General features: G+C 58.8%; 2 protein-coding genes across 3 annotated transcripts; one reads left to right on the top strand and one right to left on the bottom strand.

Annotated features, from left to right (window-relative positions):
* Positions 1-12126: 12126 nt before the first annotated feature.
* YBX2 (Y-box binding protein 2) lies at positions 12127-25557 on the top strand. The gene is made up of 10 exons (XM_054005582.1): positions 12127-12436; positions 13861-13924; positions 16047-16080; positions 17280-17369; positions 17483-17779; positions 17952-18064; positions 20270-20444; positions 24019-24198; positions 24875-24953; positions 25278-25557. Exons 1-9 carry the CDS (start codon positions 12127-12129, stop codon positions 24923-24925), a joined length of 1314 nt encoding a protein of 437 aa, XP_053861557.1. The 3' UTR covers positions 24926-24953; positions 25278-25557.
* Positions 25558-31458: 5901 nt separating this feature from the next.
* Positions 31459-51452, bottom strand: SLC2A4 (solute carrier family 2 member 4). Of its 2 annotated transcripts, XM_054005428.1 has the most exons (11): positions 50446-51452; positions 40014-40139; positions 39456-39616; positions 38967-39091; positions 38341-38456; positions 38061-38223; positions 34742-34929; positions 34387-34491; positions 34186-34287; positions 33862-34065; positions 31459-33479 (listed from the first exon to the last, which is right to left on the bottom strand). In XM_054005428.1, exons 1-11 carry the CDS (start codon positions 50479-50481, stop codon positions 33276-33278), a joined length of 1530 nt encoding a protein of 509 aa, XP_053861403.1. In that variant the 5' UTR covers positions 50482-51452; the 3' UTR covers positions 31459-33275. The 2 variants fall into 2 exon arrangements, with proteins under 2 accessions (XP_053861403.1, XP_053861402.1); XM_054005427.1 differs by lacking the exon at positions 50446-51452 and having other exon boundaries at positions 40014-40346.
* Between the last annotated feature and the right edge of the window lie 11048 nt (positions 51453-62500).

The raw sequence follows: 62500 nt of genomic DNA on the forward strand, positions 1-62500 counted from the left end.
TTTTGCGGAGGGCCGAGCACTGCATGGGGAAGGTGGCGGAAGCCCCGGCGTCGCGGTCTCGAAGTCCAGGTCATCGGCCATGGTGATCGGGGCACTAGAGGAACTGCCGGGGGGGGGGGGGGGGGGGGGGGGGGGGGGGAGGGAAGAGACCGGGCAGGTTACAGTATCACCCAGAGACCCCAGTGGAGATCTGGGCCCACCCCACTCCCACATCAAACCAGGGCTTACAGACCATTCCCCCCCAAATCTTGGCCCACCCCTTCACACCAGAGCTGACCAACCCCTTCCCCCATCACACCATGGCTTACGCAGACCCCTCCACCCTGGAGATCTGTCTTCCCCACTGCACCAGGGGCTCCACAGACCCCTCCCCACCACACTGGGGCTACACAAACCGCTCCCCCCAAATCTGGGGCCCACCCCCTCTTGAGATCTGGGCCCCCCCCCCCCCATCACCCTAGGGCTTACACAGACCCCTCCCCTTGTCACACTAGGGCCTTTACACCCCATCCCCCAAGATCTAGCACCTCTCCCCCATCACACCAGGGCTTACCGCAGACCCCTCCCCACCAAGATCTGCCCCCCATCACACCAGGGGGTTACGCAGCTCCCTCTGCCCCGAGATCTGGGGCTCCCCACTCCAATAAGTCCTGTCCCACCCCACAACACTCCCTGTCCCAGAGAGTCTAACCAGACACCGGGGGGGGGGGGGGGGGGGCGGCGACAGCGCCAGAGGCCCAGTCCAACACTGATCAATAACTGGTCCCCACTGCCTCCCCCAGGCAAGGGGCAATCTAGAGCCCCCCCAAGATCCAGCCACCGCTCCCACAGCCTGGGCCTCGCTGGTTTTCAGACCCTTCTCCGATCCCGCCACGACCTCAGACACACGAGAATACCGAGGGGGGCGGGGGAGGGTGGCCCTGGCACCACAACTCTGCTGCGAGCCTGCCAGGCGCAGGGGAACCAGGGGCAGACACCCCGCGTGGGGCCAGGGCACCCGGCTGCAGCCAGCTCTGGGGAGAGGCAGCAGCGGCTGAGGACAGGATGGAAACGCAGGGCCATCTGAGGCAGGTGCTGCCTGGAGCTCCCGGGTCGGGAGTGAGGGGCACCAGCAGGGATTGGGGGGGGCGGGGACTGGCCTAGCAGGGGGCTGCAGGTGAGGAGTGAGGGGCACTGGCTGGGCAGGGCTAACAGGGGGCTAACACGGGGAAGCCCAGAGCAGCACTGGTTTACAGAGGGACTTGGCTCTCAACTCCCCCCACACAGCACACACAGCAGCCCCCCCTCCAGGCCAGCAGGGCCAGGTGCCTGTTAGCCAGGGCCCGGGGGCAGCATACATGGCAGCCATGCTGCCATGGGATTTCCCCTCCCCCAGGGAGCCCCAGGAGCCGGGAGGGGCTACTGGGACGCAATGGCACAGCAGTGGCACAGCTGGGGGAAGAACCAGGAGTCCTGCTTCGCAGCCCTTCCTCCTTGGGGAGAGGAGTGGGATTTAGTGGTCAGAGCGGGGGGGGGCTGGGAGCCAGGACTCCTGGGTTCTCTCCCAGCTGCTAGGAGGGGAGTGGGGGCTGGTGGGTTAGAGCAGGGGGGGCTGGGAGCCAGGACTCCTGGGTTCTCTCCCCAGCTGTGGGAACCCCCCTATGAAGGGCCGATTCAGAGAACCCAGGCATCCTGGCCGCCTCCATTCAAGGCGACTGCCCGCACCTGTTCTCCGGCTCTGCTCCGAACTCCCCCTCAGTTAGAGACTCTCCCCCCCGCCTTAGAAAGCAAGTCAGGGCATGGATCGGGGGCCGGGATCCACCCCCACCCCCAGGCGTGGGGGATGGGACCAGCTGACTCATCCCTGACCTAGGTTCAAGTAGTGCGGAGCGAGGAGGCCAGGTCTGCTTGCCAAGCACGGTGACACGCCAGAAACAGCTCCACGAGGCCGGTTAGGGAGCAGGCAAGCGCCCCACAGGGCCCGCTAGCCACCGGGCGGGGGGCTCTTTCTCCCACTCCAGAGCCTGAGGCAGGCCTGCTGGGAGCAAGGCCATGACCCCCAGGGTTAACGGTTCCGAAGGCACAGGGAGCGGGACGGGCTTTTTCATTTCCGTTCAATTACCGGCAAACAAGCAGTCCAGGCCCAGCCACCTCCTTCCCACCATCCTCCCCCCCCCGTAACTGATTAGCACAACTGCTCCCCATAGCTCACGCAGGGTGACAGCCGGGCCATGCAGCTCCACACACGTGCTTCCGTCTGCAGCTGGGGCAGGGGGTTGTGGGGGGAGGGAGGCAGGGAAAAAAAAACACTCTGGCAGCTGAGAAATTGGTGAAAAAGTTCTGCCCCGAGCGCCGGGGAAGGAACGAGGCCAGCGCGGTGGCCCCGGCAGCTCCCTCCCACACGCCACATGCGGAGCCGGGGCCCTCCCTGCCCCACGGCTCTGCCCCATGCGTCATCCGGCCCGAGCCCCAGCGCCCCGCAGTCACTCTCACCCTCGGGTCGGCTCGCCCCGTGTACCCAATGCCACTCATCCATCACTTTCTGCATCCCACTCGCTTCCTTCACCCCCAACCCTGTGCTGCAGAGCTCTGCATTGATCTCCTACAAACCCGCCTAGGCCACCAGAGAGCCTCCCGTTGTACCCCCAAACCACCTAGAGGCTCTATCCCCAAAACCCTACCGCAGATTCAGACTGCCTCAGTTTCCCCCCTCCTCACTCGAGAGGCCTTTCTGCACCCCCTCTATGACACATCACCACCCTTAAAAACAGGCCTCCACCCTCTAGAGCCCCTACCCCAACACGGAAGGGAGCGGTGACTCCTCCAAGAAGGGGGGTCTAAGACACAATACAGGTCCAGCACCCCCATTCTCTCTACCCAGAGCATGAGGGGGAGTCTCTCTTAAGCAATGCAGGCCCAGCCACCAGCATTCTGGCCTCCCCCCCCGCCCTCCAATTTCAGTGAAGGGACAGGATCTCCAGACCACTGTTTTGGGGGGAGGGGGGGTGAAATCTTCCTTAAAGGAGGGAGGCAATTGTCTCCCCCATCTATTCCCCCCTCATGTGTCCTTCACCTCATGGTCCTGACCTCACTCCCTGAACCCCAGGTTCTTCCCCCAGAGGCTTCTCCAGATCTCCCAGCCAGCCCTCTCCAGGGGAATCCCTCCCACAGCCAACACGGGTTCCCCCACCCCCCCCCCACTCCTCCCTGGGAGATGACCAGCTCAATCCCACAGCCCCCCCCACCAACTCTCCTTCCTCCCATCCCATTCTCTATAGGGATCCCACACCCCCCAAACCCCTCTATCCTATGGGGAAAATCACAGAGATCACCTCCAATCCCCAACCTGCTAAGGGGACCCCTCCCCCAAATCCTCCTCACTCTACGGCAACCCACAGTCCCCCTCACCTCCTTTAATTTCCTCCAGGGCAAGGCATAAGCCCATTGAGAACCCCTCCCCTCTGCGCCCCACTCTAAGGAGACTCAAGACCCCACCTTCCTCATCCCCTCCCGACTCTGCCCCCACAAGGGGCCCCCTTAGCTAACCCCAGTTCTTCCCCCCACAGCTAACCAGATCTCATTCCTCCCAAGGGGGATCCCACCAGACCCCATCCCTTAGGAGGACCCATAGTCCTCCCCTCACGCCCTCAGAGGGACCGAAACCCTTAACTCCCCTTCTTCCTGCCCCCGCCAGGAAAAACCAAGGGCCACCAACCAGATCCCTGCTTCTCCTTCCCTCTCCATGAGGCCCACCTTCCCATCCCCCACAACAAGACTACTCCCCCCCCCCCCACCTCCAATTCTCAGGGGAACCAAACTCCCACTCCGTGCTTCCTTCCCCCCAGCCGGTAGGCAACCCCCCAGCCTTTAGGTGACCCCAAACTCCTTCAGCCCACCCCCTCTCTAGCCCTTAGGGGACCCCAACCCCCTTCAGCCCATTCCCAACCCCCCTCTAGGCCTTAGGAAACCCCACTATCCCTTAGGGGACACCAGCCCATTCCCAACCCCCCTCTAGGCCTCAGGGAACCCCACTATCCCTTAGGGGAGCCCAGCCCACTCCCAACCCCTCTCTAGGCCCTTAGGGGAGCCCACTATCCCTTAGGGGAGCCCACTATCCCTTAGGGGAGCCCAGCCCACTCCCACCCCCCTCTAGGCCTCAGGGAACCCCACTATCCTTAGGGGAGCCCAGCCCACTCCCAACCCCCCTCGGCCTCAGGGAGACCCCACTATCCCTTAGGGGAGCCCAGCCCACTCCCAACCCCCCTCTAGGCCTCAGGGAACCCCACTATCCCTTAGGGGAGCCCAGCCCACTCCCAACCCCCCTCTGGGCCTCAGGGGACCCCACTATCCTTAGGGGAGCCCAGCCCACTCCCAACCCCCCTCTGGGCCTCAGGGAACCCCACTATCCCTTAGGGAGCCCAGCCCACTCCCCAACCCCCCCTCTGGCCCTCAGGGGACCCCACTATCCCCTTAGGGGAGCCCAGCCCACTCCCAACCCCCCTCTGGGCCTCAGGGGACCCCACTATCCCTTAGGGGAGCCCAGCCCACTCCCAACCCCCCTCTGGACCTCAGGGGACCCCACTATCCCTTAGGGGAGCCCAGCCACTCCCAACCCCCCTCTGGACCTCAGGGGGACCCCACTATCCCTTAGGGGAGCCCAGCCCACTCCCAACCCCCCTCTGGACCTCAGGGGACCCCCACTATCCCTTAGGGGAGCCCAGCCCACTCCCCAACCCCCCTTCTGGACCTCAGGGAACCCCACTATCCCTTAGGGGAGCCCCAGCCCACTCCCAACCCCCCTCTAGGCCTCAGGGGACCCCACTATCCCTTAGGGGAGCCCAGCCCACTCCCAACCCCCCTCTAGGCCTCACGGGGACCCCACTATCCCTTAGGGGAGCCCAGCCCACTCCCAACCCCCTCTGGACCTCAGGGAACCCCCACTATCCCTTAGGGGAGCCCAGCCCACTCCCAACCCCCCCTCTGGACCTCAGGGGACCCCACTAATCCCTTAGGGGAGGCCCAGCCCATCCCAACCCCCCTCTGGGCCTCAGGGGACCCACTATCCCTTAGGGGGAGCCCAGCCCACTCCCAACCCCCCTCTGGACCTCAGGGACCCCACTATCCCTTAGGGGAGCCCAGCCCACTCCCAACCCCCCTCTGGACCTCAGGGGACCCACTATCCCTTAGGGGAGCCCAGCCCACTCCCAACCCCCCTCTGGACCTCAGGGGACCACACTATCCCTTAGGGGAGCCCAGCCCACTCCCAACCCCCCTCTGGACCTCAGGGAACCCCACTATCCCTTAGGGGAGCCCAGCCCACTCCCAACCCCCCTCTAGGCCTCAGGGGACCCCACTATCCCTTAGGGGAGCCCAGCCCACTCCCAACCCCCCTCTAGGCCTCAGGGGACCCCACTATCCCTTAGGGGAGCCCAGCCCACTCCCAACCCCCTCTGGACCTCAGGGAACCCCACTATCCCTTAGGGGAGCCCAGCCACTCCCAACCCCCCCTCTGGACCTCAGGGGACCCCACTATCCCTTAGGGGAGCCCAGCCCACTCCCAACCCCCCTCTGGGCCCTCAGGGGACCCCACTATCCCTTAGGGGAGCCCAGCCCACTCCCAACCCCCCTCTGGACCTCAGGGGACCCCACTATCCCTTAGGGAGCCCAGCCCACTCCCAACCCCCCCTCTAGCCTCAGGGGACCCCCAGGCCTCCCTTCTGCCCCCCACCAGAAAGCCCCCCCAGACCACACTGCCCCCCCAGGTCCCACCCCGACCCCCAGGCGCCCCCTCCCCTCAGCCAGGCCTCTCCACGCGGTCTGGGGGGGGAGGGGCGGCGCGGCCTGGCCTCGCTCGCGCGCCGCTCCGAACCCCCAGTCCCGCGCGCGCGCGAGGGGGCCCCAACTGTCCCTCGGCCTCGCTCCCGTGCGCACGGGCCAGCCGGCGGCGCGCGCGCGCGCACTCACCCGACCGCGAGCTCAACCGCCGCCGCCGCTTGGCTTCGCTTGTGCTTTGCCTGCCTGCTGCTGCAACCCAGCCCGCAGTGCGCACCGCGCACTTATGCCTCCCCACACCCAAACGAGGCGGCCCCCGCCTGACAGCGGCGAGAGAGGGGACGCCCACGCCGCAGCGCGCCTGCGCCAAAGGGCGCCGCGCCTGCGCAGCTCCGGCAAGCCGGCCAGGCGGCCATGGCTGCGCAGGCGCGCTGGGGAAACGGACGCGCGAGAGCGGCGAGGCCCCCACCCCTCTGCACACGCCGGCCAAGTCGCATGAGCTCTCCCCGGCCACCACGCACGACAGGCAGACAGTGCGCATGTGCAGAGGAGAGACCAACTGCGTCTCGCTGCCGGCCCCTGCACACAGACTGGCTCGATGCGCATGCGTACATAAGACACCTTGCCTCGTTCCATCCTGGTATCCATTCAAGGCGCATGCGCATCCGAGAAGCGCCTGCCTCATTGCTTCGCCGCAAAACGCTCCAACGCGCATGCGCGCAAGAGCCCCCCCCCCCATCGCCATTGAGTATTACCCCGTGTCCATGCTCCATTCCACCGCGCTGGGTTCTCTACTGAGCATGCGTGCAGTTATCCACGCGCACCATCTCCCCAACGCTCCACTGAACGCTTGCGCACTTCTAACCGCCCCTCCGGCCTGCCCTCCGTCAACCCGTTGGGGGAACCATAGAGCGGGACCCGGGAGGAGAGAGAGTCCCACCGCCGGGGGGGGGAGAGGCGGCCATCTTGGAAGCCGGGTGGCCGCCATGGTTACCATAGCAACAGTGAAATTGCGCGTTGCATATTTATGCAAATTAATTAATGAGGCTAATTGAATAATAAAAATATGAACAATCACCTGAAAGGATTGGGGGGGGGTTTACACCCCCCCCTCCCCGCCCCCCACAGGGTCACCCACTCCCCGCCCTTCACGGGGTCACCCCTCCCCCATGGCGTCACCCCTCCCCGCCCCTCACGGGGTCACCCCTCCCCCATGGGGGTCACACCCTCCCCGCCCCACCGGGGTCAACCCCCTCCCCACAGGGTCACTCCCCCGGGGTCACCCCCTCCCTGCCCCCCTGGGGTCACCCCTCCCCGCTGGGTCACCCCCTCCCCCATGGCGTCACCCCCTCTCCACCCCCGGGATCACCCCCTCCCCCAAAGGGTCACCCCCCTTCCCGCCCCCCCCGGATCACCCCTCCCCCATGCGTCACCCCCTCCCCGCCCCCCCGGGGTCACCCCCTCCCCACAGGGTCACTCCCCCCGGGACCACCCCCTCCCTGCCCCCCTGGGGTCACCCCTCCCCGCTGGGTCACCCCCTCCCCCATGGCGTCACCCCCTCTCCACCCCCGGGATCACCCCCTCCCCCAAAGGGTCACCCCCCTTCCCGCCCCCCCAGGATCACCCCCTCCCCCCCATGGCATCACCCCCTCCCTGCCCCCCTGGGGTCACCCCTCCCCACAGGGGTCACTCCCTCCCCACCCCGCTGGGTCACCCCCTCCCCCACAGGGTCACCCTCCTTCCCGCGCCCCCAGGATCACCCCGTCCCCCATGGCATCACCCCCTCCCTGCCCCCCTGGGGTCACCCCTCCCCCACAGGGTCACTCCCTCCCACCCCGCTGGGTCACCCCCTCCCCACAGGGTCACCCCCCTTCCCGCCCCCACAGGGTCACCCCCTCCCTGCCCCCTGGGGTCACCCCTCCCCCACAGGGTCACTCCCTCCCCACCCCGCTGGGTCACCCCCCTCCCCCATGGCGTCACCCCCTCCCCACCCCCCGGGGTCACCCCCCTCCCCCATGGCGTCACCCCTTCCCCACCCCCCCCAGATCACCCCATCCCCATGGCGTCACCCCCTCCCCACCCCCCTGGGGTCACCCCTCCTGTCCTCCGGGATCACCCCTCCCCCACGAGGTCACACCTCCCCCACGGGGTCACCCCCTCACCGTCCCCCCCGATCACCCCTGCCCCCCTGGGATCACCCCCTCCCCATGGGGTCACTTTCTTCCTGCCCCCATCGCCCCTCCCCCACACGGTCACCCCCTCCCTGCCCCTCCAAGGTCACCCCGTTCCCCCAAGGGGTCACCCCCTCCGCGCCCGTCCCCAGGGTCACCCCGTCCCCCACGGGGTCACCCCCTCCTCCCCTCCCTGCCCCCATGTGCTGGCCCCCCAAGGAGTCACACTCCTCTTCACATGCTACCCCCCCCAGGTCACCTCTCTCTCTTGCCCCCCTCATGTTGTCCTCCCTGGGTCACCCCGCTCCTTGCCACCACTGAGCTCACCCCGGGTCACCCCATCCCAGCCCCCGCATCGCTGTCCTACACGGGGGTCACTCCCCTGCCTGTCCCCACGGTAGGGTTGTGGTTGGCGGGTGGTTGCATTCAGCGCCATAATCTCGAATTAAAACTTAATCTTCAAATCCTGGAGACTCCCTAGGCCGATCCTGGGGGGGTTAACGATCCTCCGCCTCCTGTGTGAGTGTGTGTGGTGCTCCCTGCTGGAGAGGATCTGTGTGTGTGTGTGTGTGTGTGTGTGTGTGTGTGTGGTGCCCCCAGCTGGAGAGAAACTGTGTATGTGTGTGTGTTTGTGTGTGTGGTGCCCCCAGCTGGAGAGAAGCTGTGTGTGTGCGTGTGCGCACTGCCCTTGCTGGAGAGAATCAGTCTGTGTGTGTGGTGCCCCTGCTAGAGAGAATTTGTGTGTGTGTGTGTGTGTGTGTGTGTGTGTGTGATGTCCCCTGCTGGAGAGACTCAGTGTGTGTGTGTGTGTGTGTGTGTGTGTGAGATGCCCCCTGCTGGAGAGGATATATGTGTGTGTGTGTGCGTGTGAGATGCCCCCTGCTGGAGAGAATCAGTGTGTGTGTGTGTGTGCATGCACTGCCCCCTGCTGGAGAGAATCAGTGCGTGTGTCTGTGTCTATTGTACAAAAACAACAAGGAGTCTGGTGGCACCTTAAAGACTAACAGATTTATTTGGGCATAAGCTTTCGTGAGTAAAAGCTTTCGTGAGTAAAAACCTCACTTCTTCGGAAGTGAGGTTTTTACTCACGAAAGCTTATGCCCAAATAAATCTGTTAGTCTTTAAGGTGCCACCAGACTCCTTGTTGTTTTTGTAGATACAGACTAACACGGCTACCCCCTGATACTTGTGTCTATTGTAGTGTCGCTTGCTGGACTGAATCCGTGTGTGTGCTGCTCCCTGCTGGAGAGAGAGAGAGAGAGAGTGTGTGTGTGTTTGTGTGTGTGTGCTGCCCCCTGCTAGAGAGAATCAGCATGCGAGAGACGGAAGGCAGATGGAGGGGGGTGGCAGGAAGAGTTTCAAGTCAGCTCTGCCCCCACACAGCAACACAACCTCTTTTGTCAATGATTAAAGGAAGCAGAGCTGGAGTTCTACCTGCCTAGATGTTGTGACTTTGCAAAAGGATCAAGCCCAACACCCACTGCCTGGAGCAAAAGCAAGCGAGCAAGGAATAGGAACCATCTCGGGGCGGGGAGCTTTCGCTCCCTTTCCAAACCTGTTGTTGTGGGCTGTTAAACAAACAGCTGCCCTGCCCCAGAGGTGGCTGCATCTCAGCGACCAAACAAAAAGATCTTTTCATGAACAGTTGCCCTGTCCAGATGTGCGAGGCTCCCTGTATACTGAGCTGCTGCGCCCCAACCAGAAGCAGCTGCATTTTAGCACAGGGTGAATTATTATTATGAGTTCATCTTTACAATACCCTAGCGCCCTGCATTGTACTGTACAAACACGTGCAAAGATACAATCTGTCCCCGTGTCCCAAATGGTTTGTAATCTAAAATAGATGAAGAAGGGGGGGGTTATGGGGGGAGACAGTAAAAGACCATCTTTGCAGATGGATGAATGTGTAACAGATGTTACAGGATGAAATCGGTTGAATATAACCTGCAGAGATCCCGCACCTGCTGCTGAGATGCAGCCAGCTCTGGGGTGGGGCACCTGTTTAGACAGGGATCCCTTGCTTGGTGGTGAGATGGAGCCAGCTCTGGGGTGGAGACAGCTATTTATACAGGGATCTGTTGCCCGATGCTGAGATGCAGCCAGCTCTGGGTGGAGACACCTATTTATACAGGGATCTGTTGCCCGATGCTGAGATGCAGCCAGCTCTGGGGTGGAGACACCTATTTATACAGGGATCTGTTGCCCGATGCTGAGATGCAGCCAGCTCTGGGTGGAGACACCTATTTATACAGGGATCTGTTGCCCGATGCTGAGATGCAGCCAGCTCTGGGGTGGAGACACCTATTTATACAGGGATCTATTGCCCAATGCGGAGATGCAGCTACCTCTGGAATGGCACCGCGGTTTATTCAGGGATCCCTCACCCACTGTTGAGATGCAGCACCTCTGGGGTGGGGAGCCACCGCTGTTAACACCTGCAAAACACATAAACACGCTTAATCTTAAGCACGCAAATAATACCACTGACATGAGTGCCCCAAACGAAGCTATGCGGAGAATCATATTTGCAAATATTGGCCCACTGTGGCCAGCTTAGCATATAGTTACAGGCAGTTGTAATAGAAATGCCGATAACCGATTAACCGTGCTCCTAGGAGCCGACAGATGCAAGCAATTTTCCAATATGCCCATCACTGGTGGGGGATTCCTATTATAACGTATGCAAATGACACCGCATAATTAGTGGTGATCAGGGCCGGCTCTGGCTTTTTTGCCGCCCTAGGCAAAAAAGCCACCCGCCCCCCCCCGCAGCGCGGCAGGGGAGGGTGCCGAGCCTGGCCGCAGGCCTGCAATCCCCGACTGGCCGGAGCACTGGGGGGAGGACGGCAAGGGCTGGGGCTCTCCGCTCTCCCCGGTGGCCAGAGCGCTGGGGGGAGGGTGGCGAGCCCAGCCGGGGCCCCACTGCGCCGCCCCCCTCCAGGCGCCGCCCCAAGCACATGCTTGGTGGGCTGGTGCCTGGAGCCGGCCCTGGTGGTGATGCAAATAGATGCAAATAGTAGTGCAAAGTTAGGTTTATGCAAATGCCTGTTACTCTATATTAAAACTGGATCGTTTTAATTCTGGGATATTCATACAGATGCAGCTAGGTTAACAAAACCAGTATCAATGAACCCACATGATAATATATGCAAATAAATATATGCACTCACCGGGTTAAAGGCGGCAGTTATATTATATGCAAATGTAATGGGTCGTATACAAATAGATGCAAAATCTGCATATTTATGTATATGGAGGGATAAAGCCATTGATGAAAATATATGCAAATATATGTTATCTATGCTAATATATGGGTGGGGAGGGGCAAGCCAAAAATGGAAGGTATGCAATTATTTGTAAACAGTTCCAGAAATATGCTAATATGTGCACATGGAGGAACGTGACCCACCAATGAAAGAAATGCGCACGCAGGAGGAAGCTAACAGTAACTTATATGCAAATAAATGCAAATACACGCACACAGACCTAGAGCAAGCAGACGCATGCGACTACAAGCAATAAAGGAATGGCACCAACAATGCAAATATATGTAAATATATGCACAATATGCGAATGTATGCAAACAGAGCTGCATCGCGAATAGAGCCAGCTATGCAAATAGAAGAATAAGGTATCAGTGCAAAAATATACAACTAGCGGGACAGAGCTCACAATGCAAATATATGCAAATACAGGCACATAGAGGACCAGAACCCAGAAGAGAACTATCTGCAAATAATGACCCCCGGGAAGAATACCATGGAAAGATATGCAAAACACGCCGAATATTCAAATATTTGTTAATATATGTAAAACATGCAAATAGACTATACAGACACACTCACCCATATGTACAATTTAAAAACACCTGCAAATATACTACACAAACATACACAACCGTATGCACAGTACGCAAATATATGTTGAATATGCAAATAGGCTACACAGACATACACAGCATGTGTAAAATATGCAAATATATGCACGAGGCAAAACTGAATGCAAATATATTCACCTATAGGAACAGGACCTCGATGCAATTAGATGCAAAACACCCAACCAGGTGTTTCGCGAGACTATAATATGCAAATAGACTCATCAGTATGCAAATATATGCCGACCCGTGCAGCTGGGCACGTGGGGGCAGCGGGCGGCGTGCGGGCGTGGCCCGCCACACAACGGCCGGGGAAGACCCCGCGGGCCAATGGGAGCGCGAGGGGTGGGCGACGCCCAATCGGGGCGGGGCGCGAGGGAGCGGCGCGAGGGCGATAAAAGCCGGGCCGCCGATTGGCCGGCGCGCGCGCGCGGGGCGGTTGCCGATTGGGCGGCGGCGGGGCGGGGCCGGCGGCGCGAGGCGGCGGCTGAGGAGCGGCGGCGGGTGATGCTGAGCGAGGCGGAGAGCGGGGCCGGCGCCGGGGAGAGCCCCGCGGGGGAGTCGGCCAAGCCCGGCCCGGGCGGGGCCGCCCCGGCCCCCGCGCCCGCCCCCCGCGGCCAGGCGGCCAAGCGCGTCCTGGGTGAGGAGCAGGGGCGGGGCGGGGCGAGCGCCCGCCGGCTGTTGGGGGGGCGGGGCCTCGGGGCGGGGGCGGGAGGTGAGGAGAAGGGGCGGGGCCTTGGGCCGAGCGCGTGCTGCGCTAGGGGCGGGGCCAGGCGCGTCCCCAGGGAGAGGGGCTGGGTTAGTGGGCGGGGCCACGTGCGCCCTAGGGGCGGGGCTAGGGGAGGGGCGGAGTCAAGCATGTTCTAGGGGCTGGGATACTGGGTGGGGCCAAGTGTGTCCTCAGGGAGAGGTGGGGGGGTCTGGGATAGTAGGAGGAGCCTAGGGTGTCCTAGGGGTGGGGTTTAGGTTTAGAGGGTGGGGCTTGGGCAGGAGTGGGGCCAAGCATTGTCCAAGGGAAGGGGTGGAGAAGTGGGCAGTGGGTGTGGCCTGGGGGGTGGAGCCTGGGGGAGGAGGGGCCAAGTGCCTCTAAGGGGGAGGATGGGGTCTAGTAGCTAGGGCCAAGTATGGCCGAGGGCGAGTAGGTGGTGTGTGCATCATTGGCTCTTCAGGGACGGGTTAAACTGAACTGGAGCAGCAGGGGGTGGGGTGGAGCCAACTACATTGCGGGGGTGGGTCAAACAGACTTCAATGCGGGCAGGGGTGGGGCTAAGCAGTTCTTCAGGTGAGTAGAGGGGGTTGTGAGGAAACTCATTCTGGGCAGGGGGTGGGGATGGGAGGTGGCCTGGCTAAGAGCTGAGGGGAATCTAAAGAGTGGGCTGGACCCCCATAGTGGGTAGAGCCAAACTGATGAGGGGTGGGGGGCAGAGGGGAGAGGCTGAAGTGGTGGGGGGGAGGGCACCTGGGGGCATGTAAAGGGAAGCTGGGACCAGAAGGTGTTGGAGATGGGTGTCTGAGTGGGGAGGGAGGGAGGGAATTCTAGGGGTTGGGTGTAAATGGAGGGCACCTCCAGGGAAGGATGGTTCTGTGCGTGAGGTTGTGGCTGTGAGAGGGATGGGGGGGGCACATATCTTGTGTGGGGGGGAGCTGGAAGGGGGGATGGTTTGTGGGAGGAAGATTAGCTTCTAGCATTAGGAAAGGGGTGGTGGGATCGGCGGGGATGGGATACGTGGGTTGAGTGGGTGAAGGGGATGGGAGATCATGGGCTGATCAGTGGTCCTGCCTGGCCTTGTAATTGGCGCCTATGAATTTGGTGGGCCATGGGGGCGGGAAGAGATGTGAAGGGGAGGGTGGTGTGGGGTGTGTATTGGGAAGGCTGACCCTGGCTCGCGGTGAGGAGTGTGGGGTCTCTGCCTTGGGGCTGGAGTGCTCTAGACTTTTAGGGCTTATCCAGAGGTGCTTCCCTGCCTGCCCCATGAACAGCCCAGGGGGAAGGGCTGCTGGCTGAGGGAGGCTGGTGACTGACCTGTAACCTCTCCACTTTCTTCCCTGGGAAACCACCTGCAGCCACCCAGGTGCTGGGCACGGTTAAGTGGTTCAATGTTCGCAACGGCTATGGATTTATTAACAGGTAAGCTCCCCACCCCCGCTTAGACTGTTGGGACTCGGCAGGGCTGAGGCTGGGGGGCTCACATGCGGGGATACGACTTGGTGGGGCGGGGATCAGACTTTCTCAAGCAGAGCTGAGACAGCGATAACCGTCTTTTACCGAGCAAACCACAGAGCTTAGGAGACATCTCAGGAGGTGCTTAACTTCTCAACTGTAAGTCCTACTTTGGTGGTCCTGTGACATGCTCCAGTGACACGTTCCTACCTCTTCTCCGCCCTGCAAGTTGTGCCTGCAATCTGGGCAGAGGCGGTGCCCAGTAAGTTTCTTCCCACCACACTCTTGTCCCCCTCTGATGTGTGAATACCATCTCCTGAGGAACAATACTGAATTGGAACTGGGGATCAGCTGTTTTAAATTCACCTGTGTGTACCTGAATGACTAAACTAAAACTGAAATAGACCTGGTTTCGACCAATAGTGACCAGACAGCCCACCCCTTTGAAAATTTTGTTGGACCAGGGGGAGTTCTTTTGACAGGCAAGTAAAATACAGTTGTCAGAGGGTGGATAGAGATGGGGTTGGGAAGGAATTTTCCTCCAGGGCAGGTTGACAGAAGCCCTGGTGGTTTTTTGCTTCCTTTGCAGCATGGGGCATGGGTCACTTGCTGGAGGATTCTCTGCACCTTGAAGTCTTTAAACCACGATTTGAGGACTTCAATGGCTCAGACATAGGTTTGATGCAGGAGTGGGTGGGTGAGATTCTGTGGCCTGTGTTGTGCAGGAGGTTAGATTAGACTATCATATTGGTCCCTTCTGATCTTAAAGTCGATGATTCTATGAACTGCTGGGTTAATAAATGTTCATGGCTAGTGCGGCCTTCTAAAATGGTTGGCACTTTGACTTGGTTTGAACTGGATTTGTATGAAGTCCCAAAAGGCTTTTAAAAACGTCTTTCACTAGAAATCCAGATTTTTCTGTGGGTTTTTTTCCGAAGTGACTAAAGAATTTATCAAACTGCAGTCGCTTCCTTGGTGTCTATGAAAATGTAAGCAATAGGATTAGCCCTCTGTGTAAACAAGTTATCTTGGGAGGGAAAGTCAAAGGTGATGGGCTCTCTGACAGCTGAGATCCCAATGCGGTCCTCCACAGAGGCATCCAGCAAAGATGAGCCTTGATATCCCCAATGCTCTTACGGGTTAGGTGCGGGGCCGGTTCTTTAAACACCTTGCTATTTGGGATTTGTTGTTAAAAATCAGCCGTGCACTCGTTCTCTCCAAAGCAGAATGACCACCAGTGTTCGCACCTCATGGAAATGCTGGGGGCAGGGCAGTTTCACCTCTTGGCTAATATTCTGCTTGAAGAATGGGTGTTTCTTTAATTGCTTAAAAGTCCTTGATTTGATCCCTGACCAAAAAAGATCCTGTTAACATGCCACAAGTTGCAGTATCTCAACTGGGCTTAGACCCCTCTCTGACCTTGGCAAATGTCCTTTGTGGACAGATCCTCAGCTGGCATCCGTATGACCCCAGCAGAGGATTTGGGCTTCAGTTTCTGTATAATAAGTGGGGTGCGAGGTTTAAGCACTCAGCCAAGATATAATTGAGTACTTCAGCGCGCCCGAACATCCAGAAGAGGGCATTGTGTTGCAGGCAATGAGATGCTGATGCTGCTGGGATCTGCCACGGTCCGCCAGGGCCGTGGCCTCAAACTTGCAAGAGCTGTGCAGCCCCATGGCGCGACCTTTTTCGCAGCCCTGAGCGATGTCGGTGGATCGACCTATGTCTTAGGTGCAGAGATTGAGACCTTCCATGCAACCATCGTGGTGCTGTCTTGGCCTTATTGCTAAAGGCGCAAAACTCCAGGCGCACCTAGGAGGCTTTGACAAATGCTGCGTAGCAATGTAAACTCACACCCAATCTGTTCCCTGCTCTAAAGTGCCCAAGCAAGGCACTGGGAGGGGGTATGGGGACTGCAAGAGAGGAGGGCGGAGGGGTGGGGGAAGCCTGGCAGCTGAAAGCACAGGGATGGTGGGCACTAACCGAGGGAGAGGCAGGATTATGCAGGGCCTGGTCTGGTGTGTGTATGGGCCACATCACCGTGCCAGGCACGGAGCCATGATCACTCAAACTCTCTCCATCCCTGCAGGAATGACACCAAGGAGGATGTTTTTGTGCACCAGGTAAGACCTTGGTCAGTTTCAGGACGTGATTCTCGGTTTCAGGAACTGGTTGGCACCTGGCATGCCAGACACCCTCCGGGCCTTCCCCATGCCCTCGGCTGAGCACAACTGTCTCCCGGGCTCTCCTTCTGTTCCTGGGCCTGCTCTTTGAGAAGCAGCATTTGCCGGGCGCACATGGGTATAATGGGGCTCCACCTCTCTGTGATCACTCGAATTCTAGCCCTGAGCGGCTTGTGGGTCTCTGAGATAGCTGGTGCCCAGCAGCTGCAATTCTGCTCTGCCAGGGTTGAGGGAGTTCGGGGCGAGGGGGCGGAACTGGGGTAGTGCCCTGTTTCCAGGTGGGCATTCAGTTTTGGCAGGACTTGAGCTTGTTTCTAGCACAGGGGTAGGCAAACTAGGGCCCGCAGGCCACATCCGGCCTGCGGGACTGTCCTGCCCGACCCCTGACCTCCTGGCCCGGGAGGCTCACCCCCGGCCCCTTCCCTGCTGTCCCCCCTCCCCCGCAGCCTCAGCTTGCTCGCTCTGCTGCCGGCACAATGCTCTGGGTGGTGGGGCTGTGAGCTCCTTGGGGCAACGCAGCTGCAGAGCCTGGCCTGACCCGGCTCTCTGAGCTGTGCGGAGGCGGCGTGGCCCAGCTCCAGCCAGGCGGTGCGGCTGTAGCGCCGTCAGCCACCAGTGCTCCAGGCAGCGTGGTAAGGGGGCAGGGGAGTTTGGGGTGGTGGGCAGGAGTGTGGATAGGAGTTGGGGTGGTGGTGATGGTGGGGGAATGGGGGTCGAATGAAGGCAGGTGTCCCGGAGGGCAGTCAGGGAGGAGGGGGATTGGATGGCGTGGCAGGGGGCAGTCAGGGAACAGGGAGCAGGGGTTTGGTTGGGGCAGGAGTCCCGGGGTGGGGGCGGGGCCACGACCCCCTCCCCTAACCAGCCCTCCATACAATTTCCGAAACCCGATGCGGCCCTCAGGCCAAAAAGTTTGCCCGCCCCTGTTCTAGCACCATGGGGCAAGCAGTGGCTTGGCCCTAACTGGGAGCATGGAGATGGCCCCTTGTTCCTGGATTGGGTCGCTCTCCACATGATGAGCTGGGTGGGAGGAGCAGTTGTTTCTCATCAGACTCAGGGACCATGGGATGTAGCTTCAAATTTGCCCATCTCCTGGGGCAAGCTGACCCGGCCCCCAGTCTCTTCTCTGCTGCTGCCTCCAGACAGCCATCAAGAGGAACAACCCTCGGAAGTTCCTGCGCAGTGTCGGCGATGGGGAGACGGTGGAGTTTGATGTTGTGGAAGGAGAGAAGGTGAGGCGGGGAGGCCAGGCCGATGCGTGCAGAGGAGCTGGCAAAGATCGGGGTGGGGGTAAGGCGGGGGGGTCTGTTTCCCCTGCTCAGGGCTTGTCTCATGTCTGCTGCAGGGCGCCGAGGCGGCCAACGTCACCGGCCCGGGCGGCGTGCCGGTGAAAGGCAGCCGCTATGCCCCCAACCGCCGGCGCTTCCGCCGATTCATCCCCAGGCCCCGGCAGGCCCAGCTGCCACCGCAGGACGCCACCAGAGTGGAAGGGGCCGCCGAGCCGGTCAGCGAGGGGGAGAGAGCCGACGACGCCATGCAGCAGCAACAGCCCCGCAGGAGGCGCCCTCTGCCGTTCTTCTTCCGCCGGAGATTTGTGCGTGGGCCCCGGCCTCCGATCCAGCAGCAAGCCCAGCCGGTGCAGGTGAGGCCCGGGCATGGCAAGGGGGAAGTAGCCTGCTCTCTGCTAGCTGATCCCAGGTCCTGTGGGGTAGTATTTGGGCCTGTAAGACGGCAGAGTTCATGCACAGGTTCATCTACCTTCTTAGTGGCAGATCCGTCACAAGATCATATGATCAGAGTTATGTTTGCCATAGGGCACGGAAGGCACGGAACCTAAAGATGCCACCCAGCCAGAGGGAGACCAGCAACCGCCAGTCCAGGCAGGGGAGAGAGCTCCGGCCCCTCGCTTCCGGCCCAGATACCGCAGGTAAGTGTGCAGAGGCCAGCTTCCTCTGGCTAGTGGCTGGCTTGCTGTGCCATTGGTCCCTTCTCCACTGTGGCGGCAGCTGCCAGTGATCCGATTTTACTTTGAGATCTCAACTGGGCCAGTCTCCCATCTGGCTCTAAAACAGGCCTGTGCGATCCATCTGCCTCCTAAATTAAGGGTGGGGATGGTCAAAGGTGGGACTCAAAAACCCCGTTTCCATTGTGGGTTAAGGATCAAAATCTCACCCTGAATCTCTGCTTCAGTGGGGAAACAGAAGCCCTTTTTTTTTTTTGTGGGACCACCATAAACACAAGAGTAGAACGCCCAGTTACCATCCCCTTCCACGCTGTCCTAGCAGGTGATCTTGCTAGAAGAGTTCATCAAAGCTTGATTCCTGCCTTCACACAACTGAAAGCAGCGAGGCCTGCCCTGAGGCTGGCTCGGGAGAAAAGCAGCTTAGAATAACCATGGATGGGGTGGAAAATGGTAATGGGAAATGGTCTAGCCTCCCAGGGCTAGACTGGGATTAGCAGATGGGTATCTGCAAGCGTCCCAAGCAGCGATTTGGGACCAGCAATCTGAAAGCGCGATCATGTAGCTGCTGTTTGACCACTGGGAACTGAGGCTCGCCCTGATGCACTAAAACAACCGTCTCTTGGAAGCTGTGGGTTAAATTTGGCTCTTCATGATGGAAGGTGAGCCAGATATCTCCCCCTTTTTGGGGAGCAATACCCAAAGCTGCACTGGAAAAGATACCTCTAGTCTATTGGAACGCTGTCCCCCCACTAATCGCGAGGCCAGTCATTGGCCTAGCCATGGAGGTCTCAATACCAGTGTAACTGGTGTGGAATCTTAATGCTAGAGCTGCATGTACCCTTCTGGGTGCCTTCTAGGGAATAGGGGTTTTCCAATACCGCTAGGCCTCTGGCTTCACTTAGCACCACATGCTACCTGTGTGGGGTTTCTACTAGGATATTACTTTTGATTGGGGGGGGGGGTGACTTTGCTCTAAAGGTGACTATACTTGTCTAGAGGGAAGTACCTTTATATCACTATAACTGTCCAGACTAGGAGGGTTGTACTACTTTATTATAGTTAGTGGCACAAGTTGTCGATGAGGTCTGAGACACCCTGCTAGTTATGCGCCCCCCCGGATAGTGTGGGTGGCTGAAACCTTGGGTCTGGATGAGTAGTGTGGGAAGTGAATGAATTCCCAGTGACAGACTTGCTCGAATCAGGACAACTGGTCAGAAAATGACTCAACTGAACATTTTGTATCTTCAGGGGAGGGAGAAACCCAAATGTTTTAATTCTGAAATGCTGCTATGGTGCATCATGGGAACTGTAGTTTTGGTGCCTTGTGCACCTGTTCTCCTGGTCAGACTACAACTCCCATGATGCACCTTGCTCACGTCTCTGAGGCAAGGCAATGGATCGTGGGAGATGGACTTTAGCCAGGGAGCCCAGACCATAGGGAATTGGGAGCACAAGGCACCCAAACTACAACTCCCATGATGCATCATGGTCTTGCTTCTTGGTGAGGCAAGACAGTGCATCATGGAAGATGGAGTTGTAATCAAGATGCCTGGACCATCTCTTTTCCCATGATGCATTGCCTCACCAAGAAGCAAGACCATGGCACATCATGGGAATTGTAGTCTGAACAGGAGCATGACACCCCCCCCAAACTACAGTTCCCATGATGCACCATGGTCTTGCTTTTTGATAAGGCAATGCATTATGGGAGATGGAGTTCAACCAAGGAGTCAGACCATAGAGGGGAATGGACAACATGAGGCAGCCAAGCTACAGTTTCCCACGTGGTGCAGCTGTGACACTTCAGAATTGAAATCTTGTGGAACTGGAAACTCTTGTGCTTCTAAGCAGTCAGTTTCCAGGGAAACGATTATCAATTTTTTCTGTCAAACCTTCATTTAATCAAAACCCAATTTTCCATCAGCAGTTTTCAGCCAGGACACCTGGGTCCCATTCCCAGCTCCGGGCAAGCTGCTGCTCTGTGGATACAATGGGAAGTCTGGCTAACTCAGAGGGCTTAGGTGGCCGGTCACACATTAAGGTGCTCGGCACAGAGTAGTGGTGCTAGTAAAAGGTTCTCTGGGAGTCCGGCCAAAGCAGGTTAGACTTCCTGGCCCTGCAGAGGCCTGCTCATAACCTTCTTCCATCCCCACCCCACACCCGATCCAGACCCTTCCGCCCCCGCCCGCCACAACAACCCACCACTGAAGGAGGCGACGGTGAGACCAAAGTGGTGCCAGCCCCAGCAGACGGCATCCGTCCCGAACCCCAGCGCCAGCGTAACCGGCCCTACTTCCAGCGCAGACGGCAGCAAACAGCTGGCACCCGGCCGGCGGTGGCAGAGGTGAGAGCTGGGGTGGGCAATTCCTTGGTGGCAGGTACTCGGTACCTAAAATCATGGCCACTTGACTCCTTTCTCGGAGAGGGGAGCTCAGGGCAACTGGGGGTGTGTGTACGTACACACACATGCCATATGGGCACGTAGTGGGTTGGATGGCCCTGCAGTGCATTTTGGGATAGGCATCAGAGGAGGCAGTAAACCGGGGGGTCCAGAATCTATCCCCCCAATCGCAGCAGGTGAGAGAGGGCCTGTAATAAGTTCTCCATCTGGGGGGGCCTATAACCCTAAGCTTAATGGGGATAAGCTGCTTGAGATTTCTCGATGATTAGGACCCCATCCTGAGTCTTGGAAGACTGAAGTTCAAATCCTGCTGTGCTCAACTTTGTGTGACCGTGAGCATGTCACTTAGCATCTGTGCCTCAGTTTCCCCTGTCTAACATGAAGATTGTAGCACTGGCCTGACCTCATACGGGTGGTGGTTCCCCTCCCACCTTAAAATAGTGAAGCATTTAAACGTTATGGATATCGGGGGGAGGGGGGGAGAGGGGAGGGGGGCAGCTGGTGGCAAAGAAGTACATGAGAGAGATGAAGGACCTAGTGAAGTTTGAACCCTCAGTGTTAAAATTGCAAAGACTTAGATCCCGGCTCGTCGGTGTCTTGGCACTAAACGGCAGTCTTAAACATGGGTATCTTAGCGTAGCTGGTAAGATTGGCATTAAACGGGCCCCTCCCACAGTCACATGGCTCAGGGTTTTTGGCTGTACTGGGTACTAGGGCAGAGGTAGGCAAACTATGGCCTGCAGGTCACCTCCAGCCTGTGGGACCCTCCTGCCTGGCCCCTGAGCTCCTACCTGGGAGGCTAGCCCATGGCCCCTCGCCCACAGCCTCCGCTTGCTCTGCAGGCGGCGAGCTCCTGGGGCCTGACCCAATGCTCTGGGCAGTGCCGTGGCGCAGCTGCCTGTCCTGCCATTCTGGGCGGCATGGCTGTAGTGCTGCCAGCCATCGGCGCTCCAGGCAGCGCAGTAAGGGGGCAGGGAGGGGGTGTTCGGGGTGGTGGTGGTCAGGGGGCAGGGTTGTGGCTAGGGGTCGAGGCGGTCAGAGGGTGGGGAACAGGGGGATTGAATGGGGGTAGGGGTTCCAGGGGGGCAGTCAGGAAGGAGGCTGGGGTTGGATGGGGCAGTGGAGGGCAGTCAGGGACAGGGGTTCCAGGATGATCAGGGGACAGGGAGAAGGGGTGGTTGGATGGGGCAGGGGTCCCCGGGGGGGCTATTGGGGTGAAAAGCAGGGGGAGTCGGATGGGGGCGGGGGCCGGGCCACGCCTGGCTGTTTGGGGAGGCACAGCCTTCCCTAACCGGCCCTCCATACAATTTCGGAAACCCGATGCGGTCCTCAGGCCAAAAAGTTTGCCTGCCCCAGTATTAGGGACTCTGGTTTGGGGAGGGATGGGGGAGAGGGTTGGAAAGAGGGAAAATTGTGACCTCCTGCGTCTGCAGAATGCCCCAGCAACTTCTGTGGCAAGCCCCATAACTTCAGCTTGAGCAGAGCGTATCTGAGGCCAGTGTTGGTTTAAAGACTCCAGGGATGGAGAATCGTCCACGCCCCTTCTTGTGCAGGAAGCCACTCAATCGGCTTTACAGCCCTGGCAGGCCAATGTTGCAATGCAACTGAAGGGAACAGGCCCCCAGACACTTTCCAGTAGGTACAGCCCCACAGCTGTTGGGCTGTGACCTTATCAGATCAAGGAAGTTAACACAGGGTTGGGCCTGTGCTCCTGTGTGGGTGACTCAGTAGGTGGTGCCCTACCCCGAGTCAACACTGAACCAACGCCCTAGCAAAGGGCGCTCGGAAGCGCCCGCGTTCACCTGACTTAGATTTTTAAGGCCGGAAGGGATCGTCTATCTGACTTGGTATGTTGCTCACGAGTCATTAAACTTCATCCTGTCCTGAGCCCAGGAACTAAAGCATCTTCCCAGAAAGGCCGGCCAGTCAGGATCTGAAGCCGTTGAGAGACCGAGAATGTCCCGTTTCCCTTTGGAAGTTGGATTCAAGCAGTACTTCCCCCCACACTGGGTGCTTTATTTTCCACAGCAATTTGTCTGGCTTTCATGTCCAGCCACCTTAGTATCTAGCACTTCCTCCCCACACACTAATCAAGTCATGTCTTGACCTCTTTGAGCTCTGTGACAAAATTAAAGTCAACCTAACTTACGTCCGCTTAGAGCCTCTGCAGTAATTCATCGCTCGTGAAGATCTAAGCTTTGCTCCTCGTGTTGGTGTGGTATGGTCTCCTCAGGAGAGCTTGTATCCATTTGTCCTGTCAATGCAGGGCGTTGCAGGACGGCTTCTGAAAGCCAGTAACAGTCGACATAAGTAGGGAGAGGGTCCAGAGGGACCTAGACAAATTGGAGGATTGGGCCAAAAGAAATCTAAGGTTCAACAAGGACAAGTGCAGAGTCCTGCACTTAGGACGGAAGAATCCCATGCACTGCTACAGACTGGGGACCGACTGGCTAAGCGGCAGTTCTGCAGAAAAGGATCTAGGGGTTACAGTGGATGAGAAGCTGGATATGAGTCAGCAGTGTGCCCTTGTTGCCAAGAAGGCCAATGGCATATCAGGCTGTATTAGTAGGAGCGTTGCCAGCAGATCGAGGGAAGTGATTATTCCCCTCTATTCAGCACTGGTGAGGCCACACCTGGAGTATTGCATCCAGTTTTGGTTCCCCCACTAGCAAAGGGATATGGACAAATTGGAGAGAGTCCAGCAGAGGGCAATGAAAATGATCAGGGGGCTGGGGCACATGACTTATGAGGAGAGGCTGAGGGAACTGGGATTGTTTAGTCTGCAGAAGAGAAGAGTGAGGGGGGGATTTGATAGCTGCTTTCAACTACCTGAAGGAGGGTTCCAAAGAGGATGGATCTAGGCTGTTCTCAGTGGTGGCAGATGACCGAACAAGGAGCAATGGTCTCAAGTTGCAGTTGGGGAGGTCTAGGTTGGATATTAGGAAACACTATTTCACTAGGAGGGTGGTGAAGCACTGGAATGGGTTCCCTAGGGAGGTGCTGGAATCTCCTTCCTTAGAGATTTTTAAGGTCAGGCTTGACAAAGCCCTGGCTGGGATGATTTAGTTGGGGATTGGTCCTGCTTTGAGCAGGGGGTTGGACTAGATGACCTCCTGAGGTCCCTTCCAACCCTGATATTCTGTGATAAGCATGCTCGTGGAGGTGGAGTTAAGTCGGCGGCTGTCAGCGGGAGGAATATTGAAGTGTAGACGCTTCCACAATCAGATAAACGTGAGCCTCCTTGCGTTGACCTAACTCTCTTGAGTAGTCTAGCTTAAGTCTCCCACTGTAAGCTGAGAGCACTGATGGATCATTACACCCTGCAGAACAGCAGGGGGCACTAGCCCCATAGTCCAATCAGAGCAATTACATTCTGCCTCCCTGAGCAGATGGGTCCGTTTCACGTGGTACATGAGCAGCTGGTCTTGGCTGGCTCAATGAGGCCTACGGGCAGCAAGGTGCTGTCCAGATGAGAAACACTCGTGACTGAAATGCCGTATGATCTCTCCCACCCTAGCCGACCGTTACCGCCTCCAAAGACCAGCCTGCTCTGAGCTCTGCCGCTGCGGGGGACACCCCTGCTGCCAGCACCCCGGCCACCACTCAGGAACCAGCGCTGGAAGCCAGCAAACCTGCTGCCCCCGCTCCGGAGGGTCCCTCCCAGCCACTGCCTGAGATCCAGCGACAGCTTGTGGATGTAAGTGCCCAGCTCTGGGCAGGGGACTGGGTGGTATAACCTGGTGCCACAGCATGGCAAAAATCTAGTGCTGCCAGGCAGCAGCTGTACAAAAACAAGTTAATTCTTGTGGGGCATTCTAATGGCACCTAGCTCTCTGGGAGCAGCTCCCGGCAGTTAGTGCTTCCTGGATCCACCTGGCATGTCTGTACACCGGGCGCCATGCCCCCTGGCTGTAGGGCGTGGTTGGAGGTAGAAGAATGAGAGGAGAGAACTAGTCAGGACTGGCACTGGGTGAAACCTGATCTGCCAGCTGTCCTGGCACGGTGCCCCTAGGGAATGGCAAACCCATGAGTCATTAGCCAGTGTCTGCAGGGTTAGACAGGGTGCAGGTGGCATGACCACTCTCTCCTACAGGAGATCATGGCTTGGTGGTGGTACCCCTGCTGCTGGCCCGCAGCAGATGGCAGCTTCTCCTTGAACCTCCTGCATTAAGCTCACATTGCCATGAGAGGGCTCTGGACCATCAAGCATGGCATCACGGTGGGCCATCCAGCCTCCAGCGTGCTCCAAAATCAGCCCCTTGCCCACAGCCCTGGGTTTTTTCTTGCCCCGACACTAGCGGCCACCCATTGGCCACCCCCGGAAGCAGGAAGGCCTGTCGGGGTAGTCACTAACCTGGGGTTTCTCTCTGCAGACTTCGACGCCCGAGCCCGGGGGGGACCCTGCTCCAGCCCTGCTGGCATAATAGTGAGGGGATGCAGAGCTGCCAGCTGGTAAGGACTCTGCGAGGGGAGGGGAAGGCGTCGGGTGCCAATGGCTTGATATGGAAAGACTGGCATGACTGGGTGAGCAGATCTCTTCTGCTAGCTAATAATCCAGCTGGCCACCAAGTGACAAGGGCTGGTAGCTTAGCTGGCCTGTAGATCTGATAAGATACAGACTTGGGTTGGCCCCTGGCCTAGCCGATCTGGCCTCACCCCATGAAACATACCTTGATTAAGTATGGCTCAGTCTCCTGCTGAGTGCTGGGGTCTTCTCTGCCCCCTCACCCCCAGGGGCTTCGGTTTCAGTCTGACCACCTTTCCTCTCTCCTCTAGGTGTCCATCTTGCCCGTATCCAAGTTACCTCGTACTGCACAGAGACCCCAAACGCCACCCAGTCCCCCCAATCCTCGCTGCTGATCGAAGCCAAGAATGTGAACCCTGAGGGGGGACTGAACACAATCTTTAAGTTTAAAAAAAAAAAAACCTTTTTGAGGGGCTAGTCTCCCCACCTCCCACAGCTTCCTCAGTTCAAAGGGAAACTCGCTGTTGAAACTTAAGTTAATTCCCTCCCTCCCCCCCATTTTTTTTGAAGAGCACTTTTTGCAAACGTGTGCAGTTTGGGTGTCAGTAAAGGAATTTGCACGGACTCCTGGTGTCACCGGATCTTTCCTGCCATGCTGAGGGGGTTGGCAAAGACACTGTAGTCTGTGGATTGAGGTGGGACTCCTGGGTTCTATCCCTGGCTGTGGGAGGAGTCTCTCTGGACTGAGGGGTGGGGGCTAGTGGGTTAGAGCGGGGGCAGGAGGAGGGGGGTGGCTGTCTCTTGCACAAGTTCCATGTGGCAATAACATTCCTCTCCAATTGGAAGTGCTGTAAGCCTTCCACCACCCCAGAATGCCTGTTGAGCAGTTGTGGGTGCTCATGTCACATGTCTTCAGTTTGGCCTGTGATGGTGGATGCCTTTCTCCAAATATTGGCCTCCATGTATCTGTGCCTCGGTTTCCCCATCTGTAAAAACCCTTCCTGGGGCTGTCGAGAGCTAACTCTCCCTCTGTAAGGTGCTCTGACGCCCCACAAACCTGTGGAGAGCAGCATGTGTTTGAGCATCTAAAGGAACCCTGTATTCTCTGGGGGATGGTAAGAGGTCCCCCACTGCCTGGCCAGCATGCTGTGTACCCCTAATGGACGGAGGGGGTACCACTTAATCTTAACCACAGTAGACAGTCCTAATACAAACTCTTCTTACAGGGGTCACCAGACTCGTAATAGTTCCCAGGCCAGACTGGGTTTGAACTGGCAACCTAAACATGAGGTGGTCTCAGACTCAAGACCGCCCACTTGGCCCATTTAAACCAGCTGCTGTCTCTGGTGATGCAGGGCGGTCACAGACAGCGTGGTTTTTAGTAGCATGGAGAAGTTTTTCATGGCTAGACAAGTCTTGCTTGGAAAAGACAGCTCAGTCCTTGTTTGGGTGAGCGAGATTCAGCAAGAGACACCACTTGGGTGGGGTCCAGGCAGGCTTCCTCTAGTGTGGTACACGAGCCGAGAGAAATTCTCATTCTCCAACCCACGAGCTAGAGTTGAATCTCACTCTTGTGCGGCCCAGTGGCTGGTAAAGTTGATTTCTCGCTGAAATACAGCTGAGACTTAAATAAAGCTGATGGGGGGGGGGGGGGAGAGGAGAAGAGTGTTCGCATCCCTCTAACTTCAAAAACTTTTACTACCCTCAATCAAATGTGTGTGGGGGCGGGGGGGGGGAGAGGAATCTCAAATTTTCAGTCTTGGGTCAATAAACCTTTTTACTTCCTCCTCCCAATTTCAAAATACAGTAGATCGCCCTATTTTCCAAACAAACCAGTGATTGTGGTGTTCATAAAATTGAGTATCTCAAATGCCAGCATAGGTACAGGGCAGCAGGTGCAAGGCCGTGCCCTGCATTGCTGCTTTCTGGTCCCTCAAATGACTGCAGAGCAGTTTCTGCTGGAAGTGGCTGGACTGGAGAGATGGACTCGTTCTTTGTTGACTGAACGTTCATTAGTGACCATTTCTGGTGGGTGAAAGGCTTGGGGGGTGACAATGCTGTTGAGAAGATGCTGGTTTGGAATGCCTTAGAGCCTTGATTTGATCCTTTCAAAACATGTTGACAAGGGGCAGACTTGTCTTTCGTTTTCGTCTAGAGGAAATGTCGCCCAGCCCTGCTTCATGAACAGTCTTGTCAAATATTTGGTGCGATTCCTCCCCAGCTTTGTCTTAATACTCTCAGACACAGTGAGCAGCGTGCAAATTTCAGCCAGACTCCCTTCCGTCCTGCAGTTCTGATCTTATCGCCTGCGAGCTTTACCAGCCACGCTAAACTGGTCGTGTTAGGCGAGTGCAACCCCCTACAGTGGCTGCATTCCTTCTGAGGTGGGTGGGAGGAGTCGGTGCCCTCAGAATAAAAATGAAACCAGAGACCGGTTCGCAGCCTGGTCTAAACCAAGTTTTACTAGTCACACTGACTTTCAGCCCATCTTTGTGCGTATCCACTCTCCCTTGTCCTGGCGCTAGCTGGCAACCGCTTCCCCAGAGTGACGCAGGTCCTATTACTGGTGGAAAAATGCCAAAGTGCATGTGAGTATACGGTGTTAGCTGGACTGCTAAAAATAGGCATTCGGGCATGGTCCTTCAATGTCCTGCTCCTCATGACTTCAACACTTCTGGCCAGCGGTCACGCTGACTGGAAACCCAGCCTCTGTTAAAATCAGCTGTGGGTTTAACAAGTTTTAATGAAGTTGGTGACGTGCCACCTTAAACAAAAGGTGGTGAGCGAGTGTTCTCCTTGGCAACTGAGGGCAGGACAAGGAGAAAGCGGTGTAGTTAGCAGCATAGCTGAGGTGGGGACAGATAGACAGATAATATCCCAACTGAACTAAGTTTCATCTGATTGAATGAGGGTTAATACCTCTGCGTTCCATTGTCGTAGATTGCATAGAACTGCTTTAGCAGGAAACGGATATATCTGAAGTGGAGTTCTTAGGAAGTACGTGCAAATTCCCCCCCCACCCACCCACACACACCCAACCTTTCAAAACTCTGTCCTGCGGAGGTGAGACAAAGTGGGACTGTTCTTAATGTTTCCTCTGAATGCTGTGTGGGTGCCTCAGTTTCCCATATGCAGTTCTTAAGTCTCTAGGGGGTGAGATTGTTGCAGAGCAAAGGGCCAGTGTGCATAAATGGCTGGCACTCTGTCTCCTGGCAACTAATGGCCGGGGCCCTTCTCTCTCTCCTCCCCCACCTGCCCCCCAAGGAGATGGCTAAAGGTGCTGGAGAACAAAGAGGTCAGGTGACCTCCTGGCCCAGGAAAGGAACAAAGCCCAGAGAGGAGGGGCTGGAGGGTGAAGCCATTTGGGGCTGGCTGGGGGTGTGCAGCGGGTGCAGACATGGCTCACTGCTGCCCCCCCCCCAATGGACCCTACTGAGGGGTCCTGGTCTTTGTACCTACAAGCTGTTTTAGACCATGCTCCTGTCCTCTAATAAACCTTCTGTTTTGCTGGCTGAGAGTTACGTCTGATAGTGGAAGTGGGGTACAGGGCCCTCTGGCTCCCCCAGGACCCCGCCTGGTGGACTCGCTGCAGGAAGCTCACGCAGGGGCAGAGGATGGTGGCTGCTCCGAGGTCAGACCCAGGAAGGTGGAAGCCGTGGGAGCTTCTTGCCCTGGAGACAGTCTGCTCACAGAGAGGAGACTTCACCAGAGTCCTGACTGGCTTCGGGGGGAGCAGTCCCAGAGCATCGCCCGGGGACGCTGTGACAGGAGGAACACCCAAGGGTAGAGTCCACGGTGGGGAAACTCAGGATCAAAGACCCCCTGCTCAGTGTAACAAGGTGGATTAAACAAGGCAGGAGGGTGCTTTTTCTGAGCGGAAGCGATGATTTAAGTTGTGCCCCTGACGTGAGAGAGTTCTTACTCAGAGCCCCTGTTTGGGTTGGTGTTTTTAATACGCTTTTCTCAGCAATGGTGAAGAATGAAGTGGGCGTGTTTTGAAAGAGCCGGGTGGCACCTTTAGAACTACAGCCCGCGCTCTGTTAGCAGTCTCTGAAGAGAAAGCAAAGGCAGATGGTCTTTGCTGTGACATACGCAATGAAGGCAGAAAATTATCTAGCCTGGACCTACCCTGGTCAGAAGGGAGCGAGACGAAAATCTCCGGCCGAGAGCAACCGTTGCCTTCGACTTTCGCTGGTGGTTTAGCGTGCTCAATTTTAAGTCAAGTTAGAGCTTGTTTCTACCAGAACAAATGAACACCACCACTGTAGTATAAATGCAATTTTGCTGCTCTAAACTTACTTCTACAGCAGTGGTTTCCAAACTGGGGTTCGCAGAACATTACAGGGGGTTTGCCAGAAAAATTTCACTAAGGGTGGACAGAGGACCCCGGGCATTGGAGACAGCAGGTGGGACCCGGTTTGCAGGGCAGACACCCTGAACCCCAGGGAGAGCGGGGCCGGGCAGTTGGGGCATCCATCACACTGAGGAAATTTAAACTTAAATCCCTGAAAATATTCATTTTTAGGAGGGGGTTCACGAGATTTCAGTTTAGTGAAAGGGGTTCACGGGCTGTTAAAGTTTGGGAACCGCTGTTCTACGGCTATGGTTTTGTCTGATCCAGCAAGCAAGATAAGCAAATCCTCTGAAAATCCCACATGCCTTATAAGTGCATCTACCCTAGGACTTTTACTAATTTATGTTATCGTGATGTGACTTTTCCTTTGTAGACTGTTTAACAACCTGCCCCGCCTTGTGTTTAACTATGGGGCTCTGGTTACCTTCCTCGGCCTAGTTTGAATGCTCCTCTCTTCCACTAGTTGATGTTGATCCAATAAATGATATCACCTCAACCACTGTGACTCTCAAGCGGAGGCTGGGTGTCCTTTTATGATTTCCTAGGCATTGGATGCTGTCTACTACCGGTAGCGCAGGGTTGTTCTAACTTTCAGGGAGGGCTGACGGGGTTAGAAACACTTACCCACAGGGCCCTACCAAAATCACGGACCATTTTGATGAATTTCACGGTCCTAGGAGTTTAAAAATCTGAAGTGTCACTGTCTCAGATACTTCCATCTGACATGTCATGCTGGTGTAACGGGGTGGGGGGGGCCTGACCCAAAATGGGGTTGTGGGTGGCTACTGGAGGGGGGTCGTGGTATTGCCCCCCTTACTGCTGTGCTGCCAGCAGAGGTGGAGCTGACCTAGCCCCTGGAGCAGCCCGTTCAGGAGAAGAGGAAGTCCCATCCCGCTGCAGCCCGGCCAGGACTAGCAAGTGGAGCCTGATGCACAGTAGGGTCCCCCAGCTGTATTTCTCTCCAGTGCTCAGAGGTTAAAGGGGCCTTGGGCTGGCTCTGGTGGGGGTGACCACAGTACCCTCCCCCACATACCATACCACCCTCATTTCTGCCCTGCTGCTGGTGGTGCCGCTGCCTTCAGAGCTAGGTGCTGGGCCACCAGCCACTGCTCTCTGGTCACTCAGCTCTGAAGGCAGCGCAGAAGTAAGGGTGGCAATACCTACACTTTACTAGATTTCACAGGCCGTGACAGGTTTTTCACGGCCATGAATTTGGTAGGGCCCTACTTAGGCACTAACCCAACACTGATCTAATTTTGAACAGTGGGGAGGGGCGGGGTTAGGTACTGGAACTAACTCCTGAGGTAAGTGGTGAATTCTCCATCACTTGATGTCTTTTCAACCAAGACTGGATGCCGACCTGGAAGAGGCATTAGTCCAACGCTAGTTACTAGGGGGGAAATGTGAAATTTAATGGCCTTGTAGATCTAGATGGGCTACGGGTCCCTTCTGGCCTCTACGAATTGCAATGTGTTTGTTGCAGCAGAATATTAAAATTAAGGGGATGCTCGAAATCCACCTAAAAAAACCCCCAAACCAACGACACATTTAACTACTAAAATTAGCATCATCCAAAATGGGGAAGCAATCTTTCCAGACGTGGTCGGAGACTGCTTCCGTCTGTCTTGGTGTTTCAAAATTCTGAGAATTTGCACACTCCAGCGGGAACTTATTTCAGACTAGAAATAAGGCTTAATTTTTTCTCGGTGTGGGCAATTAACTGTTGGAACAATTTACTCGGCGGGGGGGGAGGTGGATTCTCCATCACTGACAATTTTTAATTCACGAGAGGAGGTTTTTCTAAAAGATCTAGGAATTGGTCTGTATCCAAGGGCTATCAAACTCGGGCACCCTAAAAATCTGGACATGACTATAAATTATCACTCCCTTGTCAATATGAAAAGCTCTACCCATGGTGCTGTCAAAGGCTGAGTGTAATTCATCCAGAAACCTGGGGATGAATTTCAGAATGGCACCTTGGCCTTGCTACAATGAATCTGTCTGTTCGTAGCCTTGTTAAAAGACCCTTAGATCTATTTTTCCCTTAAATCCTTTTCTCTTTCATAACATCCACCTCTGCTGCAGGAGAAGTTAGATTTATGAGTGTCTACAATGAAGCAAACGCAACCACGCTCGCCTCTGTTTGATGCCGTCCTTTATATACAAAGAATTACTTACATTCTTCTCCCTGAAATACAAAAGATCACAATGTGCCAATGCCTCTCCATATGTCCCTGACATTAAGACAAACGCCTCCGTTAATTACAAAACAAACTCCCTCAGATCCTACTAACCGTTCAGAATCTTCCTGGGTTCGTCCATAAACTGTCTTCAAGCACAGCTATTGATCTCTTGTGCCTGTCATCTGCTTCAACAGGTTCTTCCTTTGTCCCACCCCAAACAGGCGGCATGATGGAGTGCCGGGTCTAATCACTAACATTTTAGCAAGGTTGGTCTTTGTAGGCCAACTCAACTGGCTGTCTTCAGACTTCCATCAGTCAGCTAGCAGACGAAATGGAGAGCAGTAATTTTAACAATGCTGTTCTGGCTGCTTCTGTATTTACGGCCTTCTTAAAAATAATCAACCAACCAACTAACGATCCCACCATCTTTAACTAGCAAATTGTCCTGGACTGCTGAGCACAGAGTATTCCTAGCCTCTTGTCTTCTGCATGCAAGGCTGAGGACACCATCCTGTTAAAACACAATCGCGGGCTAGGTGGACCACGGGTCTGATCCAATTGGGCCATTCCTTGTCCCTATAGACATGAGCTGTGGAGCGGATGTCCCACATTCTGTGTTGACTTGCAACTGGTGCGGACTGCAGTTCACAAAACCCAACGCACCCTTTCTCAAAAGCTTCCCCACCTTGGGCGATAGCTTTTCGCCCCCCTCCCTTGTCAGCCCTTCGCAACCAGTTCTCCTCCAAAGATGAGTTGACTGTCTTCTCTTGATGCTCACTTTCCAGGAAGAGTGGTGAGGTCCCCTCAGATCTCCTACAAACCTCAGAAGATGGACGGGAAGGGATGTCCCAGGTCAGAGCATCCAGGAAATCCTGCTCTGCGGGCTTGGATGGAGAAGGATGGAAGTTCTCATGATATTTGCCAGTAGGAGTCAATCGCCAGCCATGGGGAGTTAAGAGGTGACTCCTCTGTATCGCTGAAAGGTTTCCTCCAAGGGATCTAGTGCTGGCAACTCTTGGAGACGGGCCACTGGACTACAGGGACCATGTGTAGGGCAAAGAGCCACAGCTCCTGCCTGTAGGAGCCTTGCCATTCAGCGACGGAGTCACGGCGTTTGACGGCATCCATGACGCCCGGCCTTCTTGCTCCAACCTTTCTAGCTCTCAGTGTTAGAGCACGTGAAGAGGTCATGCTCGTTCTGGCCCTTTGGCTCAACTCCGTTGACGGCGGGGAGACCGTTCAGTAGGATCGAAAGAACTCCACCGGAGTTTTGCATTCTCCTTCTACCTTCTCAGCAATAGAAAAGTCTCCTGTCCCTGAATCGACGCAGAACCATTGAGTCAACGGTTCTGGAACCTACTAGTGGCCTATGTTGCTCGGGAATGCCTGAACATCTGTTCCAGCTGCTGGATATGGTCTCGGGGAGGTCTTTTCCCTGCCTCCGATTCCAAGAGCGTGCCCCCAGCTGAGCTGGATTCTCCTCCAGGTTCCCCTTCCTTTGTCACTTAACCAAGCTCCTTCCGCAGCTCCCAACACATCTTTATCTCCGTTCCTCCGACACACACACACACATACACACACACACACGCAACACAATCACTCTCTCTTTCTCTCTCTCTCTCTCTATATATAATCTTAAAAATAAAACCCATAAAGCTAAAAACAAAACAACTAACCTAAAAATCTCTAAACCTCGCTGTGTCGTTAAAGTGCTGGGTTACGGTTACATTCCTCGCATGTGTCTCTCTCTGGCCGATCGCTCCCGCCCCAGGTCAGACGTTGTCCTCTGGCCCCAGACAGTCCAGCTCGGTGGAGGGTTTGATTTCGTGGTCTAACAGAGACGGGGTGCGTCGGAACGCGGCCGCAATCTGATCAAAGGTCCGGCCCCGCGTCTCAGGGACTTTGAAGTAGGTGAAGAGGAAGAAACCAAGGAGGAGGGCCGCGAAGATGAGGAAGACGTACGGCCCGCAGGCGTCCTACAGGAGAGGAGAGGAGGGGTGAGTGCTGGATGCAAAGGGAAGTGCGGGCTGGTTTTGCCAGCGAGCGCGTGCGAAACGCCATTTGTGAGATGTCGCTCCTACACCGGCTTGTTCCTGCTCCCGCCTAGGAGGCGGTCCAAGACCCAGCCCTACTCCCTGCTGTGGGTCCGTGCCCCCCACCCGCCAGCATATTCCCAGTCGTAATGGCCGGCATTCACGATTCTGGTGCCTCTCTCTGCCGCCTGTGTGCTCATGCGTGTCTAAATACAGTTGTGTGGCATTGCGGGTGTGCGTGTGCAGTGTTGTGGGTGCACACAGGTGCATTGCCCACACCCCGAGGGTTGCTTTGCACGTGCCCACCCACGGGGGGTGCACTCACCGCCAGGGACTGGAAGGCCATGCCGACGATGAAGTTGCAGGTCCAATTGCAGCTCCCGGCCACCGCCATGGCTGCCGGGCGGGGCCCCTGGCTGAACAGCTCGGCCACGATGAACCACGGGATGGGCCCTGGCCCGATCTCGAAGAAAGCCACGAAGCCGAAGATGGCCACCATGCTGATGTAGCTCATGGCCGGCACCCGATCCTGGCGGGGGAAAGAGCCTGGGATGAGAACCTGCACGGCCGTGCTCACCCCTCGACTCTCAGCCCCCGCTGCCCGGCCGCTCGCCCCTCGGCTCTCAGCCCCCGCTGCCCGGCTACTCACCAGATACACCAGCGCCACCGTCATCACCACGGCACAAACCAACATGCCTCCCAGCCCCACCAGATGCAGTGTCCGGCGGCCTGCCCGCTCCACCAGGAACAGCTTTGGGGGTGGGAGAGACAAGGGGGACAGAAATAAGATTTGGGAGGGGTGTGGATGCCCCCTCCAAGGGGCGGCTGGTTGGCCGGGGGCATCTCTTACCGAGACAATGGTGAAGGCGGCGTTGATGGCCCCAGCGCCGATCGTGGCGAACACCGGCTGCTCCAGCCCGGCTGACTCAAAGATACTGGTGGAGTAATAGAATATCTGGGTGGCAGAGAAGGGGGGGGTCAGAGCTGGCCCAAGTGCGCAAGTGCGACCCCCGCCCCCAGATCCCATGGGGTCTCACTTTGCTCCCTCTTCTCCTTCAGGCTCCACCCCACACACCAGGCTCCTCCCTTCCCAGGCTCCACCCGCATCTGCCAGGCTCCTCCCCCACCAAGCTCCACCCCCATCTCCAGGCCCCACCCCATCTTCCCCAGGCTCCTCCTCAAGCCAAGCCCCGCCCCCCCCTCACCGCATTGATGCCGGAGAGCTGCTGGGACAGCTGGAGCACCACAGCGATGAGCAGCGGCTGGCGATAGATCCGGCACCGGAAGAGCTGGGTGATGGAGACCTTGCGCTCCATGTCCATGCGCCGCTTCTCCTCCTTCATCTCTGTCAGGGCCTCGCTCACGTCGCTGCGCCCCGTCAGCCGCTTCAAACCTGCCGGCGTGGGGACAGCGATGGATGGAGCGGTGATGGACTGGGGGATGGACAGGTGGAGGGGACAGCTCATGGGGATGGAAGGATTGGGGCGATGGTAGGTAGATAGATGGGGATGGATGGGTTGGGAGATGGACAGATGGAGGGATAGATAGATGGGGATGGAGGGATGGGTTGGAGGATGGACAGATGGGTAGGCAGATAGATGGGAATGGATGGATGGGTTGGGGGATGGACAGATGGATGGGTAGGTAGATGGGGGTGGATGGACGGGTAGGTAGACGGGGAGGGAGGGATGGATTAGTGGGATGGACACACGGATGGGTAGATAGATGCGGATGAAGGGACAGATTGGGGGATGGACAGATGGGTAGCTAGGTAGATGGGGATGGAGGGATGGGTTGGAGGATGGACAGATGGGTAGGTAGACGGGGAGGGAGGGATGGGTTTGGGGGATGGACATATGGGTAGATGCGGATGAAGGGATGAATTGGGGGATGGACAGATGGATGGGTAGGTAGATAGATGGGGATGGAGGGATGGGTTGGGGATGGACAGATGGATAGGTAGGTAGATGGGGAGGGATGGACAGATGGGTAGGTAGGTAGAGGGGGATGGAGGGATGGATGGGTAGATAGATGGGGTGGATGGATGGGCTGGGTATGGATGGATGGGTTGGGGGATGGACAGATGGGTAGGGAGGTAGATGGGGATGAAGGGATTGGTTGGGTGTCAAGAGATGGGTAGATAGATGGGGTGGATGGATGGGTTGGGGTGGACGGATGGGTAGGTAGATAGATGGGGATGGATGGATGGGTTGGGGATGGATGGATGGGTAGGTAGGTAGATGGGGATGGATGGATGGGTTGGGGATGGATGGATGGGTAGGTAGGTAGATGGGGATGGAGGGATGGATTAGGGGGATGGACAGATGGATGGGTAGATAGATGCGGATGAATGGATGGATTGGGGGATGGATAGATGGATTAATGAATGGGTTGGAGGGATGGATTAGATGGATCGGTAGATAGATGGGGACAGAAGGATGGATACATGAATCATGGACGGGTAGAGAGGGCAATGAATGGGTGGGTGGATGGATGGATTGACCGATGGGAGATGGAGGGATGGATAGATAAGGGAATGGACAGATAGTGGATAGAGGGGGTTGGATACATGAGTCATGGATGGGTAGAGATGGAGGGATAAAGAAGAGGGGATGGATGGGTGGACAGATGGATGGAGGAATGGATAGGTAAGTAGGATTTGGAAGGGAGAGATCAGTTAGATCAGTGGTTCTCAAACTGCGGCCCGTGGGCCACTAGCCACCCAATCAGCACAGAACTGCGGCCCATGTGACATTCTCAAGGGCATAGATGTAGTACTGGATGCAGCCCAGAATGGTAAATAGGTTGAGAACTACTTAGTTATCTGGATGGGTGGGTGGATAGATAAAGGGATGGACAGATAGATGGGTAGAAGAGGGGATGGATGGACAGATGGACGGATGAGTAGGCGGAAGAGGGGATGGACAGACAGATGGACGGGTGGGTGAGTGGGTGGGTGGGCGGGCGGAAGAAGGGATGGATGGACAGACGTATGATTGGGTGGGTGGGTGGAATTGGGGATGGATGGACAGATGGAAGGAAGGATGGATGGATGGGTGGGTGGGGGAAGAGGGGAGGGATGGACAGACGGAAGGACGGGTGGGCGGGCGGAAGAGGGAAGGGATGGACAGACGGAAGGACGGGTGGGCGGGCGGAAGAGGGAAGGGATGGACAGACGGACAGACAGACGGGTGGGCAGACGGAAGAGGGGAGGGATGCACAGACGGAAGGACAGGCGGGCGGAAGAGGGGAGGGATGGACAGACAGAAGGACGGGTGGGCGGGCGGAAGAGGGGAGGGATGGACAGACAGAAGGACGGGTGGGCGGGCAGGAGAGGGGAGGGATGGACAGACAGATGGATGGATGGACAGACGGATGGGGACGGGCGGGAGAGGGGATGGATGGACAGACGGAAGGACGGGCGGGTGGAAGAGAGGACGGATGGGCGGGTGGAAGAGGGGAGCGATGGGCAGATGGAAGGACGGATGGACGGGCGGAAGAGGGGAGGGATGGACAGACGGAAGGATGGGTGGGCAGGCGGAAGAGGGGAAGGATGGACAGACGGAAGGACGGATGGACGGGCGGAAGAGGGGAGGGCTGGACAGATGGAAGGACGGGTGGGCAGGCGAAGAGGGGAGGGATGGACAGACGGAAGGATGGGTGGGCGGGCGGAAGAGGGGAGGGATGGACAGACGGAAGGATGGGTGGGCGGAAGGACGGGTGGGCGGGCGGAAGAGGGGAGGGATGGACAGACGGATGGACAGATGGACGGGCGGAAGAGGGGAGAGATGGACAGACGGAAGGACGGATGGACGGGCGGAAGAGGGGAGGGATGGACAGACGGAAGGATGGGTGGGCGGGCGGAAGAGGGGAGGGATGGACAGACGGAAGGATGGGTGGGCGGGCGGAAGAGGGGAGGGATGGACAGACGGAAGGATGGGTGGGCGGAAGGACGGGTGGGCGGGCGGAAGAGGGGAGGGATGGACAGACGGAAGGACGGGTGGGCAGGCGGAAGAGGGGAGGGATGGACAGACGGATGGACGGACAGACAGATGGGGACGGGCGGGAGAGGGGATGGATGGACAGATGGAATTACGGGCGGGTGGAAGAGAGGACGGATGGGCGGGCGGAAGAGGGGAGGGATGGACAGACGGAAGGATGGGTGGGCGGAAGGACGGATGGACGGGTGGAAGAGGGGAGGGATGGACAAACGGAAGGACGGGTGGGCAGGCGGAAGAGGGGAGGGATGGACAGACAGATGGATGGACGGACGGATGGGGACGGGTGGGAGAGGGGATGGATGGACAGATGGAAGGACGGGCGGGTGGAAGAGAGGACGGATGGACGGGCGGAAGAGGGGAGGGATGGACAGACGGAAGGACGGATGGACGGGCGGAAGAGGGGAGGGATGGACAGACGGAAGGATGGGTGGGCAGGCGGAAGAGGGGAAGGATGGACAGACAGATGGATGGGCGAACGGACGGATGGGGATGGGCGGGAGAGGGCCCGCGGCGGGACACTCACTCTCTTTGGCCTTGGACTCCTTGTTGCGGATGATGTAGAGGTACCGGGGGCTCTCGGGGCAGAAGGGGAACATGACCAGCTGTAGGGCCGAGGGGGCCACGGTCAGACCCAGGAGCAGGGGCCAGAGCTCGGGGGTGCCGAGGAGGGAGTCCAGCCCGAACACCTGCCGGGGGCGGAGACAGAGAGAGATTTCAGGACGGCGCCGCCTGCTGGCCCCCCCCCGCCCGCGGCCGATCCCCCGCCCCCCCCCCGCCGCACAGCGCCCCCAAGGGCCTGTTACCTGGGCAATGAGGATCCCGATGACTAGGGCCAGTTGGTGCAGGGTCCCCAGCGCCCCCCGCAGGTGGGTGGGGGAAATTTCACCCACGTACATGGGGACCAAGCCAGAAACCAGCCCTGGGGGAGAGGAGAGGGGAACCGCAGATTAGTAGGAGGTGTGGGTGGGGCGGGGGGGAGCGTGCCCCCTAGGTCTGTGGGGAGGAGTTGAGGCAGAGGGTGGTGACCCCTCCCCCACATACACAGCGCCCCCTTTAAAAGGTGGGGCTTGTATGCTAATGACTGAGTCAAGGTGGGAGGGGTGGGGGTGTACCTGTGACATGCAGAACCCAATGACGGCCCCTCACCCAGGTCCCGGGGCACCCCACGCAACCAGTCCCCACAGCACCCACTGCTCATCCACCCAGATCCCACCCCCCACCCCGCACCCTACATCGCCCGGCATCCACCACCCCATCCATCCATCCATCCACCCAGGTTCCCCCACCCCCCCGACCCATGGCACCACCCATCCCCCACCCCCTGGCCTCACCCCTCACCCCCATGCTGCTTTGCGGGAGAGGGCGGGGCCCCAGAGCTCCTCCCTCCCAGCCCCCGCCATCCGATTGGCCCACGGGTGCTGTCCGTTACCTGAGTAGGCACCAATCAGGAACCGGCCGAGGATCATCATCTCGTAGGAGCAGCCCAGCTTGGCCAGACCCATGAGGGCCCCGCCCAGGAAGGCCAGGGCGTTATTGATAATCATGGCCCGCTTCCTGGGGGGGGAGGGGAGAGAGGCTGAGAAACCAGGGACCCCAGCCCCATGTGCCCTGGCCCCCCCCAGCTGCCCCACCCCGCTCCCCACAGCACAGCGCCCCCTGCTGAGCCCCTGCCCCACAGCGCCCCCTAGCGCTGCCCAGGGACCAGCCCCGCCTGCCAGGGGAGAGCGCCCCCGCTGAGCCCCCCCCGCTCCCTGCCCCACAGCACCCCCTAGCACCGCCCTGGGGCCAACCCTGCCTGCCAGGGGAGAGCGCCCCCTGCTGAGCCCCCTGCCCCAAAGCGCCCCCTAGTGCCACCCTGGGGCCAGCCCTGCCTGCCAAGGGAGAGCACCCCCCCCAGCGGGGGGCAGAGCGGGGTTACCTGCCCAGCCACTCGGAGACGACCCCCACCAGGAAGGAGGAGATCATGCCCCCGATGGAGAAGATGGCGACCGACAGGGACCAGAGGGTGGTGAGCGTGGCGAGGTCGATGGATGCGTTGTGCCGCGCCAGCCAGGTGGCGTTATAGTTCTGCTCGATGATCTGGGAGGGGTCGAGGTGGGGGGAGAAAAGGGGGTCACTGCCCGGTGCCCCTCACTCCCTACCTGCAGCCCTGGGCCCCCCTCCCCTCAGCTTCACACTCCCTGTTTCTTAGGGGTGACGCCGAGGGCCCCATTCCCTGCCCCCCTGAGCCAGCCAGTGCCCACCCTGGGGCTGGGTGGGAGCCAGCGCCCCCTAGAGGGGACAGGCCCCTGCCCAATTCCCCGCCCCCCTAAGCCAGCCAGTCCCTGTCCTGGGGCCGGGTGGGAGCCAGCGCCCCCTAGAGGGGACAGGCCCCTGCCCCATTCCCTGCCCCCCTGAGCCAGCCAGTCCCTGCCCTGGGGCCGGGTGGGAGCCGGCGCCCCCTAGAGAGGAAAGCACGTTGGGGGGAGTCTCTTACCTTTTGGGGGGCATTGATCACACCGATGTTGTACCCGCACTGCAGGGACCCCAGCACAGCTGTGAAGACCGACAGCACCAGGGTCGAGGTTATCCCCGGCTCGGCTTGGGGCGGGACTTCGTCCTCCTGCGGAGACACAAGGAGCGCCCCCTGCTGGTGAGCTCCCTGCATCCCCGGGGAGCCGTGGGGGGCAGGACCCCATCCCTCCCTGCCCTCCCGGCACCGCTGCAGGGCAGTTTGCAGCAACGGGCGTGCAAAGCCCCAGGGCAAACACTGAAAGCGTTGCACACCCACCCCCGTGCAATGGTGCCCAGGTTTGCCCCGCCTCTGCATGGCTACGGAAAGGAGGCAAAGCCTCGTGAAACCCCAGAGGGGGCTTGCACCGCCTTGCACGACGGAAGAGGGGTAACGTGCCCCCCCGGTTGTGCAAACACGTATGGATTTCGCAGCGTGCGTGCGAGCTCACACGATCCCCCTGTCCTCTGACTAAGCCTGGCCCGTTCGCTTCCCCTACCATCATCTGCTTTCAGTTCTGCTTCCCACATGACCCCCCACCCCCGACGGAGATTAGGGCCCCGGTGTGCCGGGCGCTGCACAGATAGAGTGAGAAACAATTGCAAAACCACGTACCCCATCCCCATCCCAGGGCCCGACTTATAGGGCAGGGCACCTCTGCGGCTGGCAGACAAGGGGTTGGGCACTTGGCATCGGATCAGGCACGGCTTCACCTCTGAGTGAGGGAGGGAGGGAGAGAGACAGTACCGTCTACTGGTTAGAGCGGGGGGGGGGGCGGAATGGGAACTAGGACTCCTGGGGTCTCTCCCCGGCTCTGGGAGGGGAGTGGGGGCTGGTGCTTAGAGCAGGGGGGGGCTGGGAGCCAGGACTCCTGGGGTCTCTCCCCAGCTCTGGGAGGGGAGTGGGGGCTGGTGCTTAGAGCAGGGTGGGCTGGGAGCCCAGACGCCTGGGTTCTCTCCCCAGTTCTGGGAAGGATCGGGCACTGAAGTTTCATTCATTCACTGTCTGCTCCAATGCAGTGCCCCCCACCCCCAAAAAACCACCTCTGATTCCATTCACTGTTCTCTCTGCATGGGCAGACCCCGAAAAGGCCGTGGGGAACCATGATGGCGGGGGGGAGAGCATGGATTTGGGGAGTCCCCTCCCCATCCCTCCCATCCCCAATGCTGACCCCCTGGGCATTGGTGAGGCCATGGGGGTCGGTGAAGGGATCCCCTGAAATCTCAGGGATTAGCGCCCCTCTTATCAGCGTGTGTGTGGGAGGTGATTATAAAACAGGGGGCCAGATCCCTTCCCACCCCCCCACCTCTGTCCTAATGCTGATGGCTGGGAAGGGCTGGGCCCTGCCCCAGAAAAGCCTTGGCCGGCCTCCGCCGAAAAAAGCCCTTATTAGGCAAAACCCCAAAGCCACAACGCCCAGGAAATGTAAACAGTGAAAGCCTGGGGTGGGTCTGCCCCCCCGCTGTCCCCCCAGCCCCAGGGCAGGGACTGGCTGGCTCAGGGGGGCGGGGAATGGGGCAGGGGCCTGTCCCCTCTAGGGGGCGCCGGCTCCCACCCAGCCCCAGGGCGGGGACTGGCTGGCTCAGGGGGGCGGGGAATGGGGCAGGGGCCTGTCCCCTCTAGAGGGCACTGGTTCCCATTGGAGGGGCTGGGGACTGGGGATACACCTGGGCTATGCGCACACCTGGGCTATGCGCGGGGGCCGGGCTACAGGTATCAACCCCCCCACACCTGGGGCACGGCTGGGGACCCAGAGTGTCCCCTCCCATACACACCCCATTGCTCCGTGCAAACACACAGAGCATCCTGCACTCACACACCTATGCACAACGAGTCACACACACACACACACACGTCACTCACTCACACACACACACCTGTACACAAACGAGTTACACCCACACCAGGCCTGTATGCAAATCCTACTTATACAAACAGACCGAAGGCAAATTGCAGTGCAAACCTTTCCGGCCGCGCCCCCCGGCCATGTGCGCACTACTGAACGCAAGGCCTCCCTCTCTGTGCCTCACACAAACACACTCACTCACCTGATTCCCTTCAGCAGGGGGCAGCGCTCTACACACACACACACACACACACAGACCTTCATTCTCTCCAGCAGGGGGCAGCGCTGCCCCCCCCCCACATGGGTAACATACTGTGACGAACTGGGCCTGTTCTCACGGTGGTCTGTGAATGCTGACAGGGGAGTGTTCTGGGATAGTCTGCATTGCAGGATGGGATCTGCCCGAGGGCGCCCGAGGGCGCATACCTGAGTGTGTAACATGAGAACCCAGGAAGGGGTTGAAGGGGAGGCGACTCCTTAGCCCGGGAAACTGAACAAAGGCTGTGGGAGGGGTCGCTGAAAGCAGAGTGCTGGAAGCAGGCAGGGAGAGAGGGCTGGGGGGCATAGATGGCTCTGACCTCCCAAGGGGGGCTGGGCTTGGATGCCCGGGGACCCCAAGATGGACCTAACTGAGGGGGTCCCTGTTGTCTGTGCCTGCAAGACCTGTCTTGGACTGTATTCCTGTCATCCAAATAAACCTTCTGCTTTACTGGCTGGCTGAGAGTCATGGTGAATCGCAGGAAGCCGGGGGTGCAGGGCCCTGAGTCCCCCAATACTCCGTGACAACTGGTGGCAGCGGTGGGATCTACTGCACCCCGTGGACGGCGCTTCCTCGGCGCTTCCTGCAGTAAGTGACTGGGGAGCAGTAAAACGAAGGGGGATTGACGGGGACCAGGCGTGCTGAAGAGTGAGAGAGAGACGGTTATTACCCCTGGGAGTGTGTGACCAGCGAGAAGGACTTTTGCAGTAACAGGGTCCCCCGAGGGGATCGCAGCGAGTGGTCCCAGGGGCGGAGGAGTCTGCAGCTCGACCCTGGCAGAGAGGCGGTGACCTCGAGAAGGGCTGGCACACTAGGGGTCCCCCTGGGAACTGTGGGGAGCTGTGAGCACACAGGCCGGTGAGTGGGCAGCAGGAAGATGTATGCCAAGCGGCTTAAGAGCGACCTGGTGGAGCTGTGCAAGCAGAGGCGGCTGCGCATTGGGAGGCTCACCAAAGAACAGCTCATTGCCCAGCTGGAGGCAGAAGATCGCGCGAATGAACTGATCCCTGTGTCTCAGGGAAGCAGCCTGGCAAATGCAGCGCAGGCACCAGTGTCTGTCCCAGCTGGGAGTGGTCAGCCGGCTGCTGAGGGCTTCCCGAGACCCCTCCTTCCTATGCCTAGGGGAAGGGTGGGGAGGAGCCCAGCAAATACCGAGGGCGCCGTGACCCCCCCGGCCAGCAGGGGATCCCCCCGGCGAAGCCCGCCGGCCAGCAGAGGATCCTCCCGGCGACGTTCGGCATCCGGGGAGCGGAATTGGCTGGAATGGGAGAAAGAGCTAAAACTGAGAGAGCTGGAGGATCGTGAACAACAGAGACAGCATGAACGGGAGGAGAAAGAGAGACAGCATCAGCGTGAACGGGAGGAGAAAGAGAGACAGCGTCAGCGTGAACGGGAGGAGAAAGAGAGACAGCATCAGCGTGAACGGGAGGAGAAAGAGAGACAGCATCAGCGTGAAGAGAGACAGAGACAGCATGAACGGGAGGAGAATGAGAGACAGCGTCAGCATGACCTGGAACTGGCGAGATTGAAGGGCAGCGAACCCCCGGCTGCGGTGAGTGAGGGGGGACCCAGGACTGCACGGAGCTTTGATAAGTGCATCATGGCCCCATACAAGGAGGGGGAGGACATGGATGACTTCCTGGAGGCCTTTGAGACGGCCTGCGAGCTGCACCGTGTGGACCCCGCGGACAGACTCCGGGTCCTTACCCCCTTACTGGACCCCAAATCCGTGGCATTGTACCGCCAACTGGGAGAGGCAGAGAAAGGGGACTACGAACTATTCAAAAGGGCCCTGCTACGAGAGTTTGGGCTGACTCCTGAGATGTACCGGGAAAGGTTCCGGAGTCAGGATAAAACCCCTGAGATCTCATATCTGCAACTAGCCGCCCGCATGGAGAGATACGCCAGCAAGTGGGCTGGTGGGGCCCAGACGAAGGAGGACCTGATTAAACTGCTGGTACTGGAGCAACTGTATGACCGGTGCCCATCCGACCTGAGGCTGTGGTTGGTGGACAGAAAGCCAGAGAACCCGCGACACGCCGGGCAGCTGGCTGATGAGTTTGTAAAGAGCCGGTCAGGAGATAAAAGGGAGGAGTCCCAAAGGAACAGTCCCACCACAACGCAGAGAGAGAGTCACCATGGGACCTCCCCATGGGAAAATACAGAAAAAACCCATCAGAGGGGAGCATCCGGCATCAGGACCATCCGACCTACTCAAGGGGACCCATGGGACATGGGCTGCTACCACTGTGGCCAAAAGGGCCACATACGGGCCCAGTGCCCTAGGCTCAGGGACAGACTGAGCAGACCGAACCCACAGAGGGTTAACTGGGTAGAGACCCAGCCCGGCGAAAGGCAGCATTCCCAGGGAAGAGGGGCTGGCAGAGTACCACCTGCTAAGGAGGGAGGAGAGCTCCAGGCCAGCTCCTCTAGGGGGCTGGATGCTCCAGACTCAGGGTTTTTGGTTTATATGGTAGGCGCGGGGCTGTCCCTCCGGAGAGAGTACCTTGTTCCCCTGGAGGTGGATGGGAGGAAGGTCAGTGGATACTGGGATACGGGCGCAGAGGTGACGCTGGCCCGGCCCGAGGTGGTGGCCCCAGATCAGGTGGTGCCCAACACCTACCTGACCCTGACGGGGGTGGGCGGAACACCAGTCAAAGTACCCGTGGCAAGGGTACACCTGAAGTGGGGGGCCAAGGAGGGCCCCAAGGATGTGGGGGTACACCCGTATTTGCCCACTGAGGTATTGATGGGGGGGGACCTGGAGAACTGGCCAAGCAACCCCCAAAAGGCACTGGTTGTGACCCGCAGTCAGAGCCGGCGAGGGGCACTGCGCCCTGGCCTTGGGGGGGGTGCCTTGCCTGAGGCGCAGGACCCTAACCTGGTGGGGAGGGAACGCCCAGGGACACGGCTCAGGGAGGCTGCAGCTTCAGGCCCAGCGGGCGAGGAAGAGCAGGTGGCCATCCCTGTCCCAGCTGCTGAGTTCCAGGCCGAGTTGCAGAGAGATCCCTCCTTGCGGAAGATAAGGGACCTAGCCGACCTCAATGCGGTACAGACCATGGGACGAGGTGGCCGGAAAAGGTTCCTGTGGGAGAAGGGGTTCCTGTACCGAGAATGGGCTCCCCCAGGGGAAATGGAGTCAGGGGGGATCAGGAGGCAGCTGGTGGTACCCCAGAAGTATCGCCGCCAGCTGCTGTGCCGGGCCCATGATATTCCCCTCTCAGGGCACCAGGGAACCTGGCGTACCCAGCAGAGGCTGCTACGGAGCTTTTACTGGCCTGGGGTCTTTGTTACTGTCCGACAGTACTGCGGATCCTGTGACCCCTGTCAGAGGGGGAGGAAGGCCTGGGACAAGGGGAAAACAGCTTTAGGACCCTTGCCCAGCATAAAGGATCCTTTCCAGAGGGTGGCCAAGGTTAAAAGGGCGGCTCTAAACCAAGAGAGCCCAAAGCACAGACCTCCAGACTGGAGCGCTGGGAGAAGACCACAGCCCAGTTGGAACCCCAGAGGTATGGGGGTGGGAAAAGGGCACAGGCCGCATAAACCTTCCCACATGCGAACTGCGAGTGCCATCAAGCACCCCGACCTAAGGGGGGGCGTGAAACTGAAGGGGCCTGGTGTAATTCCCACCAAGGAACTGGAGGGATGCGGGGGCATCCATGGGAACGGGGGTAGGTTCGAACTTCCCCGGGTCACTGGCTAAAGTGACCCTGCTCAGTTCGGTCTCGAAGGGGGGAGAGATGTGACGAACTGGGCCTGTTCTCACGGTGGTCTGTGAATGCTGACAGGGGAGTGTGCTGGGATAGTCTGCATTGTAGGATGGGATCTGCCCGAGGGCGCATACCTGAGTGTGTAACATGAGAACCCAGGAAGGGGTTGAAGGGGAGGCGACTCCTTAGCCCGGGAAACTGAACAAAGGCTGTGGGAGGGGTCGCTGAAAGCAGAGTGCTGGAAGCAGGCAGGGAGAGAGGGCTGGGGGGCATAGATGGCTCTGACCTCCCAAGGGGGGCTGGGCTTGGATGCCCGGGGACCCCAAGATGGACCTAACTGAGGGGGTCCCTGTTGTCTGTGCCTGCAAGACCTGTCTTGGACTGTATTCCTGTCATCCAAATAAACCTTCTGCTTTACTGGCTGGCTGAGAGTCATGGTGAATCGCAGGAAGCCGGGGGTGCAGGGCCCTGAGTCCCCCAATACTCCGTGACACATACCTGTCCTTGGCTCGAGGCCAGGTCTGTGCCCGGACCAGAGCCGCTTCCATCATCAGCTCCCCCCGCCCCCCGCTGTACGAACCCCCCCAAACCCCACAGCCCCCTCTGGCTACTGACTCAGTGTCGCTGATGGGGCAGGGAAAAAGTGTGTGTGGGGGGGAAATCACACTTCACACCGACTGAGGTGACCCCCCCCAGCTTTTCCAGAACAGAGTTGTTTTATCACACGCATGTGCTATGTAACACAGACCTGACACGACACCACACGCGTGTGCTAGGTAACACAGATCTGACGACACCACACGCATGTGCTAGGTAACACAGACCTGACATTACACCACGCGTGTGTGCTAGGTAACACAGACCTGACAACACCAAACGCATGTGCTACGTAACCCAGACCTGATATGACACCAGACACATGTGCTACCTAACACAGACCTGACACGACACCCAGGTATGTGTTATAATAGGTACACTACCCTCACAGTTGCTATATAACATAGGCCTGCCATCACACCACATGTGTGACCTTTAATAGGCACACTACCCTCATGTGTGCTAGAGAACATAGATCTGACATGATATCATACATAGGTGTTATAATAGGCACGCTTATCCTCACATGTGCTACATGACACAGGCCAGCTACAAAGTGCCACATGCGTGTTCAGTATAACAGGCACGTTCCCCCTGTGTCCAGTATAACAGAAAGTGTCACATATACGGTCTGTAGCGCATAGGACATTTTAATCCTCCCATGTGTGCAGTATTCAGACACACGGTTCCCCCACAAGCACGGCATAACATAGACAAGACACAAGGGGCCGCACACGTGTTCAGAATAACAGACACACTCCCCCACTATAAGGGACATGTGTCTTATCAACACACTAGTGTCTAGGGCATGTGTCTTATAAACACACTACCCGCCCCATGTGCGACAAAACATATATCCGATGACCACACGTGTTGTATATAACATAGGCCCACTATGCCTCTCCTGCCTGCTCTGTAATACGGACCAGCTATACAGCCCCGGACATGTGTTCCATATAACACAGCTGCCCAACGTCCCACACATGTCCCACGAAACAAAAGCCACCATCCCATACATTGCATCACATGTGTGTGCTAGATAACACACCGCCTCCTCATGTGTGCGGTACAGGAGGCGCCACCAAATCCACGGCCATGAAAAACGCATTACAGAGCGTGAAATCTGGTCTCCCGCCACCCCGTGAAATCTGGTCTCTTCCACTGTGAAATCTGGTCTCCTCCCCGTGAGATCTGGTCTCTCCCCACCGTGAAATCTGGTCTCCTCCCCATGAGATCTGGTCTCTCCCCACCGTGAAATCTGGTCTCCTCCCCATGAGATCTGGTCTCTCCCCACCATGAAATCTAGTTTGGTCCCCCGTTAAATCTGGTCTCCTCGCCGTGGAAACTGGTCTCCCCCCATATGAAATCTGGTCTCCCGCCCGTGAAATCTGGTGTTTTGTGGGCTTTTACTCTATACTATACAGATTTCATGGGGAGACCAGTGTTTCTGGAATTGGGGGTCCTGACCCAAAAGGGAGTTGCTGGAGGGGGGTCACAAGGTGATTTTAGGGGGGGTCCCGGTATTGCCACCCTTACTTCTGCGCTGCCTACCGAGCTGGGCTGAAATCAGGAAATTGACGTTTTTTACGCTCGGGAAATGGACCAGAATAGCTGGTGAATTTGGTGGTGCCCAAGCAATACACCAGACACACGAATGCACCCGGGCCCAGCCACACGGCGTCACACGCGTGTGGTAGATAACACGCAGATATGCCCCTCCTGTGCTGTATCTCACACTAACACCCCCACCACCACCCCCGCTGTGTAACATCGATCAGACACACGGTGTCACACGCGTGTGCTAGGTAACATGCAGATATGCCCCACCTGTGCTGAATCTCACACTAACACCCCCACCCCCACCACCCCCGCTGTGTAACATCGATCAGACACACGGCGTCACACGCGTGTGCTAGATAACACGCAGATATGCCCCTCCTGTGCTGAATCTCACACTAACACCCCCACCACCCCCGCTGTGTAACATCGATCAGACACACGGTGTCACACGCGTGTGCTAGATAACACGCAGATATGCCCCTCCTGTGCTGAATCTCACACTAACACCCCCACCCCCACCACCCCCGCTGTGTAACATCGATCAGACACACGGTGTCACACGCGTGTGCTAGATAACACGCAGATATGCCCCTCCTGTGCTGAATCTCACACTAACACCCCCACCCCCACCACCCCCGCTGTGTAACATCGATCAGACACACGGTGTCACATGCGTGTGCTAGATAACACGCAGATATGCCCCACCTGTGCTGAATCTCACACTAACACCCCCACCACCACCCCCGCTGTGTTACATTGATCAGACACACGGCGTCACACGCGTGTGCTAGATAACACGCAGATATGCCCCACCTGTGCTGAATCTCACACTAACACCCCCACCACCCCCGCTGTGTTACATTGATCAGACACACGGTGTCACACGCGTGTGCTAGATAACACGCAGATATGCCCCTCCTGTGCTGAATCTCACACTAACACCCCCACCACCACCCCCGCTGTGTAACATCGATCAGACACACGGCGTCACACGCGTGTCCTATGCATCCTACAGACCGTCGCCCCACATCCAGGCTGCAGAACAGACAGGCTAAAGCACAGAGCCACATGCATGTCCTATATCCCCCAGACCCCTGCGTGTCCCGGATACCGAGCCCCAGCCACACACACGTATGACGAATAACACGGACACGTGAGGCGGTTACGCAATAGCCAGAGTATAAATAGCCCCACGTTTTCCTCGTTAATGCCAGGGCCGGGGGCAGGACTTTATGGGCAGGGAGGAGGGGAGCTGCGGGGGAGGGACGTGACACATGGGGTGCAGGTGCCCTCCCGAAACTCAACAAGCCCAAGGAGAATTGGGGCGGATGCAGCCCCCCAGGCACCCCCAGTTTGGATCACTGTCCCCCCCTTCCCCTGGCCTATACTGACCCCCACTCAGCACCCCTTCACTGTCCCAGCTGCACTCCCCCCACACTGCCCCCCAGCCCCCATCGCTCCCCACAGCTCCCCATGGCCCCACACTGCCCCCCACAGTCCCCATCGCTCCCCACAGCTCCCCATGGCCCCATGCTGCCACCCACCGCCCCCATTGCTCCCCACAACTCCCCATGGTCCCACGCTGCCCCTCACAACCCCCATCGTTCCCCCCAGCTCCACATGGCCCCACGCTGCCACCCACAGCCCCCATCGCTCCTCACAGCTCCCCATGACCCCACGCTGCCCCCCCAGCCACCATCGCTCCTCACAGCTCCCCATGACCCCACGCTGCCCCCCCAGCCCCCATCGCTCCTCACAGCTCCCCATGACCCCACGCTGCCCCCCCAGCCCCCATCGCTCCCCACAGCTCCCCATGGTCCCACACTGCCCCCCACCATCCCCATCGCTCCCCACAGCTCCCCATGGTCCCACACTGCCCCCCACAGCCCCCATCACTCCTCACAGTTCCCCATGGTCCCACACTGCCCCCCACAGTCCCCATCGCTCCCCACAGCTCCCCATGGCCCCACGCTGCCCCCCCAGCACCCATCGCTCCCCACAGCTCCCCATAGCCCCACGCTGCCTCCCCAGCCCCCATCACTCCCCACAGCTCCCCATGGTCCCACGCTGCCCCCCCAGCCCCCATCACTCCCCACTGCCCCTCATAGCCCCACGCTGCCGCCCACAGTCCCCATCGCTCCCCATCGCTCCCCATGGTCCCACGCTGCCGCCCACAGTCCCCATAGCTCCCCATGGTCCCATGCTGCCCCCCCCAGCCTCCATCGCTCCTCACAGCTCCCCATGGCCCCACGCTGCCCCCCCAGCCCCCATCACTCCCCACTGCCCCTCATAGCCCCACGCTGCCCCTCCAGCCTCCATCGCTCCCCCAGCCCCATGCTGCTCCTCATGGCCCCACACTGCCCCCCAGCCCCCATCACCCCCCACTGCCCCCCATGCCCCGTATTCTTGCTCTGCCTCCACCCCCCCACCCCCCGCCCGTTTTACCTCCTCTCTGCTGATTTGCTGAAATCCCGTCGGCATCTCGGCGGCTCGGAGCCCGGAGGGACAGAGACCCCCGGGGGGGGGGGGCGGCACCTTGGGTCTTGTGCGAAGAAATGAAAAAGTCAAGCCCCCAGGACGGTCTGTTAGACCTGACCCGAGATCCTGAGGGGGGCGGGAAAGAAAGAAAGAAAGAAAGAAAGGAGGGAATGGGAAAACTAGCGAGGGGAAGAAAGAGGGAATGTGAAGCAGAGGAAAGGACAGAGGGGGACGCGGAAGGGCGAGCAGAGGAATGAAAAAGGCAAGCCGGAAAGACAGACCAGCTGGAGGGGGGGAACGGGGGAATGGGGAAAAGGAGGAGTGAAGGCGGGGAACAGACCCCGGGGGCAGGGAAGGGGGGAATGGGGAAAAGGAGGAGTGAAGGCGGGGAACAGACCCCGGGGGCAGGGAAGGGGGGAATGGGGAAAAGGAGGAGTGAAGGCGGGGAACAGACCCCAGGGGCAGGGAAGGGGGGAATGGGGAAAAGGAGGAGTGAAGGCGGGGAACAGACCCCGGGGGCAGGGAAGGGGGGAATGGGGAAAAGGAGGAGTGAAGGCGGGGAACAGACCCCGGGGGCAGGGAAGGGGGGAATGGGGAAAAGGAGGAGTGAAGGCGGGGAACAGACCCCGGGGGCAGGGAAGGGGGGAATGGGGAAAAGGAGGAGTGAAGGCGGGGAACAGACCCCGGGGGCAGGGAAGGGGGGAATGGGGAAAAGGAGGAGTGAAGGCGGGGAACAGACCCCGGGGGCAGGGAACGGGGAAAGGGAAGGCAGAGAGGAGAAGGGAGCGTGGGAACGGACCGGAGCAGGGAAATACGGGTCGGGGTTCGGACCGGAGGGGACCGGGCCAGACCCGAGAGCGGGAGCCGCCGGTCGAGGGATGAAGAGGGGAGCTGAGGAAGGAGGAGGCGGGCAGGGCTGCAGCGGGCACCGGGACCGGGACCCGTGTGCGAGAGGCTGGGACGGGGAGTCCTTCAGCGGCTGCGGGTGGCGAGGGGCCCGGCCAGACCAGCCCGCCCCACGGCGCCGATTGGCTCCAGACCCGGCTGGTTTCCCATGGAGCCAAAACCCTGCGAGGAGGGGTTGGCAGGGAGCCAGGACTCCTGGGTTCTCTCCCCAGCTCTGGGAGGGAAGTGGGGGCTGGGGGGTTAGAGCAGGGGGGGCTGGGAGCCAGGACTCCTGGGTTCTCTCCCCAGCTCTGGGAGGGGAGTGGGGGCTGGGGGTGTTAGAGGGGGGGGGGGGGCTGGGAACCAGAACTCCTGGGTTCTCTCCCCAGCTCTGGGAGGGAAGTGGGGGCTGGGGGTTAGAGCAGGGGGGGCTGGGAACCAGGACTCCTGGGTTCTCTCCCCAGCTCTAGGAGGGGAGTGGGGGCTGGTGGGTTAGAGGGGGGGCTGGGAGCCAGGACTCCTGGGTTCTGTTCCCTCTTCCACCCAGGTGGAGGAATTCAGTGGGAGGATGGTGCCCCCTGCTGGCGTGGCGCGGGACAGCGCATGGTTTGGTGGAAGGTGCTGGGTGGGGGTGTCAGGAAAGATTTTGGGGGGGAGCCCGATGTAGGGGGATGACTGGGTGGTTATTTGGGGGGGCTCTGCGCGAGAACATGGGCGGGGACCTGGGGATACAGGCTGCAGCCTGGGGGGGGGGGGGAAGGGGAACCCGATGGGGAGATTGGGGGGGGGTCAGCAAATCTGACCTCTGGGCTAATTTTAGCAACACTAAAGGAATCACTGACTTTCACTTAGAATTGGGGGCCGCGGGGGGAACCTACTGGTGTGGGGGGGAGGGGGAGGACCTGCTGGGGGGGGTGGTATTCTCCTCCCCCATGCTCAGCCTCCCTCGACCCCCTGTGCCCCTCACAGCCCCCCTTTCCTCCCCTAGTGCAGGATGTGTCCCCGCCCCCGCTATCCGAGCTCCCCCGCTTGGGGAGAGGGGCAGAGGGGTGAGGGGGAGGGGTCAGAGATAGGGAGGGGACAGTGGGGTGGACACAGGAAGGGGAATGCTCAGAAGCGGGGTGGGGGCAGGGGCAAGAGAGGACGGGGGGCAAGAGGGGGTGGGGCAGGGGCAGGAGCCAAGCCTGCCAGGCCTGTGACCTCCACTCACCACAAGGGCATCCCCGGTGCCCGGAAGCCTCCCCCACCCCCCTGGCCCTGCCCCCTCCCCTTACAGCCCCCCCCCCCCGCTGCCTCCCCCTCTGCCCCTCCTGCTCTTTCACGAGGGCGCTGTTGTCCCGTAAAATTAAACTGAGACATCATCACCCCGGCACGCTGGGTTCTCTCCCCGGCTCTGGGAGGGGAGTGGGGGCTGGTGGGTTAGAGCAGGGGGGCTGGGAGCCAGGACTCCTGGGTTCTCTCCCCGGCTCTGGGAGGGGAGTGGGGGCTGGTGGGTTAGAGCGGGGGGAGGCTGGGAGCCAGGACTCCTGGGTTCTCTCCCCGGCTCTGGGAGGGGAGAGCGGGCTGGTGGGTCAGAGCAGGGGGGCTGGGAGCCAGGACTCCTGGGTTCTCTCCCCGGCTATGGGAGGGGAGTGGGGGCTGGTGGGTTAGAGTAGGGGGGGCTGGGAGCCAGGACTCCTGGGTTCTCTCCCCGGCTCTGGGAGGGGAGTGGGGGCTGGTGGGTTAGAGCAGGGGGGGCTGGGAGCCAGGACTCCTGGGTTCTCTCCCCGGCTCTGGGAGGGGAGTGGGGGCTGGTGGGTCAGAGCAGGGGGGGCTGGGAGCCAGGACTCCTGGGTTCTCTCCCCGGCTCTGGGAGGGGAGTGGGGGCTGGTGGGTTAGAGCAGGGGGGGCTGGGAGCCAGGACTCCTGGGTTCTCTCCCCGGCTCTGGGAGGGGAGTGGGGGCTGGTGGGTTAGAGCAGGGGGGCTGGGAGCCAGGACTCCTGGGTTCTCTCCCCGGCTCTGGGAGGGGAGTGGGGGCTGGTGGGTTAGAGCAGGGGGGGCTGGGAGCCAGGACTCCTGGGTTCTCTCCCTGGCTCTGGGAGGGGAGTGGGGGCTGGGGGGTTAGAGTGGGGGGGGATGGGTGCCCGGACTCCTGGGTTCTCTCCCCGGCTCTGGGAGGGGAGTGGGGGAGGGGCTGCTGAGCAGGGAAAGGTCGGGGGTGGGGAGGGGAAGCGGCTGGGTTGGGTGGGGGGCAGCTGATGCGCTGCCTGGTATTTTTAGCCCATTCCCAGCTGTCTGGTGTCAGGGTCTGTCACTGTGAGAGATGGGGGGGGGGGTGTCTCGTGGCGGGTGCATTTAAAAGGCCAGGGCAGTTTTTCCCTTCTGAGTCTCTCTCTCTCTCTCTCTCTCTCTCATCTGCCTGAGGGGATCTGGATCCGCAGCCTGGGACTCCTGGGTTCTCTCCCCGGCTCTGGGAGGGGAGTGGGGGCTGGTGGGTCAGAGCAGGGGGGGCTGGGAGCCAGGACTCCTGGGTTCTCTCCCCGGCTCTGGGAGGGGAGTGGGGACTGGTGGGTTACAGCAGGGGGAGCTGGGAGCCAGGACTCCTGGGTTCTCTCCCCGGCTCTGGGAGGGCAGTGGGGTCTGGTGGGTTAGAGCAGGTGGGGAAGGAGCCAGGACTCCTGGGTTCTCTCCCCGGCGCTGGGAGGGGAGTGGGGTCTGGTGGGTTAGAGCAGGGGGGGCTGGAAGCCCGGACTCCTGGGTTCTCTCCAATCTTGGCAGGGCCCTGGGCTGGGCTGTGTGTCTCAGCGGGGGAGAGCGAGGGGGGTTCTGTGTGTTGTGCTGTTGTGGTGTCCGGTTCCCTTTGCAACAGTGACGCAGGGCGGGGGCGGGGGCGGGCTGCACACAGCTGTCCCAGCTACTTTAGGTCCCAGCCATGGGACCTGCCAGGCCGGACTCGGGACACACAACACACACCCAGAGTGCCCAACCTCCGCCACACAACACATGCACGCGGCAGGGAGACACACACAACTGCCACCATCTGCACAGTACACACACAACCCCCACCATCCAAACACACACAACCCTGAGCATATACACAGCACACACAACACAACCACCGCCCTCCGCCCACAACACAACCTTCACCACAAACCACACACAATCCACACCCAATAGACAGCATGAACACAACCCCCCAAATAACACACATGCATACTGTCACGGAGTATGGGGGACTCAGGGCCCTGCACCCGCCTTCCTGCGATTCACTGCGACTCTCAGCCAGCCAGTAAAGCAGAAGGTTTATTTGGATGACAGGAATACAGTCCAAGACAGGTCTTGCAGGCACAGACAACAGGATCCCCCTCAGTTGGGTCCATCTTGGGGTCTCAGGGCGCCCCAGTCCCTTGCAGCCCCGTCTGCCTCCCAGCCCTTCCACTAGCCAGCTCCTGAAACTCCCCCCTCCCACAGCCTTTGTTCAGTTTCCCGGGCAAAGGTGTCACCTGGCCTCTAACCCCTCCCTGGGTTCTCATGTTACATGCTCAGGTATTCTCCATCGGTCAGTCTCCCATCCCCCAATGCAGACTGTCCTAGCCACACTCCCCTGTCAGCATTCACAGACCACAGTAAGAACAGTCCCAGTTCGTCACATCTCCCCCCTTCGAGACCGAACTGAGCGGGGTCACTTTAGCCAGTGACCCGGGGAAGTTCGAACCTACCCCCGTTCCCATGGATGCCCCCGCATCCCTCCCATTCCTTGGTGAGAATTACACCAGGCCCCTCCAGTTTCACGCCCCCCCTTAGGTCGGGGGTGCTCGATGGCACTCGCAGTTCGCATGTGGGAAGGTTTATGCGGCCTGTGCCCTTTTCCCACCCCCATACCTCTGGGGTTCCAACTGGGCTGTGGTCTTCTCCCAGCGCTCCAGTCTGGAGGTCTGTGCTTTGGGCTCCCTTGGTTTAGAGCCGCCCTTTTAACCTTGGCCACCCTCCGGAAAGGATCCTTTATGCTGGGCAAGGGTCCTAAAGCTGTTTTCCCCTTGTCCCAGGCCTTCCTCCCCCTCTGACAGGGGTCACAGGATCCGCAGTACTGTCGGACAGTAACAAAGACCCCAGGCCAGTAAAAGCTCCGTAGCAGCCTCTGCTGGGTACGCCAGGTTCCCTGGTGCCCTGAGAGGGGAATGTCATGGGCCCGGCACAGCAGCTGGCGGCGATACTTCTGGGGTACCACCAGCTGCCTCCTGATCCCCCCTGACTCCATTTTCCCTGGGGGAGCCCATTCTCGGTACAGGAACCCCTTCTCCCACAGGAACCTTTTCCGGCCACCTCGTCCCATGGTCTGTACCGCATTGAGGTCGGCCAGGTCCCTTATCTTCCGCAAGGAGGGATCTCTCTGCACCTCGGCCTGGAACTCAGCAGCTGGGACAGGGATGGCCACCTGCTCCCTCCCGCCGGCTGGGTCTGAAGCCGCAGCCTCCCTGAGCCGTGTCCCTGGGTGTTCCCTCCCCACCAGGTTAGGGTCCTGCGCCTCGGGCAAGGCACCCTCCCCAAGGTCAGGGCGCAGTGCCCCTCGCCGGCTCTGACTGCGGGTCACAACCAGGGCACCCTGGGGGTTGCTTGGCCAGTCCTCCAGGTCCCCCCCCATCAACACCTCAGTGGGCAAATACGGGTGTACCCCCACGTCCTTGGGGCCCTCCTTGGCCCCCCACTTCAGGTGTACCCTCACCACGGCACTTTGACGGGGTCCCTCCCACCCCCCTCAGGGTCAGGTACGTGTTGAGCACCACGTGATCTGGGGCCACCACCTCGGGCCGGGCCAGCGTCACCTCTGCGCCCGTATCCCAGTATCCATTGACCTTCCTCCCATCCACCTCCAGGGGAACAAGGTACTCTCTCCGAAGGGACAGCCCCGCGCCCACCGTATAAACCAAAACCCCTGAGTCTGGAGCATCCAGCCCCCGAGAGGAGCTGGCCTGGAGCTCTCCTCCCTCCTTAGCAGGTGGTACTCTGCCAGCCCCCCTTCCCTGGGAATGCTGCCCCTCGTCTGGCTGGGTCTCTACCCAGTCAACCCTCTGTGGGTTCGGTCTGCTCAGTCAGTCCCTGAGCCTGGGGCACTGGGCCCGTATGTGACCTCTCTGGTCACAGTGATAGCAGCCCGTGTCCCGTGGGTCCCCTCGAGTGGGTTGGATGGACCTGACGCTGGATGTTTCCCTTTGGTGGGGGTTCTCCCTATTTCCTCGCTGGGTGACTCTCTCTCTGCGTTGTGGTGGGACTGTTTCTTTGGGACTCCTCCCAGTTATCCCCGGCCCGACTGTTCACAAACTCGTCGGCCAACTGGCCTGCGTGCTGCGGGTTCTCTGGCTTTTGGTCCATCAACCATCGCCTCAGGTCGGGTGGGCACTGCTCATACACGTGCTCCAGTACGACTAGGTCAAGTAGGTCCTCCATAGTTTGGGCCCCAGCCGTCCACTTGCGGGCATACCCCTGCGCCCGGTTGGCTAGTTGTAGGTATGTGACCTCACGGGTTTTACGCTGATTCCGGAACCTTTGCCGGTACATCTCAGGGCTCAGCCCAAACTCACGGAGCAGGGCCTTTTTGTCAGTTCGTAGTCCCCTGTCTCCGCCCCTTTCAGTCGGCTGCACACCTCCCTGGCTGGGGGGTCCAGTGAGGGAATGAGAAACTGGAGCCTGTCTGCAGGGTCAACCTGGAGCAGTTCGCAGGTATTCTCAAAGGCCGTCAGGAAGGTATCCATGTCCTCCCCCTCCTCACGCTGGGCCAGCAAGCACTGATCAAAGCTCTTTGCAGTCTTGGGTCCCCCCTCGCTCGCCGCAGCCGGGGCCCCACTGCTCCTCAGCCTGGCCAGTTCCAGCTCCTGCTGACGTTGGTTCTCCTCATGCTGACGCTGTTTTTCCCGTTCTTCCCGCTCTTGCTGACATTGGTCCCGCTCATGCTGACGTTGTCTCTCCTTCTCTTCCCGCTCCTGCTTCAGTTCTTGCCGCCTTACCTCGAGCTCTTTCAGTCTCAGCTCCCTGACACATTCCAGTCGCATCCGCTCCTGGGACGGGGAGCTCCGCCGGGACGATCCCCTGCTGGCTGCCGGGGTCAGGGTGCCCTCGGTATTCGCTGGGCTTCCCCCAACCCCTCCCCTAGGTATAGCTAGGCAGGGTCTCAGGATGTCCTCGACAGCAGTCTGACCCCTCGCAGCCATGTCAGGCCCCGGGGCCCACGCTGCATCCGCCGGGCGGCTTCTCTTAGGGACAGCGCTTGGTTCATCCAAGCGATCCCTCTCCTCCAGCTGGGCAATGAGCTGTTCTTTGGTGGACCTCCCAATGCGCAGCCCCCTCTGCCTGCACAGCTCCACCAGGTCGCTCTTAAGGCGTTTAGCATACATCCTCCTGCTGGCCACTCGCCGGTCTGTGCTCTCCGCTTTCCACCGTTCCAGGGGGACCCCTAGTGTGCCAGCCCTTCTTCAGGTCACCACCTCTCTGCCAGGGTCGAGCTGCAGACTCCTCCGCCCCGGGACCGCTCGCTGCGATCCCCCGGGGGACCCTGTTACTGCAACAGTCCTTCTCTCTGGTCACACACTCCCAGGGGTCAATCACCCCCTGAACCGTCTCTCTCTGACTCTTCAGCCCACCTGGTCCCCGTCAATCCCCCTTCGCTTTACTGCTCCCCAGTCACTTACTGCAGGACGCGCCGTCCACGGGGTGCAGTAGATCCCGCCACTGCCACCAGTTGTCACAGAATGTGGGGGGACACAGGGCTCTGCGGTTTATTTAGACGACAGGAACACAGTCCAAGACAGGTCTTGCAGGCACAGACAACAGGATCCCCCTCAGTTGGGTCCATCTTGGGGTCTCAGGGCGCCCCAGCCCCTTTGGGAGGTCAGAGCCCTCTCTGCCTCCCAGCCACATCACCAGCCAGCTCCTGAAACTTCCCCTCCAGCGACCCCTCCCACAGCTTTTGTTCAGTCTCCCGGGCAGAGGTGTCACCTGGCCTCCAACCCCTTCCTGGGTTCTCATGTTACATGCTCAGGTATTCTCCCTCGGTCAGTCTCCCATCCCCCAATGCAGACTATCCTAGCCACACTCCCCTGTCAGCATTTACAGACCACAGTAAGAACAGTCCCAGTTCATCACACATACACAACAGAACCCCCCACCGAACACACACAACATATGCACAACAGACCCCCCCCACTGAACACACACATAACCCACACACATATGTATGCACACAACACACACACAACATATGCACAACACAACCCCCCACAAAACAGTGAACAACACCCTCACAATACAACCCCTTCCACAGGACACACAATCCCCCCATACAAAGCACACAGCATGCGGGGGTGGGGGTGACACACATAGCACACAAATGCTCTCCCCCCAACACAACCCTCCTTCCCCAACCCACATGTACATAGCAGGGAGACACAACCCTAACAGTACACACATCACCCATACAAACAAAAACATACAGCAGGGATACACACTCGCACACTCAGCCCATAAATACAAAGCCACACAATCTGTATACAGATGCAACGGAATAGATGCACAAGGTTGGCGCGCACACACACACACAACTCCAGTGCACACAACCTGCACCTCAAACGTACAACTCACACAGAGTCACCCTTCCATATTCACAACACACATGCTACTCATTCACCTGTCCCATACCCACAACGCGTCCTACATAAACGCATATGTCTCCCTCACATATCCACACAACAAACAAACCTCATAGGTACACACAATTCCTACACATTTGGGAATACATCTATAGACACACACACACACAATTGCACTCATACACACCCAGTTTATACACACATGGAGCACACACAAGATAGCACTTACAGAGGGATTTTGGAGAGGGGGATGGGTGTAGATAGATAGAAGGAGTGGATGGATAGAGGGGGTTGATGGGGATGGATAGATTGATAGAAGCGGTGGATGGGCATAGATAGATAGAAGGGTTGGATGGGGATGGATAGATGGATAGAAGGGGTGGATGGGGATAGCTGGATAGAAGGACTGGGTGGCGATAGATAGATAGAAGGGTGGATGGGGATAGATGGATAGAAGGGGTGGATGGCGATGGATAGATGGATATAAGGGATGGATGGTGATGGATGGATGGATAGAAAGGATGGATGGGGATAGATAGAGGGGGTGGATGGGGATAGATAGAAGGGGTGGATGGGGATGGATAGATGGATAGAAAGGATGGATGGGGATAGGTAGAGGGGGTGGATGGAGATAAATAGCTAGATAGAGGGGGTGGATGGGGATAGATAGATGGATAAAAGGGGTGGATGGGGATAGATAGAAGGGGTGGATGGGGATGAATAGATGGATAGAAAGAGTGGATGGGGATAGATAGAGGGTGTGGATGGGGATAGATAGATAGAGAGAGCGGGTGTATGGGGATGGATAGATGGATAGAAGGGGTGGATGGGGATGGATGGATGGAAGGGGTGGATGGGGATAGATGGATAGAAGGGGTGGATGAGGATGGATAGAAAGTGTGGATTGGGATAGATAGATGGAGAGAAGGGTTGGATGGGGATAGATAGAAGGGGTGGATGGGGATAGATAGGTGGATAGAAAGGGTTGATGGGGATAAATACAGGGGGTGGATGGGGATGGATAGAAGGTGTGGATGGGGATAGGTAGGTAGATAGATAGATAGATAGAGGGGGTGGATGTGGATGGATAGATGGATAGAAAGAGTGGATGGGGATAGATAGAGGGTGTGGATGGGGATAGATAGAGAGAGCGGGTGTATGGGGATGGATAGATGGATAGAAGGGGTGGATGGGGATGGATGGATAGAAGGGATGGATGGGTATAGATGGATAGAAAGAGTGGATGGGGATAGATGGATAGAAAGAGTGGATGGGGATAGATGGATAGAAGGGGTGGATGGGGATAGATAGATAGATAGATAGATAGATGATAGAAGGGGTGGATGGGGATGGATAGAAGGGTTGGATGGGGATAGACAGAAGGGGTGGATGGGGATAGATGGATAGAAGGGGTGGATGGGGATGGATAGAGGGGGTGGATGGGGATAGATAAATGGATAGAAGGGAAGGATGGGGATAGATAGATAGAAGGGGTGGATGGGGAGAGATGGACAGAAGTGGTGGATGGGTATAGATAGAGGGGGTGGATGGGGATGGATAAATGGATAGAAGGGGTGGATGGGGATAGATAGATAGATAGATAGATAGAAGGGTTGGATGGGGATGGATAGAAGGGTTGGCTGGGGATGGATAGAAGGGGTGGATGGGGATGGATGGATAGAAGGGGTGGATGGGGATGGATGGATGGATAGAAGGGGTGGATGGGGATGGATAAATGGATAGAAGGGGTGGATGGGGAGAGATGGATAGAGGGGGTGGATGGATAGATGGGAGTGGATGGAGGTAGCTGGAGGGATGGGGTGGATGGGGAGAGATGGATAGAGGGGGTGGATGGATAGATGGGGTGGATGGGGGTGGATGGGGGGATGGGGAGAGATGGATAGAGGGGGTGGATGGATAGATGGGGGTGGATGGAGGTAGCTGGAGGGATGGGGTGGATGGGGAGAGATTGATAGAAGGGGTGGATGGATAGATGGGGGTGGATGGAGGTAACTGGAGGGATGGGGTGGATGGGGAGAGATGGATAGAGGGGGTTGATGGAAGATGGGGTGGATGGGGGTGGATGGGGGGATGGGGAGAGATGGATAGAGGGGGTGGATGGGGGGATGGGGTGGATGGGGGGATGGAAGAGGGGGTGGATGGGGGGACGGGGAGAGATGGATAGAGGGGGTGGATGGAAGATGGGGTGGATGGGGGGAATGGGGGTGGATGGAAGATGGGGTGGATGGGGGGGAATGCGGTGGATTGGGGTGGATGGGGGGATGGGTGGATGGAAGATGGGGTGGATTGGGGTGGATAGAGGGGGTGGATGGCGGTGGATTGGGGTGGATGGGGGGATGGAAGATGGGGTGGATGGGGGTGGATAGAGGGGGTGGATAGCGGTGGATGAAGGTGGATGGGGGGATGGGGAGAGATGGATAGAGGGGGTGGATGGAAGATGGGGTGGATGGCGGTGGATGGGGGTGGATGGGAGGATGGAAGATGAGGGGATGGGGTGGATGGGGGGATGGGGGTGGATGGGGGTGGATTGGGGGATGGGGAGAGATGGATAGAGGGGGTGGATGGAAGATGGGGTGGATGGGGAGAGATGGATAGAGGGGGTGGAAGATGGGGTGGATGGGGGTGGATGGAAGAGGGGGTGGATGGGGTGGATGGGGGGATGGGGAGAGATGGATAGAGGGGGTGGATGGAAGATGGGGTGGATGGGGGTGGATGGGGGGATGGAAGATGGGGGGATGGGGGTGGATGGGGGGATGGGGAGAGATGGATAGAGGGGGTGGATGGATAGATGGGGGTGGATGGAGGTAGCTGGAGGGATGGGGTGGATGGGGAGAGATTGATAGAAGGGGTGGATGGATAGATGGGGGTGGATGGAGGTAACTGGAGGGATGGGGTGGATGGGGAGAGATGGATAGAGGGGGTTGATGGAAGATGGGGTGGATGGGGGTGGATGGGGGGATGGGGAGAGATGGATAGAGGGGGTGGATGGGGGGATGGGGTGGATGGGGGGATGGAAGAGGGGGTGGATGGGGGGACGGGGAGAGATGGATAGAGGGGGTGGATGGAAGATGGGGTGGATGGGGGGAATGGGGGTGGATGGAAGATGGGGTGGATGGGGGGGAATGCGGTGGATTGGGGTGGATGGGGGGATGGGTGGATGGAAGATGGGGTGGATTGGGGTGGATAGAGGGGGTGGATGGCGGTGGATTGGGGTGGATGGGGGGATGGAAGATGGGGTGGATGGGGGTGGATAGAGGGGGTGGATAGCGGTGGATGAAGGTGGATGGGGGGATGGGGAGAGATGGATAGAGGGGGTGGATGGAAGATGGGGTGGATGGCGGTGGATGGGGGTGGATGGGAGGATGGAAGATGAGGGGATGGGGTGGATGGGGGGATGGGGGTGGATGGGGGTGGATTGGGGGATGGGGAGAGATGGATAGAGGGGGTGGATGGAAGATGGGGTGGATGGGGAGAGATGGATAGAGGGGGTGGAAGA

This window comes from Malaclemys terrapin, chromosome 15, assembly GCF_027887155.1.
Source record: "Malaclemys terrapin pileata isolate rMalTer1 chromosome 15, rMalTer1.hap1, whole genome shotgun sequence".
Taxonomy (NCBI): Eukaryota; Metazoa; Chordata; order Testudines; family Emydidae; genus Malaclemys; species Malaclemys terrapin.

Excerpts from the sequence above, each read along its gene's own strand:
- YBX2 (XM_054005582.1), top strand. The coding sequence starts at position 12,127 with ATGGGAGCGCGAGGGGTGGGCGACGCCCAATCGGGGCGGGGCGCGAGG. Across the intron at positions 18,065-20,269 it reads TTCCGGCCCAGATACCGCAG|ACCCTTCCGCCCCCGCCCGC; the intron begins GTAAGTGTGCAG and ends CACCCGATCCAG. Across the intron at positions 20,445-24,018 it reads CCCGGCCGGCGGTGGCAGAG|CCGACCGTTACCGCCTCCAA; the intron begins GTGAGAGCTGGG and ends CTCCCACCCTAG.
- SLC2A4 (XM_054005427.1), bottom strand. The coding sequence starts at position 40,346 with ATGCAGAGGCGGGGCAAACCTGGGCACCATTGCACGGGGGTGGGTGTG. Across the intron at positions 34,492-34,741 it reads AGCTCTCCGGCATCAATGCG|ATATTCTATTACTCCACCAG; the intron begins GTGAGGGGGGGG and ends TCTGCCACCCAG. Across the intron at positions 34,066-34,185 it reads CGGTGGCGCTGGTGTATCTG|GATCGGGTGCCGGCCATGAG; the intron begins GTGAGTAGCCGG and ends TTCCCCCGCCAG.